The sequence below is a fragment of the Trichosurus vulpecula genome, chromosome 6, assembly GCF_011100635.1.
Source record: "Trichosurus vulpecula isolate mTriVul1 chromosome 6, mTriVul1.pri, whole genome shotgun sequence".
Classification (NCBI taxonomy): Eukaryota; Metazoa; Chordata; class Mammalia; order Diprotodontia; family Phalangeridae; genus Trichosurus; species Trichosurus vulpecula.
In genome coordinates this window covers 260834709-260906797 of record NC_050578.1, presented here as the reverse complement: position 1 = coordinate 260906797, position 72089 = coordinate 260834709, and the positions used below count along the sequence as shown (strand labels likewise).

Sequence of the window (72089 nt, the reverse complement as noted above, 5' to 3'; positions counted from 1 at the left end):
CTAAATGACAGCTACAGGCTCAGGTTTCTAATCTCCTGAATTTAATTTGCTACAGAATTTAGAAAACATGCATTATTTTTTAATAATGCATCCATCATGAACATACAAATACATTAAAATAACTTTCCCCCCCTGAGAGGGTGTATAGAAAGACAGAAAATGGACTTACTAACAGCACTTTTATTAACTTTTAAAGTTTAATACTGGTTGTTATTGTAATGAAATGCCAACCATCTAAGATTTCTTGGCTTGATAATTGTTTCACTTCATCCTTTTGTGGATTCTGCCTCCCCAGAGTTGTTTTACGGTATTATTTAAAGGTTTTCAGAGGACTCAGAGAAAGGCTCAGGCAAGTCTGTCAAGTTCCTGCCTTCTCTCTGCCATTTTGGCTACACCCCCAAGTGAGGCTATTTACAAGAGAAAAGACCTCTGAGCCTTGAACAACAATGAACAAGCCATTGACAACTAGGACATTTAAAATAAGTGGATAACCATATAGAAGAATGCAAATAAGACACTTACAGAAGCCCTTGATGTAATGAAATTATAGGAAATTAATCGGTGTGTATATGTGTGTGTGGCTTTATATATGTATATGTTCATTTTGTTTGTGGCATAGTTGATTAAAATATTTAGAAATCAAATTCCAAAGGACTTTATTAATGAAATATTAAACTGCATAGGGTAAAGCTTGTGGTTATTGATGACAAATGCATGGGACAACCAAATTAGGAAAGTTCATCAGAGCAGTTTCCCAGTGAGGTGAAAACACACACACACACACACACACACACACACACACACACACACACACCATGAGTTTATATTCACCAAAAATATTTGCAATCTGTAGCTTGGAACCAGAGATTGGCCTGGGGCACTACGCCAAATCACTGTCTTTGGATCATTTTGTACTCACCCAGGGCCTCCTGTAGGAAGATCAAAACAAACTTACGTCTCCACCAATCTGGATCCAATAGACCCAGTTCCTACATAATCATTCAATAATACAATAATAATGACTATACCATCATTCAAGAAAGCAGTAGTTGTCATAGTGTTTGAAGGAGTACAACGCCTTTTCCACATACCATCTCATTTATTCCTCACAACCATACTGTGAAGTGGATGCTATTATTATCCCTATTTAACCAATGAGAAAATTGACACTAAGAGTTTAAGCAACTTTACCAGGGCCAGGCACTTAATAAGCGGCTGTGGCAGGGATTCAAACTTAGTCTTTCTGATGATATGTCCAACCGTCTATATACACTCCCGCCTATAGGTCCCTATGACTATTAAGGAAAAATTACCCTGTGTTTCAATTGATCGGCAAAGAAGAACAAACAATAACATTAAGAATAAAGGAAAGTCAGTACCCCAAGTAAATCTTCTTCCACTCCCTCCAATCTTCATTGAGCATGGAAACTTCTTTTTATTGGGGATGATTTGATTGCCTCATTGTTATAGATTGGAGCTAGCTGTTAACACTGCATGTGTTAAAGACAGTCTTCAGTGCACAGTCTCCCAATTTCAGAGACAGCCATACAGAACTGAGCAGAAACCAAAGAGCATCCAAACAACTCATGGGTGAGCTATATCTCAGGGTAGATCTATTTTGACCTCCTTTGGTTGGACAAAGTAAATACATTCATTCAAAGTTAAGGCTATTGTGTTAAGGTGGAAAAATCATTAAATTGCTACTGTCAGATCAGTCATCTGATGATCACTTTGATCAAATTATTGGACCTCTATTCTATCTTGAGGTAACTAATACTTGCAATATGCACTTAATAAAATTGTTTAACACTTAAATGAAATGTGTTAGCATTGCAGAATTGGAGAGGTGGCAGAGGGCACAGAGTTGTCTTATTATGTATTGCAGCTGAAGAGAATGTCCTCTCTACAACATCCCCAGATAATAAAGCGTGTGACCGAGGACTGCCAGTCACTTCACAAATGGATTACTGTCATCCTAGACAGCCAATATCCATACGTACAAATACGTTATCAATTTTTTCTTTAATCTTTATGAATCATTGACCCATAATTCAAATATGTGTTCCCTTTAACAAAGAAAAATTAAAGGCTTGTTCCTTAGAATAACCCTTTAAATATTCTATTGCTAAGATAATGTTGCCTAAAAGTTTTTTTCACCCATCAAATTGTTTCAATCAACTAAATTCAATTTCTCCCAAAAGTTAATATGGCATATACTATGCACTAGGCAATATGCTATGGCTTTAAAAAAAATAGAGGAGGGAACGTCGCTTTTCTCAAGAACTTATTTTCTGCTGTTTCCTGTTAAGTTATAGTTTCTGGCAATTTCACCATACAGTTCTTCTTCTATTAGGTGTGAACCAATTTGGCAACACCTTTCTTTAAATGGTGTGGCCATAACTAAGCCTAATGTTCACAAACCATCTAACACTCCATTACTTTACTGCCAGCGAGGGGGCCATTTCCAAGCTGCAGTCGTATGGTAGGGATCCACCTCCCTAAAGAGTAGTCCTCTCCCTCCCCAGTAATGGGGAAAGAACTGTGAAGTCTTGGCTTACCTCCTCATTAAAATGTCCACCAATAGGTGTCTCTAGGGGAGTTTCCAATGATGTGCTGTGAGGCCAATCAGAAGGAAGGTACATCTACAGATAAAAACCTTGGCCCAGTTTTCAATTCTGCTTTTTGGCACAAAACGGAGGAAAGCCAATAAGACTCATTTACAACCCAGTTGTATGCCCATGCTAATAAATTGCTAGGATAATGGTCCTTTGATTTCCCTTTGTTCAATTCCAGTATGTAGATTTAGATTAAATATAGATATGTCAGTATATGTCATATATAAATGTATACATATGTGTATGCATGTATGTATACATAAAGATATATCTTTATGTACATATAAATATATACAGATGTGTTTGTATAAATAGGTGTATGTATACATCCATATTTATATCTATAACTGAATCTACAGCATCGTATATACATATGCATATATATATATACACATGCATATTCTCTGTGTATGTATATATGTATGAGTACATGTATATATATTATATATATATATTATATGGGTGTGGGTATGTGTGTGAATGTGTTTGTGTGTGTGTGTTATATAAGACCCTCTAAGAATGGATTCACTTGTTTTGCTTGCACATCATCCTGACTCATCTTGACCTTACAGTTTACTGAAACTCCCAGATTATCCCATATTAGCAGCTGTCTAGCTCCAACCCACACCAGTCACACACCCATCAAGCTGTATTCATACCATCATGCCATGTATGTTTTCCTTTCTGCCCTTTTTTTCTAGACAATTTATCTCTCTACCTCTGAGATTAGAAATCACAATAGCACTAACTTTGGTGGTCATATCATTAAAATCACTTGCTCTATGACTCTACTTAACTGTCTTTGTTACGACATCCCAGCCCAAAACTTCTCTGCCTGGCCATAATTCTCCCTTCTATATAGTCTTCCCCTAGTAGAACATAAGTTCATTGAGGGTAAGGATTTCATTACTCTTTACATGTGTGCATTCAGTGTTTATTTTGGTTTCTGTGGTATAATAAATGCTTATTAAAAGACTTCTTATTTGTTCATTATTCATACATCCTATCCATTTTATTTTTTTTCATGCTGAATGTAGTAAGCAGTATATATTCCAGCCAACCTAGCCAAATGGTTCTTTTTAGGTATCATTACTTCTCCCATCTCCATGCTCCAATATAACCCTCTCCCATGTCTAGACCCAAGACTAATAGCCCCACTGAGCAGATTTTTTGGAATCCAGACCTCCATTTAATTCTCATATTGAATATTATCTCCCATAGGAAATCTTTCCTGATTTTATTATAAATGCAAATTTCTCCTTTAGTATTTTGTATTTACTTGCCAGTGTATGTATTATTTCTTCCCATAGTAATTTAAGTCCCTTAAAGGCTTAAAGACAAAGATTTTCTTTTTCCTCTTGTGTCTCTTGTATCCACAGAGTTAGAATATATGAGATATTAAACAATTTCTAGCTCTTTTGCATTTATTGCTATTAAAATTTATCTAATATCCATTAGACTATATGAGATATTAAACAATTTCTAACTCTTTTGCATTTATTGCTATTAAAATTTATCTAATTAGAATTTTTCCATTATTCTCATGGTTTAAGATATTTTGGTATCCTACTTTTGTCCTTCAAAATATTAACCTTCCTTCTCAGCTTCTTTTTTTCTCCACTTTGATAAGTTTGGTGATTCCCCACATTGTCTATGCCTTTCTCTAAGTGACAGATATAAATATTTAAGAGAAAGCAAAGGTCTAGGAATCACTTCAACAGAAGCTATTCAAAGTGATACTGAACAAATAATGCCCACTCTTTTGAAGTAGTCCTTAACCCTGTTCATAAAGCACCTAAATGTAATATCATTCAATTCACATCTCCCACATTTCCAATCAATCATTTTTTTGTGTTTTTAAAAAATGCAATATTGCTATGACTAAAACTTTCTGTTATTCTATCCATCATTGGACAATGGAAAAAAAGTTTTATATTCACTGCATCTATTAGAAATAAAATTTCAGCAATTTTTTATATTCTTATTTTCCATGTTTATACCAATTTCCAAACATTCTTTGACTCCACAATTATCTCATGGCTTTTTTTTCCTTCCTCATTCCTTGGTGTTTAGAATAGGGGATTTAACACATGAGTTATCATTGTATAAAACTCAGCCATGTCTTTATCAATGGAAAAGGTGGTCATAGGTCATAGATATGCAAACACATATTGCACAAAGACCAAAAAGACTACAACAATCTTGGATACACAAGTTGAGAGAGCTTTTCTCTGTCCTTCTGAATTGTGCATTTTCAGGTAGTTCAGTATGATGATGTAGGATGTGAAATGTGTGAAAAAAGTGACTATGCACATTATTCCCACTACTGGCAGCAACAAAAAGGCCACAGAGGTGGATATCAGCACAAGAGAATTTCAGCAAAGGAAAGGAATCACAAAAACAAATGATCAATGACATTGGGACCACAGAAAGGTAGATGGATGATCAATAGGATCAGTATTATTGCCTGAGCAAAGCCTCCTATCCAGGCCAATCGCTCTAAAAGAATGCATACTGATATACTCATGATGGTCAAGTAATGCAGGGACTTACAGATGGCCACACACCTATCATAGGCCATCACCACTAGCAGGATGATCTCAGTGCCAGTAAATTAATTCTCTGCAAAAAGCTGGGTCATGCATGCATTGAAAGATAGTCATTTTTCTATCAGAGAGTGAATCAACTACCATTTCAGGGCCCATGGAAGAATAACAACAATCTAAGAAGGACAAGTAGGAAAGTAATATGTGCATATGGCACGTTAGAATCTGACTGATTGCAATGCTGATGACAATCATCATATCTCCCAAGAAGTTCAACAAGTAAATGAGTAAAAATAGCAGAAAAAATATTTTCTACATCTCTGGTTTCTGCGTGAGACCCAGAAGAATGAATTCATCACATTGTTTGTAGCATCCATCTTTACAATTTTGGGGATGGTCACATAAGTGAAAGTTGGTTCTTGTGAAAAGGGAAAAAAAAATTTATAATTAGATGTACATTGAAGGACATAGTGAAGTAAGACAGAATCTAAGTCAGAGAATTTAATCCAATCAAGACCTCATTAAGTAGCCCTTAAGTAAAAATTATACCTCAAAAAGACACCCTTATACACCTTTTCTAAACACAGTCGTTGAATTGTTTTTTGTTGCTATTATTCTTGTTTAATAACTTTTAATGAGTAGGAATCTGTTTCTTCATGAAGCATCACATTTCAAATGGGGACTAAATACACTCTTTGTTTGTCCTTCTGTCTTTGTTTCTAGAAGATAGGTCATTTTATTTTCAAGTGTAAAACATATGTAAGGAAGAAAAACGTTGTTCTTAGAATTCCACTACTGGATAAGTGAGCAGTGGAGGAATACTACTTCTAGGTTGTAAGTTTTCAAAGCTCCAATTTCAGTTCAGCATTCCCCTCTAATTTTAAAACAAATTATATAAATCCCTAGACTTTCTGTCCAGGGAATAAATTATAACAACATTTACCATTTTTATCTGCTAACTGAAAAAAAAACTGTCATCAGCCAAATGAACTTTTAACTCAAAGGAACATAAAATATAAGCACACTGTAACATCACTGAGCCAAATTTCTTCAAATTAAGAAAGAGGAGACAGAGTTCAAGAAGTGGAATTACTTTTCAAAGGTGACATAGATATTGATAAGAAGTCAAAATTTGTTCTGACTTGAAATCCAGAATATATCACACTGTACCATTTCTGTCTCTCATAGCTTGCTTGCTTACTTATTCATTTATGTATTGATTGATTGATTGATTCATTCATTCATTTATCTATTCATCTATTTATTTATTTAAAATTATATTTGTGTGCATCTCCTGGACAGAGTAAAAGGGAGTACCAGGACTAAGACTGACACCAGTGCTTTTCTTGACTCCCAGTTTGAATCTCCCAGCAGTCTCTTCATTGCCCAGATGCAACCCCCTGACTGTCTACAACATGCCCTCCTCAAATGCCTCATTTAAGCATGAATGAAAACCTCTAACCTTTCACTGGAGCAGAAGCCTGGTCTCTGCTAGATCACAGCTCTGATTAATACTGGTTCTAATCAGTAATCTGACTTTCATTCTGCTGAAGCTTGGAGTGGGGGAATTATTTTTATGCTGTGGAAACAAAACTACTTCCACCATTTCTCACAATTTTCTTCTCTTATCTTTTATTCAAATTTTTGTTTCCATGTCTTTAATGCTCCCTTACTCTCTTTCTCATATAAATTTTTCTCCTTAACCTTCACCCCTTTAAGTAAATATGAGGAGGATTAATCAAAGCATTGATTAATCAAAGGGGGCAATCCCCTTTATAAATAGAGATAAAGAGACCCAAAAGAAAATAATAGTGCAATTGTGCCTTTAAAATTCAATAGTATCTTCCCATATAGCTGTCTGGCAGGGGACATCATCAATGTAGTCCTCTGGTGGAAATCCAATCAGTAAGTGATAAAATCCTGCCCATTGAATAGGCTTCAGGTGGGGCCAACAGTGAGGTCTGGTTACAGAGAGGCCCACACCCTTTAACCAATTAAGTGTGAGGCCCCAGGCCAGTTAGCAAACTAATTAGCTAGTTTGAGAGAGGTGGAAAGCCCTCAGAACCCTAAGGGGAGTTGCTAAGACCAGAGCCAATGGTATGTGCCTCTGGTCAATCAGATATTATTCTAGTTGATTGGATGACATCTAAGGACTGTATAAAAAGAGAGAACAGAGATTGTAGAAGCAGGCATGATGGAAGCAGGAGAAAGAGGGGCAGCAGAAGCCAAACCATCAGAAGGTAGAGCAGTAGAAGCTGGAGGAGCAGAAGAAGTTGAAGTAGCAGGCAATGAAGGAGCTGAAGGAGCAGCACAGGCTGGAGAAACTGAGAATGATGAGGAACAGAAACTGAGGACTGAGGACTGAGAGTGGGGCACAGAGCCAAGAGCCAGCTTCCAGAGGTAGGACTCATGAGTAATCTCCTTACAAGAGGGCCATAGCATTGAGGGAAGCACAAGTATGGACTGACTTGGTGCCATAATAATTTTCTGAAACCTCCTGGTCACTATTGTGGGATGGGAGTATTGGTTTTGCAAGGTTCTTGACACAATATCGAATTGAGGGCATTGGTCCTTGGGTCTAGCCCTTTGGTGTTTAAATAAATGCTTTAATTCCTCTGACTTCTACTTAGAGAATTCCTTATATCATGCAATTTCTGAACAATTCAGGCATGCACATGGTCTACTTCAAGGTCATAAACTTTGCCTTAATGATAGCAAGATTTTATGGACAAGGGGGGAAATGCATGGAAGCTATTTATGGCTTGCTTTGGAGATTTTCCTTAAGGAACATGAGATTATAGTCATTTGTTAAACTGATTATTGGAAACTAATAGGACTGTTAACTAACTGTTTTTCTGAGTCTAACTCCAGATGTGAATATCAAGGAAGGATGTCTGAGCCACTGATCCATGGTACCAGCATCTCTATGAGGGGCAAGTATGAACTGCAGTTATGATTTCATGGGAAGGTTGAGAGGGCAACTGTTCTGCATGTGCTGAGGTGGGACTCTCCTGACTTTATTCCTTAACTGAAACCTGGCAGAATTTAAACCTGGCTTAATGCAATTTGCAGTTTGACCTATCTTCTGCTTGGATTTGAGATGAAGTTAGGAAAATATTGTTCCCTTACTATAAGTTAAGTTTCTAATCTTTTAGTGGCAAATTTGTATAATCAGAAGGTTTTATAAGTACAGTAACAAATCTATTAAAATAATTTATTATGGAACTTCTTAGGTTACTATACAACTGAGCTCTCTGGTTTAGGATTTTAGCCCAACCAACAACTGGCTAATTAAACTTGATATCTGTTACTAGTGTATATATGCCTGTGTTCCTGGATAAGTTATGGTCCTTTAATTCTTTGTAATAGCATGGAGAAAATTAAGTGGAAGACTTGTGAGAATATTATTGTGTTATTTGGTTAATATCATGCTTATCCAAAGTTTTGCTACAGCTAGTAATCTTAAAAGAAGAATGGCTTTTTTTTAATTTTGTAAATGCTATCAAAGAAACATGGCATGATTAAAATTTAAGATTTTATACATACTGTGTTAAAAATTGATTATTTAATGTATTTACATATGTACTGGAGTCTGTTGTTAATTCCTTAGTGAAATCTCATCCTCCTGGTGAGGAAATTAATAATGGATTAATGTAAAGTAGAAGAAACTGGCTTCTAATGTGAATTTATTAAACATGACAATTGGTCAAGGTTTAAATTTTGAATTTGTAAAAGTGATCAAGGTTATAAGGATTAGAAATGGTAACTTAAAATCTTGCTAAGGTCACTTTTGTAAGAGAATGGACAAAAAGTTGGTCCCTACAAGAAGACAAGAAGAAGAAGATGCTGGGATGCTGTGCTGGAGACGGCTGGAAAAAACACCAAGGACCAGATGAGATGCCAAATTATTGTTATAAATATACTTACAGTGCCTATTAATAAACCATAATCATTGGGAAGCCAGGAATGTTTTAATTATATTTTACATTTATTACTTCTGAATAAATGGGAATATCCTCTGAGCAGAGTAAAAGGGAGTACCTCTCATAGCTTATTTAAAAACCAACTAGATATCAATTTCATTATTCAACTCATTTTTAAAATCACTGATATGTTTTAATTCTTATAACCTTCATTTTAAAATATATATTTTTCCTATCCCCTGGGTGAGCCATATATTATAACAAAAAAACTGAAAGAATGAAAATAATGAAAAAAAAAACTATCCAATATACTGAATCTGAGAGTGTATTGACTGTCCCTCACCCGTAGTTCTCCTTTGCAAAGGAGTAAGGGAGATAAATTTTATCTTTGGAGACAAACTTAGTGGCTATAAGTATACAGCATATACTTTTGTAATTGTTATATTTCCAAATTTTAAATTTAAATACACAATGTAAGGTGAACAATTTTTAAAGGAAGATATGTTATCCTCTTTTCTGTCTCTGTCTGTCTTACACACAGAAACTCATATAATCAAACAGAAAGAACAAATTAATCATAAAGGAGGTATGATGCAATATGTAATAATAAAAAATAAAACTTAGAATACAAAACAGTTTGGTGCCTTCCTATACCAGTATAAGCATTAAAAAATAAATTTACCTTTTTAAGTAAACTGATGATTGGGCAACTTTTTTAAGTATAATTTTTAAACCAATATTAATTCTAATCAAGGAAAATCAGTTTCCAAGGTCTTCAAAATAATTTGCATTGATGCCACAAATGACCTTTGATTTCATCATGTTTATATAGGTATTCCCTACTCTGGAAAGTATGCAAGTTTTTCACAGTATAATAGAAATATCTATAAATTATTGACTTACTGTGTTTTCTTACCCAGTAACTAACTTTCTGATGAAAATTCCCTTAGTACCAAGCTTTACTACTCAGCAAAGCTTTGCTAAGCATCTTAAGCCCTTATGATTTAAAATTATGCTAGACTGTTTAACCTTTTGGCAAAGTCTTCAGGAAAGCTGACTTTACCTCAGTGTCAATGAATGAAGAAGAAGAAGGTTGAATGGAAAAGTTGTGAATATATACTTTTCATGTCTAATTAGGTAAGGAGACGTTAATAGCATGCATCCTTGTAGACAACTGTATCAGTAAGGCAAGATTCCTGACCTCAGGGATGACCATGAATATGCCTGCATCTTTCAGAATCACAAAGTATGAAAAACTCTCTAGGTAGAAGACAGAGGATGTATATCATTTATTTAGACACCAGAGGATCCAATACCAAGACCAATAACCCTAATTTGATATAGCAGTTATTATATTTCAAAACCTGTAAGCCCACCTCAATGTAGCAACAAGGAAATTATAACACAGTATTACACCAAGGAACCACGTCATCCTGTAACCTTCCCCTCCCCTCCTCCCCCCCCCCGCCCCAGCTACAGCCTTCCTGTAAACAATTACTCATGAATCCTAACTATCGGCTTGCCTGTGCCTCTCCACAGTTCTGAAAGCCCTTGCAGTTCCCAGAGTCCTTGTAGTCTCCTGGATTCTCAGTTCTCCAAACTCTCAATGCTGTAGATTCTCAGCTCTTTTATCTCCCCAACCCTCTGCTCTGCAGTCTCTCTCAATGCTGGCTCTCTTTCTCTCAACATCTGCTTTCTTAATGCTTGCCCTCTTGATTTCTGCTGTCTCAATGTCTTCTTGGTGTTACTTCTCAATTCTGCTTCTCTCACACTCTGGGCTCTCTTTCTATACAGTTCTAGCCAACATCTGATTGGCTAGAAATCAGGTCTCTGATTGGCTGAATTCATGCACATCTGATTGGCTAGAATTCAGTGCACAGTACAATTGGTTCTGGTCTTATCACCTCTGCTTAGGGCCCTGAGTTCTTCACAACTCCCATGACCTAATTAGGAAAATGGTATGTGCCTGGGCCCTCAAGCCTAGTTAGTGAAAGGGTGTGGGCCTGGGGCTTAGCAAGTAGTAAGTAAAGAGTGTGAGTAAAGGCCCTATTGAAAGGGCAGTGAAGATATTTAATGACATTAACACCACAATGGCAGCTGTCAACAAACAATTCAAAGGAGAATTCTGCTCAATACAATTGAAATGCATATATAGCTAAATGCTGATTTCCGTAGAGGGTTGGAATGGGGAAAGTCCTAGAAAGGCCAGTTAGCTTGGAAATAACATACTGGTTGCAACTGTTCACAATTGGCTTTATCAAAATGAAAAAACTTTGAGACTGATTAAGATTTTGTTAATTCACACTAGAAATAGCAACTTCAGAGAAAGATCAATTCAGTGAAGTTTAATAGGCTTTGAAGAGAGGGCTAGATTCAAATGCAGTTGTGGTAAAGCCTATGCTGGTTACTCTGCTCAAGACAACAACAAAAATATATCATCACCATCATTATGTAGCATTTACATATGTCTTTAAGGTTGAAAATAATTTGGGATATTATCTCCTTTGATTCTGACAACAACTGTGGGAGTTATGTGTTAATATTATCTGTATTTTATACATTGAAAAACTGTGGCAAATAGTGGTTAAGTTAGTGACTGCAGACCATGCAGCTAGAAAGTACCTGAATCTAGATTTCAACTCAGCTCTTCCTTACACCAGATCTAAGGCTCTATCTGCTCTGCCAATTAATTTCCTGTAGGCTTACAGAAACATTAATTCAGATGGTGACTGTAACTTCAAAAAGAAATTCTTAGCTTAAGATAAAAGAAAAAAATAGAAAATATGAATGGCCATATGTCTGAGATTGTTTTCTTTTCCAATCACTCCAAATAGCCATGTTTCAAGGCTTCTCTAGCACTACATAAAATTAATCACTGATAAAATGGATAACTTAAAAAACAACAAACCAGAGGATCCACATGATGTGATACCAGAGAATACAGACTGTGTTTTTAAAGCAGAAAAAGTCACGGTAATTGGTACCTTGAATTCAACAGTGGATCGTAGTTTCCTGGATTTTTAATCTACTTTCTTTAGAACATCAGTGCTCAGGTAGGAGATGTACTCTTAATCCTAGGGCTTTAACTCTCCATTGTCTTCTTCCTTCCTCTGCAGGCAGTTAAGAAACAGAAAAAAAAATTTGCTATTATTGATAGAGACATATTTCCTTCATCGATGATTCTTTTTGTGAAAACCCCAAGCCTCTCTTTTATGTATTTCTCCTCTAAATGCAAAAATATATTTAATGTGTCCTTCAGGCATTTCTAAGACTTGGTGATGCAATGACAACTGAGGACCCCAGAGAATGCCTAATAGCTCTTAGGAATTTTGCCAAAGTTGTTGCAAAATTGCTTCTTCCTCTTGTAAACACTGATATCCATAAAGAATAGATGTGATGCGTTGCTCCTAAGCAAAAATTTTTAGTGACTCTCTTTACTCAAAAATTTTAAATAAAAGATTGCAGCAACTTATCAGGATAGTAATACACTATGACTAGGTAGGATTTATTCCAGGAATGCAAGACTGGCTCAATATTGGGAAAATTATCACTTTAATTGATCATATCAGCAACAAAATTAGCAGAAACCATATGATCATCTCAATAGATTCTTAAAAAGCCTTTGACAAAATACAACACCCATTCCTATTAAAAACACTAGAAAACATAGGAATAAATGTAGCCTTCCTTAAAATTATAAATATCATATGCCTAAAACCATCAACAAGCATATTTGTAATGGGGATAAGCTAGATGCATTCCCAATAAGATCCGGGGTGAAACAAGGATATCCATTATCACCCCTATCATTCAATTTGGTACTAGAAATGTTAGCTTTAACATTCAAGGAAGAAAAAGAAATTGAAGAAATAAGAATAGGCAAAGAAGAAACTAAATTATCACTTTTTACAGATGATACAATGATTTACTTAGAGAATCCTGGAGAATCACATAAAAAATTACTTGAAATAATGAATAACTTTAGCAAAGTTGCAAGATATAAAATAAACCCACATAAATCATCCTCATTCCTATACACTACTAACAAAGCCCAATAGCAAGGGATAGAAAGAGAAATTCCATTCAAAGTTACTGTAGACACTATAAAATATTTGGAAGTCTATGTGCCAAGACAAACCCAGGGCCTATATGAATATAATTATAAAACACTTTTCACAAAAATAAAGTCAGATCTAAATAAATGGAAAAATTTCAATTGTTCATGGTTAGGCTGAACTAATATAATAAAAATGACAATTTTACCTAAATTAATCTATCTATTCAGTGCCATACCAATCAAACCACCAAAAAAAATTTACAGAGTTGGATAAAATAAAAACAAAATTCTTCTGGAAGAATAAGAGGTCTAGAATATCTAAGGTATTAATGAAAAGAAATGTTAGACAAGGTAGCTGAGCCACACCAGATAGTAAACTGCACTATAAAGCAGCACTTATCAAAACTACCTGGTACTGGCTAAGAAACACAGTCATGGATCAGTGGAATACGTTAGGTACACAATATGGAGAAATCAAAGACTATAGCAATCTACCCTTTGATAAACCCAAAGAATCCAGCTTCTGGGCTAAGAATCCACAATTTCACAAAAACTGCCAGGAAAATTGGAAAATGGTGGGGCAGAAAATGGGCATAGACAAATATCTCACACCATACACCAAAATAAAGTCAAAATGGGTTCATGATTTAGGGATAAAGGCTGATAGTATAAGCAATTTGGTAGAGCAAGGAATAGTTTACCTATCTGATTTATGGAAAATAAAAGAACTCATGACCCAACAAGACATAGAGAGCATAACAAAATGCAAAATGGATAATTGTGAACATGTTAAGTTTAAATGTTTTTGTATAAAAAAAATCTAATGCAACTAAGATTGGGAGGGAAACAGAAAATTAGGAGAAAATCTTTACAACCAGTGTCTCTGATAAAGACCTTATCTCTAAAATATACAGGGAACTGAGCCAAATTTATAGGAATACAAGTCATTCCCTAATTGAGAAATGTTCAAAGGATATGAACAGGCAGTTTTCAGAGGAAGAAATTAAAGATATCTCTAGGCATATGAAAAAATGCTCGAAATTGCTACTGATTAGAGAAATACAAATCAAAACAATTCTTAGGTACCACATCTCTCCTGTCAGATTGGTTAAAATAACAAAACAGGAAAATGATAAATGCTGAAGAGGATGTGGGAAAATTGGAACATTGTTACATTGCTGATGGAGTTGTGAACTGATCCAGCCATTCTGGAGAGCAATTTGTAACTATGCCCAAAGGGATATAAAAATGTTCGTATGCTTTGACCCAGCAATACCACTTCTAGGGTTGTATCCCAAAGAGATCACACAATAGGGAAAAGGACCTATATGTACAAAAATATTTACAGTGGCTCTTTTTGTAGTAGCAAAGAATTGGAAATCAAGGGGATGCCCATCAATTGGCAAATGGCTGAACAAGTTGTGGTATATAAGGTAATGGAATACTATTGTGCTATAAGAAATGGGGATGATACGGACTTCATAACAACCTGGATAAAATCTACATGGTATAATGCTGATTGAGAGGAGCAGAACCAGGAGAACATTATACATAACCACAGATATTTGGATTCTGTGAGGAGTAACCCTGATAGACTTCGCTCCTCTCAGCAACACCAGATGCAAAGACAACTCCAAAGGACTCATGGTGGAGAATGCAATCTACATCCAGAGAAAGAAATATGGAGTCTGACTACAGATTGAGGCACACTTTAAGCTGGCCTTTTTTTTTTTCTATTTTGTTTTAGGTTTTGAATTTTTTTTTTGGTTCTGTTTCCTCTTCCTCATGATTCATTCCATTGGTCATAATTGTTTTTCACAACTTGACTAGTGTGTGAAGAAGTTAAATGCGAAGTTATATGTAGAAGATATATCAGATTCCATGCTGTCTTGGAGAGGGAGAGGGGAGAGGGGTAAGAAAATCTGGAACTCAAAATTATGTAGAACCAAGAGTTGTTCTCTTAACTCTCCTACTACTGTGGAGGAGTAGGAATCATCCTCTCTGTCACTCAGATACATAATGCCTATATTATAATTGATTTTTCAGTCTCTCACCACTTATACTCAACCTCTTATGAAGGTGTGCTTATTCTACTTTCATTACGTGGTATCTGTATCTCTATCAGAGACCCTTATCCCCTCATGCATGGACTATTACCATAGTTTACTGGTTGACATCCTTGCCACAAACATCTCCTAACTGTAATCCATCTTTCACTCACCTGTCAAATTGATGTTCCTACAGCACAGGACTGATCAAGTCACTCCTTCTCTTGCTCAATAAACTTCGGTGGGTTCCTATCACTTTTAGAATTTAATATAATATACTAAGTTTGCTGTTTAATGGAGATATGAATTCTAAGAGAACAACCTTAGGAGGGCTATTAGTCTACCCACTGGTTAAGGGTTCTGTTAGAGCATGGAGATGGGAGATGGAATGGCACTTAGAGAGAATCAGTTGACCAGTTTGGCTGGAATGTACAGGGTTTACTACATTTGACCTAAAAATTTCAACTGGATAGGATGGATGAATAATGAATCAGTGAGCAATCATTTAAAAAGCATTTTTATATTTCAGAAACCAAAATGAATACTATAAGTATGAATACAAAGAGTAATATAATCTTTTTACTCAAAGATCTTATGTTCTGAAAAGGGAAGAAACCATAATGGCGAAAGTCATGGCCAGGCAGAGATGTTTTGGGGCTGGGATTTTAAAAAGTCAGTAGGTGGACTCATAGGGCAAATGATTGTAATGGTATTGCCAGCAAAGTCAGTGCTTTTGTGATTTCTGATTTCAGAGTTAGGTGGAGAAATGATCTAGTGATAGGGCAGAAAGGAAGATTGTACACATGGCAACATGGCATGGATATAGCTTGATGGAGTGTGATTGGACTAAAGGTGGATAGACAACTGTTACTCTGGGAAAATCTGGGAGTTTCAGTGAATTGTAAGGTCAATATGAGTTAGAAGGATGGTGTGAAAGTAAAAGAAGTGAATCCATCCATAGAACCATAGAACCCATGGAGAGGATCTTATGTAATACACACATTGATACACACACATATAAAATACAATACACATGTATGTATTGTACATACGATAATGTTTATATGTATGTATACATACAGATATACTGGAATTGAACAAGGGAGAAGCAGAGATCATTATTCCATATCACGTATCACTTATCAACTGATCAATCAATTAACAGTGATAGAGATAGAAATGATAAAAAGAGAAATCTTGAACCAGCACTTAAGATTAATAATGAGTTAGAAGCAGATTGAAGAAATAGTAGAACAAGCTGAATATCATCTGGTAAGTTGCACAGTGTTTTTAACTATCCTAAGGCTTTTTGCTGCCCAAGAAAATCGTCTCTTTAATATTAATATTCATCAAATAATTCTCCATAACTATTCATCAACATGCATACAATATCACATGAAAAGAAATAAGAAGGAAAGTAGTCCAAACAAAAATGGAAAGATGCATGGTGGGTGATACATGTTATAAATGTGAATTTCACATGGTAAATAAAGAAATGGAAAAGTAAGCAAAGACATGGATAACAAGAAAAAAAGAGCCTGACCATGCATGAAAAAAGGAGATTAGATATAATTCACAATTGTCACATGGGTAAAATCCACATGTTGAAAAATAAGAGTAAAGTCTTCATTATGTTGAATGAATCATATATGGAGGAGTGCTGGTGTGGCAGAGGTGACGGTATAGAAACAGCTCTGAAAACAACGGCACATCCCCTCAAGCTTGGAACAAAGTACCTTTACAAGCAGTCATACCCCAACAAAAAACTCAAGGGTCAAGTAGGTGGCTGGGAACATGGACAGGCAGTGAAAATGCACTCAGATTCCAACTCAGACTTTGGAATCTTCCTTTAGTGACAAAGAAAAACAAAACATGCAGCCAGAAGAAGTCAACAAAGTCAAAGAGCCTGCATCAAAGCCTCCAAGAAAAACCTGAAACTGGTCTCAGGCCAAGGAAGAGCTCAAAAAGGATTTGGAAAAGCAAGTAAGAGAAGGAGAGAAAAAATTGGGAAGGGAAATGAGAGTGATGTGGGAAAATCATGAAAAAGAAGTCAATGACTTGCTAAAAGAGACCCAAAAGATACTGAAGAAAATAACACCTTAAAAATAGACTAACTCAAATGGCAAAGGAGCTCCAAAAAGCCAATAAGGAGAAGAATACCTTGAAAGGCAGAATTAGTCAAAAGGAAAAGGAGGGGGAAAAGACCACTGAAGAAAGTACTACCTTAAAAATTAGATTGGAGCAAGTGGAAGTTAGTGACTTTATGAGAAACCAAGATATTATAAAACAGAACCAAAGGAATGAAAAAATGGAAGACAATGTGAAATATCTCATTGGCAAAACCACTGACCTGGAAAATAGATCCAGGAGAGATAATTCAAAAATTATTGTACTACCTGAAAGTCATGATCAAAAAAAGAGCCTAGATATTATCTTTCAAGAAATTATCAAGGAAAACTGTCCTGATATTCTAGATCTATAGGACAAAATAGAAATTGAAAGAATCTACCAATTGCCTCCTGAAAAAAGATCCCCAAAAGAAAACTCCTAGGAACGTTATTGCCAAGGTTCAGAGCTCCCAGATGAGGGAGAAAATACTGCAAGCAGCCAGAAAGAAACAATTTGAGTATTGTGGAAACACAGTCAGGATAACACAAGATCTAGCAGCTTCTACATTAAGGGATCAAGGGCTTGGATATGATAATCTGGAGGCCAATGGAGCTAGGATTAAAACCAAGAATTACCTACCCAGCAAAACTGAGTATCATGCTCCAAGACAAAATATGGATTTTCAATAAAATAGAGGACTTTCAAGCTTCCTCAGTGAAAAGTGCAGAGCTGAATAGAAAATTTGACTTTTGAACACAAGAATCAAGAGAAGCATGAAAAGGCAAACAAGAAAGAGAAATCATAAGGGATTTACTAAAGTTGAACTGTTTTGTTTCCATTCCTACTTGGAAAGATGATGTGTATAATTCATGAGACCCACCTCAGTATTAGGGTACTTGAAGGGAATGTATATATATATATATATATATATGTGTGTGTGTGTGTGTGTGTGTGTGTGTGTGTGTGTGTGTATGTGTGTGTGTGTATGTATATATATGTATGTATATATGTTTATATGTGTATATATGCATATGTATATATACACGTATATACATGTATATATGTGTGTGTATACACATATATTCATATACACACACACATATATACATATACATGTACACGCACACACACATGTAGACAGAGGGCACAGGGTGAGTTGAATATGAAGGGATGATATCTCAAAAAATAAAATCAAATTAAGGGATGAGAGAGGAATATACTGAGAGAGGGAGAAAGGGAGACATAGAATGGGGTAAATCATTTCACATAAAAGTGGCAAGAAAAAGCAGTTCTGTAGGAAGGGAAGAGGGGGCAGGTGAGGGGGAAAGAGTGAATCTTGCTCTCCTCGGATTTGATGTGAGGAGGGAATAACATACACACTCCATTGGGTATCTTACCCCACAGTAATGAAGGAGGAAGGAGATAAAAAAGGTGTGACAATAGAAGGGAGGGCAAATAGGGGGAGGAGGTAAACAAATGCAAACACTTTCAAAAAGGGACAGAGTCAGTGGAGAAAATTAAACAAAGGGGGATATGATAGGAAGGAGCAAAATATAGTTAGTCTTTCACAACATGTGTATTGTGGAAGGGTTTCACATAATGATATACATATGGCCTAGGTTGAATTGCTTGCCTTCTTAGGGAGGGTGGGTGGGGAGGGAAGAGGGGAGAGAATTTGGAACTCAAAAGTTTTAAAAGCATATGTTAAAAAATTTTTTGCATGCAACTAGGAAATAAGATGTACAGGCAATATGGCCTAGAATTCTATCTTGCCCTACAAAAAAAGTAAGGGAAAAGGGGATGAGGGGAAGTGGGGTGACAGAAGGGAGGACTGACTGGGGAACAGGGCAATCAGAATATATGCTATCTTTGAGTGGGGGGACAGTAGAAATGGGGGGAAAATTTGTAATTTAAACTGTTGTGAAAATCAATACTCTAAATTAAAAATATTAAAGAAAAAAAAGGAACTAAAGATGTGCCTTCTTATTGAAGAAAGCTAACAATTTATGGTGCAAGCATTTAATGGGATATTGTAATGCCATAAGAAATGATGGAATGGATAGTTTCAAAGCAAATTGACAGAATTTCTCTTAATTGATGTAGAGTGAATTGAACAGAAAGAGGAAAAATATACACAATTTTATAATGTGTACATTGTAGATGGGAAAAAAATCTTTCAAAATATTTTAGCATTCTCACCAATGCAACGATAAAGTATGACACCAGCAAACTGAAGATGCTAAGTGCCACAGAAGTCATGAACATAAACTTCTAAAGATCACGTATTTTTGGACATGGATAACTTTGAAATTTTTTTTTATTTGGTTATACATATTTATGGTGAGCTTCATTTATTTGCCAATTTATTGATTGGCCTAATTTTTTTATATTTATTTTTTTCAATATTGTGGATTTTGCAGGTGACACTTTATAACTGCAGGTAAAATTAAATAAATAATGTTGATTATAAAATATTAAATTCATTTAGTTTGTTTCTTGGTTGTGGATATAGCCAGTGAATCACAAGACAGAAACTTCCAACTGCCAGTTAGAAACCCCTTTCCACAGAATTAGCTAAAGGTATGTGCAAATTAATGCTATTTATTCACAAGCCATGTCTATGTAACAAAACAATTGAGTAATTGTGAAAAAAGGAAAACCAATCTACCAGTAATAGGACCATGTATTTAGATTTTAAGGCAATTTAGGGATCAAAACTAGTCATTATGGAACCCATCATGCTTTATAGTACTTTAAATTTTGCTACACGCAGTAGGTATTTGGGCACCCTAAGAGTAAGTAATGCAATATTATTATCTCTCTTGTAGAAATGAGGAAACTGAGCCTCCAACAAATTAAATTCTTACCTAGGCTGAGATATCAAAGGCAGAATGGCGATCCATCGGTAACCACTTGAGTAGTATATTATAGTGGAAAGTCCTATTGGTGTAGGTTGTATGTAGGGTGTACTAGATGGGTTATGGAGCTGCCCTACAACTCACAAAATCTGTGATTCTGTGTGTAATGAAAAAAAAAGTCCCGGCATTGAACTCAGATCATAGGTCTTTCTTCTTCTTCTACTTCTTCTACTTCTTCTTCTTCTTAATCTTCATCTTCTTTAACTTATTCTTCTTCTTCTTCTTCTTCTTCTTCTTCTTCTTCTTCTTCTTCTTCTTCTTCTTCTTCTTCTTTTGATGAGGGATGGCAGGGAAATTGGTGTTAAGTGACTTGCCCAAAGTCACACAGGTAGTCATAGGTCTTTTTAATTCCTTTCATGTTCATTGTTGTTTGTTCAATCAATTCAGATTTGTCTGGTTCTTTGTGAACCCATTTGAGGTTTTCTCAGAAAAGATACCAGAGCAGTTTGGCATTTCCTTCTCCAGCTCTTTTTATACATGAAGAAACTGAGGCAAACAGGGTTAAGAAACTTGACCAGGGTCACACAGCTAGAAAGTGTCTGAGATCAGATTGGAACTCAGGAATATGATCTGGATTCTAAGCCTGGCTCTCTATCCCCAGGTACAAACTACCTGTCATGTAGCTATACAAGCAAATGCCTTAAGTTCTCTGAATATCAGTTTATTCATTAAATCAGATACCTTATATAATTTCTCTCCATTCTGCATTTTTAGTGCTATGCTATGGTAAGGAAGTTTTTGAAAAGACAGCTTAGAAGTGACGGGGCCATAAATTAATCCTAAGCCTTCTGACTCTAAATACATTTTTTTCTTAATGAAACACTTCTCAGCCCTTCCTTCACAGAGTTGTGGAAGATCACATTCTTTCCAAGTTTGAATATGCCTGAGGGGAAAACAGAGCTTAATAGAATCCTGTGTTTGATCATTTTGATAATATTTATATAGTAATACCAAAAAAATTCTGAGGCGACATCATACTGCCTTGTCAAGTGATCTCATTAAAATGAGGTAGAAAGAAAGACCTGTGGTCATTGAAAAAGAAGTTTCAAAATTATCCACTAAAGCAAAAATCCATTTGTATTTAATGCTATAATGCCATGCATTATAATACATCAACCAACTATTTTGTCTACAATGTACATATAAGCTCCCTTCCTGTTCTAACATTCCAGACTGTGAGCCTTCAAGGAGGATAGGATAACCCCATAGAAGATAAGCAACATTGTAAAGATGACAACACAGATTGCTCTTTGTAAAGCCAATCAGTAAGTGAAAGATCTTTCCTGCGCATTGAATAGGCCTCAGGTGGGGTCAACAATGATTGCAGACAGTCCCACACCCTTTCATTAACTATATGTGAGGCCCCAGGTCCACACTTTTGCTAGATAGCAAACTCATTTGCTAGTTTCTGAGAAGCCCTCAGGGCCCTAAGGGGAGTTGCTAAGACCATAACCATTCAGAGACCTGAGTTCCAGCCAATCAGATGCTTCCTAGGACTGTGCAAAAAGAGAGTACAGAACTGGGAGCAGCAGAACTGGAGCAGTGGAGTGGAGAGCTGCAAGATTCAGAAACAGATATCAAGAAGACATTGAGGCAGCAGACACAAAAGGAGAGGCCGCATTGAGAGGGTCTGCAGAGAGGAGAGTGCTGAATATGAGAGAGAGTCGTAGACATTAAGGAACTCAGGAAGCAGCAGAGCTCCAGGAGGGAGTACTGAGTGAAGAGTTAGGATTCGTGGGTGACTTTTTACAGGGAGGTCCTAACAATGGGGAGAGGCTACAGCATGGCTTGGCTCCTTGCTATAACACTTTGTTATAATTTCCTTGTTACTACATTGAGATGGGCTTACCTGTTTTGGAATATTATTAATACTACATCAAATGGGACTATTGGTCCTTGGATTTGATCATCTGGAATCTAAATAAATGTTATATTTCCTCTGCCTTCTACCTAGAGAATTCCTTACACTTCAAAAATCCTGAATTACTCAGGCATATCCATGGTTCTCTTCAAGGTCATGAATTTTGACTTACTTCCATTAGCAACATCTGAGAGTCCAATGATATAGATATTGGTACAGGCAAGTTCTAATAAGGGGTACATATGAGAGATGAAAGGGTCAATAACATTAGGACCACAGAAGGGGAGCCTGAAAATAAAAAAAAAATTAAAAAAAGGAGCAGAACCATTCAATGATGGAAGCCTCCTACCCTGGCTACAACCAGCAACAGAACACATAGATGTCATTTCATGATAACCAAGTAATACGAGGTCTTTAAAATGGCCACATAGTGGTCAGAGACAATTATCACCAAAGTTGGCTCATGCAAGATTGGAAGGAAATAGTCTTCTTCTCATAAAGCAAGTCTATGATCATTTTGGGAGACATAGCTATGGAGTAGACAACATCCATAAGAGAAAAATAGGAAAGGAAGAAGAAAATGGGGGATCCCAGAGACTGGTTGCAAATTACTATTACCAAAATCACAAAGTTGACCCCCCCCCCACCCATTGTTATAATGTAGATGGTCAAGAAGACAGCAAATAATATTTTCTGAATCTCAGGATTCTGAGTGAGTCTTAGGAGGACAAACTCAGTCACATTGTTCCTCTGTTCCATTATTTTTTTTTCCTTCTTTCTGCTATGTGTGAATTCAGAAGTCAAAATTGATTCATCTGTAAAGAAAATTATTATTACCACTTAATTACTTTTAGAATTGAAGGATAACTGATCATATTTAAAAGTGGTCTTCCCCTTAACTATTTTGTTTTCATGAAAGCCTTTTGGAAAAGCAATCTTATTGAATGGAACACTAAAGCATATCAATGTAAAGCCTCCTTCCAACCTCTGATGATGAGCACAGGGAGTAGGTAAAGTAGGTAGATATGTTCACATTTTGACCTGGGATGATGATTGCAGTGTTAAACATCATATCCCCCCCAAAAAATCCCCTCAGTTGCTTTAACTATGGGTGGTGGGCAAGGAAATAACCATAAGTCAGCCCAAGGACCTCCATTGTTGGGATATATCTTCCTTTAGTACAAAACCATGACAGGGAGGAGAAATATTTGGATCCCAAATGCTCTTTGCACCATTGCCTGGCACACGTATGTACCGGAGCTTTTCAAAGTCATTCATACATGCCTTGGGAATCTAATCATGCATAATTCTGTAAACAGTGTTATTGCTCTGATAGTTATTTTTAGTAATAATATGATTGATATAAGATCAAGGAAGATATACTAGATACTTTTCATTCTCATTGTCAGTCCACATTAGTCACAAAGATATTATGAAATTAAAATAAGCAAAAATGATCTACTACCAAAACAAACTTGCCATAATACTATCACCACATAATACTAATTAATATTAGCAAAAGTAGTAACTCTAATAAAATCCTACAGTCTTTATGATATTGAAGTGACCCTGAGTGAAAAGTGTTTCCCAATTATGTTCACATAGGCCCTGGGTTTGTCTTGGCAGGTACACTCCCAAATATTTTATTGTGCCTACAATAAATTTAAATGGAATTTCTCTTTCTATCCCTTGCTGTTGGGCTTTGTTAGTAATGTATAGGAATATCAAGGATTTATGTGGGTTTATTTTACATCCTGCAACTTTGCTAAAGTTGTTTATTATTTCAAGTAGTTTTTTTTTTACTGGGTTCTCTAGGATTCTCTAAAGAAATCATCATATCTTCTGCAAAAGGTGATAATTTAGTTTCTTCTTTGCCTATTCTAATTCCTTCAATTTCTTTTTCTTCTCTTAAAGCTAAAGCTAACATTTCTAGTACCAAATTGAATAATAGGGATGATAATGGACATCCTTGTTTCACACCTCTCTTATTGGGAATGCATCTAGCTTCTCTCCACTACACATAATGCTTGGGATGATTTTAGGTAGAAGCTATTTATAATTTTAAGGAAGGATCCATTTATTCCTATGCTTTCTAGTGTTTTTAATAAGAATGTATGTTGTATTTTGTCAAAGGTTTTTTCTGCATCTATGGGGATGATCATATGGTTTCTGATAGTTTTGTTGTTGAAATGTATAATTATGCTGATAGTTTTCCTAATATTGAACCAGCCTTGCATTCCTGGTATAAATCCTACCTAGTCATAGTGTATTATTCTCATGATAAGTTGCTGAAAACTTTTTGCTAATATTTATTTAAAATTTTTGCATTAGTATTCATTAGAGAAATTAGTCTGTAATTTTCTTTCTCTGTTTTGACTCTTCCTGGTTTGGGTATTAGTACCATATTTGCATCATAAAAAGAATTTTGTAGGACTCTTTCTTCACCTATTTTCCCAAATAGTCTATAAAGTATAGGAATTAATTGTTCTTTCAATGTTTGATAAAATTCAAATGTAAAGCCATCTGGCCCTGGAAATTTTTTCCTGGGGGGGTCCATTGATGGCTTGCTCAATTTTTTTTTCCTGAGATGGAGTAATTTAGGTATTTTACTTCCTCTTCTGTTAGCCTGGGCAACTTATATTTTTTGTATATATTCATCCATTTCCCTAATGTTGTCAAATTTATGGGCATACAAATAGGCAAAATAATTTCCAATTATTGTTTTAATTTCCTCCTTATTAAAGGTGAATTCACCCTTTCCATATTTGATACTGGTAATTTGGTTTTCTTCTTTCTTTTTTTTTTAAATCAAATTGACCAAAAGTTAATAATGTTATTTTTTTTTGTTCATAAAACCAGAACTTAGTTTTATTTATTAATTAAAGAGTTTTCTTGATTTCAATATTATTAATCTCTCCATTGATTTTCAGTATTTGTAATTTCGTATTTATTAGGAGATTTTCAATTTGTTCTTTTTCTAGCTTTTTCAGTTGCATGCCCAATTCATTGATCTCCTTTTTGTCTATTTTATTCACATATGCATTTAGAGATATACAACTTCCCCTAAGAACTGCTTTTGCTGCATCCCATAAGTTTTGTTATGTTGTGTCATTATTTTCATTTTTTTGAATGAAGTTATTGTTTGTGTGTTTTTTTCTTTGGCCCACTCATTATTTAGAGTTAGATTATTTAGCTTCCCATTGATTTTTAGTTTATTTTTCCATGGTCTTTTATCACAAATATTTTTTATTGCATCATGATCTGAAAAGGATTCATTGACTACTTCTGCCTTCCTGCACTGAATTGTGAACTTTTTGTGCTCTAGTTCATGGTCGATTTTTGAGTATGTGCCAAGTACCGCTGAGACAAAAGTATATTCCTTTTTATCCTCATTCATTTTTTTCAGAGGTTTATCATATCTGCCTTTTCTAAAATTCTATTCAGCTCCTTAACTTCTTTCTTGTTTATTTTGAAATTTGATTTATCAATTTCAGAGAGTGGGAGGTTGAGGTCCCCCAGTAGTATAGTTTTGTTGTCTATTTCTTCCTGTAACTTCCTTAAATTCTCCTCTAAGATTTTGCATGCTATACCACTTGGTGCATATATGTTAAATAATTATATTGCCTCATTGTATATGGTGCTTTTTAGCAGTATATAGTGTCCTTCCTTTTCTCTTTTATTTAGATCTATGTTTGTTTTTACTCTGTCTGAGATTAGGATTGCTACAACTGCATTTTTTTCTTTACTTTAGCTGAAGTGTAATATATTCTACTCCAGCCTTTTACCTATTCCCTGTCTGTTTCCCCCTGTTTCAAATGTGTTTCATGTAAACAACATATTGTATGATTATGGTTTTTAAACCACTCAGCTATCTGCCTCTGTTTTATGGAAGAGTTCATCACATTCACATTCACAGTTATGATTACTTTTTGTGTCTTTTTCTCCATCCTATTCCCCTGCTGTTTTTGCTTTTATTTCTCCCTTCTCCATTCCACTCCTCAAAAGTGTAATAACAACAATAAAATCTAACAGTCTTTATGGTATAGAAGTGACCCTGGGTACTTGAGGGCTGTGCCCACTGATTATGAACTCTGGCAAGTCAAGAAAGCAAGAAAAGCTTAGAGTGTGGTGCTTAGGATTGACTAGTTGTATATTATATTATGATGACCCTAATAATGACAAGTAAAATTGTTGAAATTTTACACTATAGCTGTTAAAGTATATTTTGCAAAGTTATAAAGGGTAATCTGATTTGCATCAGTGAATGGAGTACCTACAAAGAATGCTTTGGAAGTATAGGGAACAATAATCTTTACAATACTTATACGATATTTTGTAATTTACAAAATGATCTAATGGAAATAGATATGCAAAATTCACTTCAATATTCCATAAAAATATGATTTCACGAATGAGGGTGTTACTTGCATCACACAAATTAAAAACCAACATGTCAGGAAGTCCATATCAGAGCATTCTTATAAAATGGCTGAGTAGGTCAGAGAATTCCAAGCTCTCAAGATTTTCCCCCACAAAAGAGATAAAATAGCACCTTAAGGCAAACAAATATAGTAAAATAAATAAGAGTAGGGGCACAATAGAGATCTTCCCAGGGTAATTGGAGAAAATCAGAAGAAAAATCCCAGGATGAGGTTTGATGCCTGTGAAGTAAAAACACCTGCAGGCTATGGTCTGTGTTAACAAGTTACAACTAGAGGCAAGCCCTGGGGATTTTTGGGTTGGGAGACTGGCTAGGCTCCTGCCACCAGAACTTTACTCCCTGGGATACTGAGGTGAGTTGGGCCTCTGAGCAGGGGAAGATTGAGGGAACCTCTCCTGACAAGGAACCTCAGACCCAGCTATGCTGCAGAGAGCAGTAGATGTGAGAAGGGACCAGCACAGGCCCTGTGAGAAAAGAAGCAGTGAGGTGGGGACTCCTCTGACTGTGGGCACTTATGGGAGGATGGAGGTTTGACTTTGGTTCCAGGCTAGAGAGGAGAACTGAAGATCTGGGTTAAGAAGTACCATCCATCATAACCCAGGGCTAATGGTGATAACGAATATTAAGCTATTACTACAAAATTGCACAGGCAAAGGACAAAGGATCCAAAAAAAGGAAAGTTATTGTGGGAATAGAGAAGATTGGGATTCATCTTCAGAAGAGGATATTGAAGCAAAGAACCCCCCTTCTGCCCCCAAAAAGTAACATTAAATGATCTCCTGCCCCAAAAGAATTCATAGAAGAATTCAAAAAAACTAAAAATCAAATGAGAGAGATGGAGAAAAAACCCCCCAAAAATGATGAGTAATCCAAGAAAAACAAGAAGATTATGAAAAGAATGTCAACTAATTAGAAAAGGAGACCCAGAATCTTAAGGAACAAAATGATACCTTAAAATTTAGTATTGAGTAAGGTGAAGAAAGTGAAGTTATTATAAGATGTCAAGAAATAATTACACAAAATATGAAGAATAAAAAAAATAGAAGAGAAAGTTAAACAGAAGAAAAACAACTGATCTGGAGAACAGATCAAGAAAAAACACATATGAATAACTGGATTACCTGAAAATTATGATAAAAAAAGAAAATAATTAAAGAAAATTTTCCTGAAGCATTAGAATCAGGGGGGAAAGTAAAAATAGATAAAAATGCATTGAATACCACTTGAAAGAGATACTATGATGAAAATATTACAGTCTAATTGTAAAACCCCCAGCTCAAGGATACAATATTAAAAGTAACAAGAAAAAAATAATTAAAATATGAAGATGCCACAATTAAAATCAGAGAAGACCTAGCAGCAGAGACACCAAAGGACCAACCACAGATCTTGGAACCCTATGTTTCGAAGAGCAAAAGAACTGGGGACCTGTCCGAAAATATCATACCCACCAAAGTTAAGCATAATCTTGAATGGGAAAAAGTGGACATCTTATCAACTTTCAGACTTCTAAGCATGTATTAAAAAAAAAAAAAGACTGAACTTCATAGAAGATTTGACATATGAGAGCCATCAAAAACATAAGGAACATACCAAAGACTGATAACAAGTACTTCAACAAGGGCAGGCTGTTTACTTTTTATATATGTAAAATGCATGTATTTCTAAGACTGTTATTAGTAATTGGGTAGGTTGTAAGAAAGATTTGGGTAGATCTGAGTATTATAGGACTTTAAAACACAAAACCATTTAGGAACAGCTAAAAAGAGTAATTACTTTATACAAATGAATTGCAAGAGGAAGAATCAATAAAGAGAAATTGGCTAGGGGAGCAGTTAGTATGCATATAAGTACATACTGACACATATTCATTTATATGCATGCATGCATATGTACATGTATGAATATATACTTTAATATACTCATATACATGACTATAAAATTCTTCTGAATTCATAAGAAATAAAATAGTAAGGAGATAGGGAGGGGGAGAGAAGATAAGAGAAGGATCTCTAGAGGGAAGGGTGAGGGAATATGTTATAGGAGGCTACAGAAGGATGTATAGATTTATGGGAATGGGAGGATGGGGGAGGGATCCTTGGAGATAGCTAGGCTAAGTAATAGGAGGGAAAGGTAGCAAGTAGAAGGAAAGGAGAAGGGTCAGGAGGGTTAGGAAACAAGAGATGAGAACAAACATAAAAACAAAGATCAGGAGCACAATTTGTTAGGGAAAGTATATGTCTATATATGTACATATATATAGGTATACATATATATGCATATACATGTATATATATATATATGTGCATGTGTGTATGCATATATCTATATTTATACAGTAATATATCTGAACTTAATTGTAGCCTGGGGTGGAGAAGGAAGGGTGAAAAAATAACAAAGTGAACAGTGTGTAGCAGAAAACAGAGGAAAACTTACAAGGAATCAAAGAAAAGAAGGACAACTCTCAAAGCAACTTGTAGTATTTATCACACAGACTTTCTTGAAATGAAAATGTATCATTACATATTTTGAATCCTCTATTACATTCTGCTAGGTACATGACATGCTTTTTTTTCTTTCCTTTGTATGTAATTTCCAATGTTTAAGGTCACAATATGTTTTTATTCCTCTATTCTGTAATCGTATTCTGCTGTTTGAGTCTAAAATGATTTTTTTTTTAAAAAATCCAACATATCTGCATATATTACTTAACAAACTCTGATAGCCTTTAAAATAAGTGCTTATATATACATACATATCATATGTGATATAGCATATATTTATATAGAGAGATTCAAAATAACTACGGTGTATTCATATACTATATGAATATATGAATATTTCAAAAGGTGGTCAACCTCCACATGTAAACATAAATACATACCAGAACAGTACATTTATGTGCATACATATGTGAACGTACATGTACGTATGTCTATATATCTATAGACATGAAGTAAGTTGTGGTTCAGTCAAGGAAATCTGAATGAAATCTCAAAATGCATTTAATTAAAAGAACTACATTCAAAAGTAATGGACAAAATCATTTCAGTAATATAACACATAACACAGAGAGTGACAAGACTGTTGTGCCTTCATTCAATATAGTACTTACTGTGCTCACTCACCTCTTGAGTAGGAAATGGTGATGAAGTTTTTCTTTTTTGTCCAGTCCTCCAGTCCTGACCCTGCTTATTCCAAGAGGGAAGATCATCATTAAGATGAGAGATAAGGAACTAAAACTTTATCAAGTAAACTATTGTCTGACCTTTTTATTCAAAATTACTATCATGTAATCCTCTTCCAGCTTTTCAGTAGTCTGCATTTTCTAGGAAAGATGAGAATTAAAACTTTGTGTATTTCTGTCTTATTCTCCTACTAAACTGTGCTCTTTTAGGAAACAGTTTGTGTTTTGTATATGTTCTGTACCCCTAATAAAGTCTCACAATCTACTGAATAAAGCATTTGTTTAATGAATATTGACTCCTATTTGAGTGATTATCTCTTTTCCTTCCATGCTATTAGTTTGTCTCATGAATGATTTTATTCATTTATTCTATTAAAATATATAAAATGAAACCCTATGTTCAGTGTACTCTCCAATGTCTGTTCACTATTAGAAGGTACTAAAATTTGTATATTAGTATATTGTATATGGTATGCAATATTTCACAGGACAGTGAAGTGGCTCAGTGAATAGAGTACTGGTTTTGGAATCAGGAAGATGTGTGAATCTTCATGAGCTCAAGTCTGACCTCTGACACTTATTAGCTCTGATGTTGGGCAACTCACTTAACCCTGTTTGACTCAGTTCTTCAACTGTAAAATGAGTTAGAGAAAGAAATAGCAAACCACTCTAGTATCCTTGCCAAGAATAGGGTTTCAAAGGGTTTCAAACCAAATAGGGTTTCGAAGAGTCACACATGACCAAAATTACTGAACAACAAACTATTTCATAGGTTTCTGGTTTTCCCATAAGCATACATAATCCATCATCATATGAAAAAGGGATTAATGCATTGTATTAGCAATTGCTACATTACTGGGAATGAAAAAAGAGAATTCAATAGCTGCAATCACACAAATCCCTCTATAACCCATTGTAAATATAGCTTCCTATTCTTAAATTTAAATAAATTCAACCAAGATAAACATATAACCTAATGAACAAGCAAGAAAAATTATTGAGTGAATACTAAATGAAATAAAACATTATAGATCATGAATCATATTTTCATTTCCATTTTCATTTTTCAGATTAAAATAAATCTTTATTATTTTGTGTGATAAAATAAAAAAATGCTCAGAATAAAAATGGGAAAAATCATTGCCATTGAATGATGGTTAATTCCTGAGTGCCAATATTTTGCCTTTTCCAGTTCTCACTTACTGAGATTGCATTTAAACCTTAATCAGGAAAAAAAACACATAAAATCATTTCCAGATACTCCACTGCTATTATTTGAGCAGTGAATTATTTTAATACATATGTTATCCACAAATGTATTACCTGAACTATATTTCTCTGCCTTTAGAGGCAAGTTGTTTAATTTTATTTTAGTCTTGGATATTAATACCTTATCCTTGGTATTAAACTAACCTGAAAGTAGAAGCAACCGGTTAATGAACAGAGTGCTTCAGGATCCCACCTTAGTCAGACAATTTAACCACCTGAAGCAGGGAAGATTATGTTAAGCCACAAGGGGTATAAAAGGCCTAGATGTATCTTGGTAATTTTCTTTAATTCTGTCCATCATCTCAATATTTTGAAAAAAAAAATTGCCCTTGAATGGTAGAAGGGATTACATTAAAGTGCAGAAATTTAAAGAAGGCCCCGCCCTAAGCATCATGATACTTGCAGGGGGAAACTTATACTTGTCATTGAGCCAATCCAATTACCTTTTCTATTTTAATTAAGTTATAATGTTCTCTGTCTTGTGTTTGGTCATAAATTCTCCCCTTCTCCATAGATCTGGGCATGCAAACTATTCCTTGCTCTCCTAATTTACTTATAGCTTTACCCTTTATGTCTATATCGTGTACACATTTTGACCTTATTGTGGTAAACAGTGTAAAATGTGCATCTATGTTCCAATTTCCCCACATCCTCTCTAGTATTTATCATTGTCCTGTTTTGTCATGTTAGCCAATCTGACAGGAGAGATGTCCTATCAAAGACTTCTTTTTATTTTCATTTCTATAATCAATAGTGATTTAGAGCATTTTTTCATATGCCTATAGACATCTTTAATTTCTTCTTCTGAAAAGTGCCTGTTCATATTCTTTCACCATTCTTCAATTAGAGGATGACTTGTATTCCTATAAATTTGGTTCAGTTCCCTGTATATTTCTAATTGCATTATAGGGCATCTCAATGAAGAGTTTAACTCTGAGTTCAATGGTCTTTAAAGTATTGCTAAGTAGTTTTATTCTAGACAGCTTTGAGATAGCTTCAAGGCAAATGACATTGTCCATTCTTTTCTAAGCTCTCTGTGTAGATACATGTATATAGATTTTAAATGTTTATGTATCTCCTCTTCTCCCAGCCCCACCATAAAAGATTGTCCAACTGCCTCACTTTACAGAGGAGGAAACTGAGGTCAAGACGGGCAAAGTGAACAGGCCATTGGAGCTAAAGGACTGTACCGGGTTCTGTGCTTTACACTGCGCTGTGTACATAATGTGTGTGTATGTGTGTGTGTGTGTGTGTGTGTGTGTGTGTGTGTGTGTATGTATATTCAGTTTCTCTTCATGACCAATATTTTTACATTCAAAAACAATTTTAAGACTTAGAAAGCACTTTCTTCACAACAGTAAGGCAGAACAATATAGGAATTATTATTATTATTATTATTATTATTCCACTTTACTGTAGAAATCAAGGCTCTGGGGTGGTTAAAAGATTTGCCCATAAAATTACTAACTCCTGGCATCTGGCTGCTAACTTCACCAGTCAATTTAAATTGTCCTCTCTAAAGTTGCCAGAAATTTTCCCATCAACAAAACTAATTGCCTTTTACCCATTCTCATCCTTCTTAAACTCTCTGCTGCATCTGACACTGGATGACTCTCCTCTCTGAGCTTTTGTGACACTGCTGTCTACAGTGGTTCTTTCGCTACCTGTCTAAACTTTCGTTCTCTATTGGCTATGCTCCCTATCTGTTTTTCTCTCTGTTACCCTCTCTTATTTGCTCTACTTTTTTTTCTCTCTTTTTTTTGTTTACCTTTCTTCTTTCTCATGATTAATTACATTGTTCATAATTCTTCTTTAGAACTTGATTATTGTGTAAATAAGTTTAATGTGAAGCTATATGTAGAAGATATATCCACTACATACCATCTTGGGGGTGAGTGAGAAGGGGAGGGAAGGGAAGAAAATCTGGAACTCAAAAACACATGGAACTCAGTGTTATAAATTAAAAATAGTAAAAAAAAACTTAATTAAAAAATGTTGGTCTATGCCAAGTTTCTGCATTACTGTTTTCCAATAGAAATTCTAGATATTAAAACCTAGATTTTATTGTGTTTAAGCATAGATTCAATATTCACAAAAATAACCCTGAAGCAAGATTAAGATTTGCACCAAAGTTTTTATACAGAAAAACTTACATGACAGAGACAGAGAAATTATATTATAAGATGGTAACATAGTTAGAGGCCAGATTTGAAGACCTCAGGTCTTCTTGAATCCAGGCTCAGCACTATTATCAATTGCTCCACCTCCCTGAGGTACCTTCTAGCTCTCATTTTCTGTGATACGCTGGGTTCCCCACCAGTACTACCAATTCTTCTTTTGCAAGCTCCTAAAATCCATCAAGGCTATGAAAGAAAGATTAGAAGATTCTTCTAATTTCTTTACCACTTTTATCCACCTTTTCAAAAGAAGCACACCACTTTCCTTTCTTTTTTTTTAAATGGTACTAGTGAAAATGAATATTGTAGAAATAAAAGATGAGTCTGGCAAAGCTCTTTTATATTTCCAAGCACCTCACTGTTTAATTCTAATCCTGAGGAATTGCTACAGAGCATTAATTAATCAACTTCTTTAGATACTTTTGAAAAGTAAGAGGCAGTTAATTAACCTAGCAATTACTTTCTTTACATAGTGCTTTAATTCTTGTCAAAGTCTCTTCTAATTCTCCCTCCTTAATGTCCAGATAATGAAAACAAACAAACAAATAAACCAACTTATTTATTTGGGACCTTTCAGGATAAGTCTCATTAAAATTTCAAGCTTTCTCCTTTATCAGCAATTCATGGGGCATTCCATACTCTGGAGAAGCTAGGTAGCACAGTCCATAGAGTGCTAGGCCTGGAGTCAGGAAGACCTGAGTTCGAATGTGACCTCAGATACTTTTTAGTTGTGTGACCCTAGGCAAATCACTTAACCCTGTTTGCCCCAGTTTCTTCAGCTATAAAATGAGCTTTAGAAAGGAAGGGTAAAGCACTCCAGTATCTTTGCCAAGAAAATCCCCAAATGAGTTGGACATGAGTGAAAAAGAGCGACTGAAACATAGGCTATGTCCTTATATTTCTGCATCCTATTCCCTTGTTTCCACATTTGTTTCTCTTATCTCCCCTCTTCTCTCTTCCCTTCTTCTCAATTCTCCCATTCCTTCCCCATCAACTCTAACCTACCCAGTATCTCACTCTGAAAATATTTGTTCCTTCCTTTCTGCTCACAAACATGCCCATTTCACCTTCATCTTAAAAGAAACAAAAAAAAAATCTTATTTGACTTGTCCATGTCCATTGGGTGTAATATTTTCTGCTCCATTTTCCCTCCCCTGGAGGATACACTTCTTGAGAAAGAGATCTACATTTTGGTGCCTCCACCTCTTGCCTCTTTTTAGATTTTAGACAATGTGGAATCTGGATTCCAATGTTATCCTTTAATTGAAACTGATCTTGGTATACACTTATCAATGATCTTTTTGATAGGGTGCTTGGGTGCTTGTGCATGGATCCCTATTTAAAATCACATTTTCCTTAGGTTCCAAATACTATCCCTGACAGTTTTCTGCCCAGCCTAAAGTCACTATGCCTAGCAATAACTCATAAGTGGGCCCCATTAAGATGAAGTACCTTTCTTGTAAAAAAGGTCTGTCTTGTAACCAAAGAATTATCATGTATTTGATGAGGGCACAGTCTCTGGGAACCCCTTGAACCCTTGAACTCTCCTTGAATCTTCCCACTTGATCTGGCCTTGGCCTGAGGCTATAACCATTAGGCCCAAATGCCTACCTTGCCCAGTCCTCTATTGTCTAGCTGTTTCCCACCCTTAATCCTGTTTCCCATCCTTAATCCTGATCAAAATATCTATACCCTAGCTCTTTTACCCTAGCCCTTTATTGTCTGTCATTTCCATCACCCCAGACCACCCCTCAATCCCTCCCACAATCTTTGCATATATAATCTCCTTCTTGCCTCCATGAAGTTGGTCAAATCCAATCTAGCTCAGATTGGTCTGGCCCACTTTCCTTACAAGTGTCGCAAGGGGTGGGATGTCTTGGGGCAGGCCTATTTGGCTAACTTTAAATAAACTTTGTCTTTTCCCTTGGCTGAGAAAGCTTGAGTAGAATTCTTTTGACAGGACCCGGTATGTCGGTACTTTGGGGTGTTGAGCACCCCTCCCTCACCCCAAACCCTCTTCATATTGACTCCTAAAGTTATCATTTTCAATGCATTGGTCAAGCTACAGGCATCAACTCTCAAAGTTAATATAATACACACATAAAAGACTAAAAATACACCCCTAAGAAACTCCTTCCCCTGTTTTCCAGCAGTGAATGACACCTGTGACCAAGGTTATAAATTATTCCCTAGTTAGTATACCTTCCAGATAATCCACTACTTTTCCTATATAAGCTTTAGCATAGTTCGTGTGAGTTTGCAGGTTCCTTAAGGACTCTTGCCCACTGGATAATATAGCAATAAATCTTTGCCATCATGACTTAAGGAATGCTTGAGTCCCTGAATTCATTTCAGATGACCTTATCCAGTGCTCCACTCCTCAAGGGGTCCCTGAACCTTTTATCCCCACCCTGAAAAAACCTCATCATTTTAATTGTCAAATCTAAGGGCCTCTTTATTTTCTTATGCACATAATATATATTTTAATGTCCACAATTGAATCAAAAATTAAAGGAGATAAAATAAACATTTATCATAGTCATTCACAGTCCAGCTGAACAAATGATTACATTGGCCATGCCCCAACAGGTATGTCTCTTTTTGCATTTTAAGTTGATCTCTTCTATGACAGGAGGTGAGTGGAAACCTTCATCTTCAGTCTTCCAGACTTATGATTGATCAATACATTAATCCCAGTTCTAAATTCTTTAAAAGTCAATATGCCTATAAGGTTATCAACTTTGTATAAATTAGTCTTCTGATTCCACTCATTCCATTGATCATCTCAATGGTTTTTCATGTGCTGTCCTTCATACTTAAGATGATTTGTCTACCCATCTCTGTCTACGAATTTCTATGGCTTCCTTCAAGACTAATCTCAAATTCCATTTTCTGTAGGAGACTTTTACCTCTACTCCCTCCCCCATCTACTACTAGTGCCTTCCTTCTGACAATAGCTTCCACTTACATTGTATGTATGTGTGTAAATATATATGCATGTGTATGCATGCATTCACACATGTTATTGTACACTGTGTCTAGCATGAAGAAAGTAAGTTCTTTGGACATTGGGATCATGGTTTTTTTTCTTTGTACCTCTAAATTTAGCACATTTCCTGGCATGTAGTCAGTATGCAATAAGCATTTATTGACTGCTTTGCAAGATAAATCTGATTCCTAGATGCCCACAGAAGAAGTCTAGAAATATGTATTTTGAACTGAAAAATATCTTTAAAGATCTTAAAACTCTCCTTGTTGTCAACCAGAGGTTTCTTTTTAGTTTTATCTGGCTGCAACAAAGATAGGCAGGTTCACAGACAAGATCCATGATAACCTTTGTTCACTTCTTTTGTGGCACATCTGATTAAAACATTTACAAGTTAAATTCCAAAGAACTTTATTAATGGAATATTATCTTGTTTAGGGTAAGGCTTGGAGTTATTGATGACAAATGCACATGGCAATGAAATAAATAAGGTTCATTGGAACAGTTTCCCAGTGAAGGGAAAACACATACGTGCACACACAAACACACACACACACACACACGCAATAAGTTTATATTCCTCAAATGTCTTTGTTATCTATAGGCTAGAACAATAGATTGTGTATTCATAGTAAAAATATTTATCCCTGGGGTACTACCCCAAATCACTCTCTTTGGATCATTTTGTACTCACCCAGGGTCTAATGTAGGAAGATCAAAATAAAGCTTATATCTCCACCAATGTGGGTCAAATGGACCCAGTTCCTATACGATCATTCAAGAAAACAATAGTAATGACTATATAATCATTTAAAAAATGTAAAAATATTTTTCATATTGTTTAAAGAAGTAAAAAGCCTTTACTAAGTACTCTTTCATTTATTCCTATAACAACAATGCTGCTTGCCAATACTGTGGCTGTGTAAGGCCAATAACACCAGCACACAGGAGGGCTGCTAGCACAGATTCTTTGATCTGCTTTTCTAAAGAAAGCAACTTTAAGAGGTTAAAAATCTCACTTTAATTAAACATATATATATACGATTCACTTAGTTCAGGAAGAAAAGCCAGTACCCTGTACTTCAGAGAGAATGTAAACAAAAATTACAAGCACACATTATATAAATAGAGCAAATAAACACAAATATATACAGTTAGAAGAAAGAAGCACAAACATTTGTGATTTCAAAGCTGAGGGGCTCCAGTAGCTATCCAGAGTGTCATGTGGTAAAATCACAGGACACTATTACAGTGATTGAGAGCCCCAACCAAAATGCTAACCTCTGAGTTTATATACCCCTCTTTGAGCTGGAAGGCTTCACACCTAATTAGCAAAAGGGTGTGGGTCAGGGGCTTCACACCAAAAGGTTGTGGGTCTGGAGCTTCACACCTAGTTAGCAAAAAGGTGTGGGCCTGGGGCTTTCCCCCTACCAAGACTTAATCAAAGGCACTTGATTATTTTAGCATTGTAAAAGAGAAAAATGTTTTAAAAAATCCCACCTTAATTACCATTATAATTCCTCTCAACAATATTGTCAAGTGGGTGCTATTATTATTCCTATGTGACAGATGAGAAAATTGAGGCTAAGAGTTTAAGTGACTTTACCAGGGTCAGGCATTTAGTAAGTGGCTGTGGCAGGATTCAAACTTATGTCTTTCTGATGATAAGTCCTCTATATATGCTGTAACCTATAGGTCCCTATGCCTTTTATGGATAAAAAGCAGCCTGTGTTTCAATTGCAAGGCCAAAAAGAAGAACAAATAATAACATCAAGAATAAAGGAAAGGCAGTACTCCAAGTAACTTTTCCTCCACTCTCTCCAATTCACTCACACTTCATTGAGTATGGAGGATTCTCTTTATTGGGGATGATTTGATTAGCTCATATTTGATCTAGGTGTTAAGATTGCATCTATTAAAGCAAGTCTTCAGTGCATAATCACCCCACTTCAGAGACAGCCATACAGAGGTGAGCAGAAACCAAAGAGCATTTAAATAACTCATGACAGATTTATATCTCCAAGTACATCCATTTTGACTTCCTTTGGATGGACAAAGCAAATGCATTCATTCAAAGTGAAGGCTGCTTTATCAAGGTAGAAAAATCCTTTGCTGCTATCAGAGCAGCCACTTCATGATCACCTTGATCAAATCATTTCATCTCTCCTAGTCCTTTCTTTTCTGTCTTTAGGTTACTAATCCTTGCAATATCCACTTCCCAAAATTATTTTAAGAGTTAAATGAAATGCGTTCGCATTAGAACAATTGGAGAGGTGGCAGAGTGCATAAAGTTGCTTAATTTAATATTTTACTTGAAGAGACTACCTTCTCTACAACATCCCCAGGTAATAAAGCATTTGACTTAAGATTTCCAGTCACTTCACAAGATCTGATTCTTGTCATCCCATGCAGTCCATATCCATAGGTACAGATATTTTATTATTTTATTTTCCTTTTAATCTTTATGAAACATTGACCCATTATTAAAAGATCTATTCCATTTACTGAAGAAATGTTAAAGGCCTGTACCATAGAATTATCCTTTAAATATTTGTTTGCAAGGATAATGTTTTGAAGTAGTCCTTAACCCTGTTCATAACTTACCTAAAGGTGATCTTATTCAACTCACATCTCCCACATTTCACCTCAATCATTGTCTGGTGTGTTTATAAAATGCAATATTACTATTTCTAAAACATTCCATTATTCTATCAGTGAAAAACTAAAAAAGAAATTATGTTTACTTCATCTATTAGAAATAAAATTTCAGCAACATTTTTATACTATTATATCCATGTTAATATCCACTTCCAAATATACTGTTTATTTCTTATCCTAAAACATTCTTTGGCTCCATAATTTTCTCATGGCGTTTTTTACTTCCTCATTCCTTAGCGTGTAGATTAAGGGATTTAACATAGGGGTTATCATTGTATAAAACACAGCCATGGCCTTATCAATGGAAAAGGTGGTCATAGGTTGTAGATATGCAAACATACATGGCCCAAAGAACAAAATGACCACTACAATGTGGGACACACAAGTTGAGAGAGCTTTACGCTGCCCTTCTGAGCTGTGTGTTTTCAAGGAATTCAGTATGATGATGTAGGATATAAGAAGCATGAAAAAAATTAGTATGCACATTATTCCACTACTGGCAGCAACAAAAAGGCCAAAGGGATGTATATCAGCACAAGAAAGTTTCAGCAAAGGAAATAAATCACAAAGAAAATGGTCAATGACATTGGGACCACAAAAAGGTAGCCAGATGATGAATAGAATCAGTATCATGGCATGAACAAAGCCTCCCATCCAGGCCAATCCCACCAAAAGAATACATACTGGTCTTCTCATGATGGTCAAGTAATGCAGGGGCTTACAGATCGCCAAATACCTGTCATAGGCCATCACCATTAACAGGATGACTTCAGCCCCAGCAAACAAATGTTCTGCAAAAAGCTGGGTCATACATGCATTGAAAGATATTGTTTTCCTGTTAGAGAGTGAATCAACTATCATCTTGGGGCCCATGGAAGAAGAATAACAACCATCTAAGAAGGACAAGTAGGAAAGAAATACATACATAGGGGAGCTTAGAGTGTGACTGGTTGCAATGGTGATGACAATCAGCATGTTTCCCAGCAAGGACAATAAGTAAATGAGTAAAAATACCACAAAAAATATTTTCTGCATTTCGGGATTCTGTGTGAGGCCCAAAAGAATGAATTCAGTCACATTATTTGCACCATCCATCTCTACATTTTTGGTGATGGTCACATAGGTTAAAGTTGGTTAACCTGGAAAAGAAAAAAAAATAATCATAGTTAGATATACATTGCATTACATTGCCAAGTAAGATGGAATCCAAATCACAGAATTTAATGAAACCAAGATCCCATTAAGTAGCTATTAAGTAAAAACTATACCTCAAAAAGACTCCCTTCAACACCATTACTAAAGAGGGTCATTCAGATTTTTTCTTTGTTTTGTTTAATGATATTAAAAGAATGGGAATGTGTTTGCTCATGAAGCATCACATTCCAAAGGGGGTTATATATTCTTTTTATCTGTCTGTCTTTGTTTCCATAAGATAGGTACTTTTTCAACTGGAAAACATATATGTATATCTAGATAGATAGATGGATAGATAGATATGTAAGAAAAAGAAGTTGCTCTCAGAATTCCATTGCTTGATAAGTGGGCTGTGGAGGAGTATTACTTGTAGGTTGAAGCTCCAATTTCACCTCAGTATGTAGCTTTAGTTTTATAATTTAAATTATGTAAATTCTTTGACACTCTGTCCAGAGAATAAATCATATAAATATTTACAATTGTGAAATTCACTTCTTTTCCAGTCCCTCAAAATAACCCTGTCTTAAGGCTTGCTCTTCTCTGGGACTACATGTAATGAATCACTGATAAAATGGATATCTTAGAAAAAAAATACCTACCAAACTGCAGGATACACATGATGTGATACCAGAGAATAGAAGATGTGCTTTTTAAAGCAGGGAGTCAGGGTAATTGGTACCTTGAATTTAAGGGTGGGTCATAGTTTCCTGGATTTAAAATCTCCTGAATACAGCACTTCCAAGTCCTTTTTTCAGAACATCAATGCTGAGTTTAGAGATATTCTTCTAGTACTAGGGCTTTAGTTCTCCTTTTTCTTCTTCCTTCCTCTGTAGGCACTATCAGAGTTAAGAAACAGAGAACCTTCTGATATTATTGATAGAGAGATACTTCATTTATGGATAATTCATTTTTGTGAATCCTCCCAGCTTCTCTTCTATATATTTCTCCTCTAAATGCAGAGATATTTAATGTGCTCTTCTGGCACTACAAAGACGTGGTGATGCAATGACCACAGAGGACCCCAGAGAATGCATAATTGCTCTTGTTAGGGATTTGGCCAAAGTTGTAGCAAAATTTGTTCATTCTCTTGGAAACACTGATATTCATACATAAAGAATAGATCTTATGCTTTGTCCCTAAGCAAAAAGTTTCAGTGACACTCTTTACCCTTATCATAAAATATAAGCTGTTCTGACATGTTAATCCACTCATAATTTGGCTATCTCTTAGTTTTCCAGACAGATAGAACATTTGTCCTCTTCACACTCTCAAACACGAAATCCTTTAGACATCTGTGTTGGTAACCAAAAATGGGCTCCTCAGCACTTAGTCAAGAAGTGCCCTTGAATAGTTTGGCTTTTTCCCCTGAACTGAATGCTGTTTGTATGTTGGATTGGAGTAAGCTTGTCAGCCCCTTCACCTTGCTTCCCTTGCTTAAGCTGATCAAAAGAACCTGTGCTTTCCCGGTCAACCCCTTCAACTTGCTTAAGCAGATCAAAAGAACCTGTGCTTTCCCCGGCATACCTTACACCCCGACAGAAGCCGGATGGTTAAAAACAGCTTCCGTTGGAGCCAGATGCTGCTACAGCTATAGCCACAGCCAAAGCTGAAGCAGGAGCTGCTGGTAGCAGAGCTGACCTACGGGAGGATGCTGAACAAGGACTTGAGACCAGTGGGTAATCATTTTACCATAGAGGGGAAGCATGTATATGATTTTGCTGTACACCATCATGCTTCTCTGTGGCCTCCTGGTTACTCTTGCGAGGCATACTTATTGGGCCTGGAAGCTTTTGATCAATATGTCAAAATGGGGGTGCTGGTTCATGGGTTGGTTACTGTGGAGCCTAAATATATGCTTTGATTCTTCTGCCTCTTATCTTGAGAATTTCTTATATCCAGTGGTTCCAAACCTTTCAGGCATATATATGATCCTCTTTGAGATTATAAACTCTGCCCTCCTAATACAACATCTAAAAGGTTGTCAAAAAGTAAACTTGTCTTTCTACTCTAAACTCTTCTTAACTCTCCCACTACTATTGAGGAGTAAGAATTATCCTCCCACTCACTCAGATTCATAATGAGTGTATTATGATTGGTTCCCCACTCTCTCACTCCTATATTCAACTTCTTCTCAAGGGTTGCTGATCTTACTTTCTTTTCTGTCTTTTTGTTTTGTTTTTGGACAGGAGAAGGCAGGGCATTTGGAGTTAAATGACTTGCCCAAGGTCACATACCTAGTGTTTCAAGTGTCTGAGGTCATTGTGAACCCAGATCCTCCTGACTCCAGGGCCAGTGCTCTACTCTCTGCATCACCTCTCTGCCACTGCTGATATAACTTCTCTGCATTAAGAGGCCCTGATCCAGTCATGATTAGATTATTACCACACCCTATTGGCTGGCATCCTTGCCACAAATGTCTCCTGACTACAATTCATCCTTTACTCACCCATCAAATTGATGTTCCAAGTCACCCCTACCCTTGCTCAATAAATTTCAGTGGGTTCCTATTGCTTCTAGAATTTACTATAAATTCTAAGATTTAAATACCTGACACACACAGACAACCACCCCACACCCACACCCACACACATATTCTGTGATACAGTGACACTGACTTACTACATGTTTCTCATATAAAATATTCCATAATCCTGGTTTAGGAATTTTCAATTGTTCATCCTAGTTCCTGGAATTATTATCTTCTTCATCTCTGTATCTTGACTTCATTCAAGTCTCAGCTAAAATTCCTTCCCCTCTAAGAAGTTTGTCCTGAACTCTTTTAATTATAGTATCTTTCTTTCATTGATTATTCCACATCTGTCATATATATATGCTTTGTTCATAAAGATTGTTTGATTGTTACCTCTTTTATTAGAATGTGAGCTCCTTGAGAGTGGGGAGAATATTTTGCATATTATTGTACACCCAGAGTCAATATTGTGCATGGCAAAATGTAAGTATTTCATGAATATTTATTGATTGACTGATACTATACCCCATCCAAACTCGATAGTTGCTTTTTCTGATGCACTAGATTCCCTCTCCTGCCTCCTTAACTTTGAACAGCCTGCCCACCATCATTAATGTTTTTGTTATTGTTCATTAATTTCATTGTGTCCAATTCTCCATGATGCCATTTAGAATTTTCTTGACAAAAATATTAGAGTGGTTTTCCATTTCCTTCTCCAGTTCGTATTACACATAAAGAAGCTGAGTCAAACTGGGTTAAATGATTTGACCAGGACCAGGCCAGATTTAAATTCACAAAAATCAGTCTTTCTGACTCCAGACCCAACATTCTCTCTACTGCGCCACTAAGCGGTCTACTATCATTAATACATTTCCTCTTTGTGTCTGCCTTGAAGAATTCTTAGGTTGGTCCTTGTAAGACTAAGTCTCATTCCTACACAAAGCCTGTCAGGATGCCTCCAGTTTGTTAGCATTCTCCTGCCTCCATATTACGCTATCTATTCATCTATCTATCTATCATCTATCTATCTACTTATCGACACACACATAAACACACATGTGCACATATACATACACACGTATACACAGATATGTATATGTCTATATAGGTATATATATTTATAAGTGTATATACAGATATGCAGATATATGTGTGCATCTGCACCTAATTTTAAACAAAGAAATATAAAATTTTTAAGGTCAAGGATAATCTTTTTGTTTGTTTGTTTGTTAGGTTTGCTTTTGTATCATTACAACTCAGACCAACATTTTTCTCTTAAAAGAACTTATTAAATGTTCATAGAATTGAAATAAATTGAACTGAACTGAATTGAAATGTATTCTTGAAATAAATCAATGGATAGCATTTGTATAATGGCTAAAGTATCTTGGAGCTCCAGCAGGGATGATCTAGTTTTTGCTTTCAGATTGTGTGTTGAGTAGGGCTAAGGCAATGCCTGGCAGAGTTGGAGGTGTATTAATGGTAAAGTTTTGTCTCAAATTAGGAGCTCATCTATGCCTAGGCTGAGGGTTGTCCTGTAATATTTAGATAGCTTCATTGTCAGAATAGGGTTGAGAGGTGAACTGCTAACTAGTGTCAAAGTCATGCTTTAACAGGAGTCAAGCATAAGATTGGGGCAAAATTGTTGAGAGGGGGAAACTTTTGACCAAGAATTCAATGTACAAGTTGAAATGATTCAGGAGTTTATTTTTAATTGATTCCTTCTCTCTTTTGGAATCTAACAATGACAGGAAAGAAAATAAAATCTTTTTGATGTTATTTCACCTATCAAAAGGATCAAAAGCCATGATGCTCTGTCTGCTAAACCAAACTGACAAAAATACCCTTGGCTTTTTTGGGAGGCATTTAGTTTCATCTTTTTTCTTAATACATTCTAGGAGTATTCAGCATCATCTTAGAATTCAATTGGTTAGACTTTGCAGAGTGGGGAAAGCAGGTTGATTATCACTGTTAGGGTATTTGGCTCCTGGGATCAGATAGATGGCTGGATGCTTTCTGGTGGATCACTTTAAACATCTTTACAATGTGAGGAAACTAATATTCTCTATCTAAATGGCACCACATGACTCCATTCAAAGGAAAATTGAACTCACAACATGTTTTTCATAGTATAAAGTAGAAAAATTGTGAGGGAAACAAATGTATATCTTTGAAATTTGGGTAAGATATTTCTAAGTTAATAAAGTTATTAATGAAGAAATGTTTAATATATATGTGTGTCTCTGTGTGTGTTAAAATAGAAATTAAAGTAAACTGAGGTGTAAAATTCTGAACACAATTTATTAGACTAACAGTAACTAGAAAATTTGTTCCATAGCCTCTCTGGATGACCAAAGACCTTCACTGATGACTGACAGCATATTTTAAAACAATTTGAAGAGCAAAATTTCAAACAACATAGATGTGCTACCTTCCAGTTGTCCATGGATGACATTGTCAGAATTAAGATCACATCATTTGGACCTCTCCTTCTAAATCCCCATAACCATGGCCAAGCTCTGATTTAAGTCACTAGTCGAAGGTTCTCAAGTGATGGGATTTGTCTTTGGGTAATTCAGGGGAATTGCTACAATGGTTTAAATGGATGAGATATGATTTTTTAGCTTAATTAAGTCTCTTTGGAGAGTTGGTAATGAGTAGGTTTACAAAGCTGGAGTTAATTAGAAGACAAAAACTTGACCTTTGGGCTAGTTTCACCCAGGTGGATGAAGTTTACAAGGAGAAGGAACCTGTAAAAGGAATTTTAAATCCAGTTTGATTGTTTTTAGCAAACCAGAACTAAATTCAACTTTCAGTTTTACATATGTGTGTGTGTGTGTGTGTGTGTGTGTGTATGTATATGTGTATGTTTGTATATTTTATTGATCAGTCATTCAGTCATATTTGATATTTTTTGACCCCATGGATTGTAGTGTTCATGAGGTTTTCTTGGCAAAGATACTGGAATGGTTTGTCTATTTTCTTCTGCAGGGAATTAAGGCAAACAGAGACTTGCCCATGGGAAAAAATGTTAATAAATGTCTGAGGATGGATTTATATTCAGGTCTACTATCCACTATCCACTGAGCCACCTACTTGATTATAGTATGTGTGCTTACATGTGTGCAGGTGCGTGTGTGTGTATGTGTGAGAGAGAGAGAGAGACAGAGAGAGACAGAGAGAGAGACAGAGACAGACAGAGAAAGAGAGAGACAGAGAGAGACAGACACACAGAGAGAGAGAAGGAGACAGACATGGAGAGGCAGACAGATATGGAGATTTTGACTTGTGTTCATCGCATTGAGTTAAAACTATGTATTATATATTCTAATATATGTACATATATGTGAAGATTTCCTCTCTGTAGATATTATATATGCAAAATTATATATGTACATATTAGATATATACCTGTGTATATATCTATATGCATAAATGTACATGCATACAGTGCATACATGTATTTATTCACATGCATGTGTGCAAACATATATGCATATATAGACGTATATTCATGCATGTGTATATGGAGTGTTCAAGAAGGACGAGGTCCTCTGATGTGAGGGCTTGCCAACGCCTTGTCAGGGCTGCTCATACACCTTTGGTGTCCACCTGTCACTGAACTCTCACTTGTAGCTCCCAGAAGCTATACTATGGACACTGGTCACACCCTGGCAAACCATTTCAACAGAGGGGCTAAACTTGGTTAAAGGGAACTGTTAGGCCTCAAATCTGTTAATAAGTTAGGGGATATGTACCCCAACAGTATGTTCCAATAGCAATGAAGACAGCTAAAGCTGGCATTGTGGAGTGCTTAGAGTTTGGTGAGACACTGAAGATCCCAAGGTGATCCACTGCATCCTTGGCCATGACCTGTCATCCTGACTTCTTTCTTGCCACTGGGCTTCAATGACTCAGGGAAGGAGCGTGAGGTTGACAATTTTGTTCAACAATGCCTCACTTAAATCCAATTCACACACAACTCAAGATGCCATCCCATGATGCCATCTGTCCTTTTTGAAAATGAAGGATGAACAATGTGCACATACACATAGGTTTATATTTATTAAGATTTGGCTTGTTTCAACATGAATTATATTTCTATTTCTATCATCTCTATTCCTATTCTGTCTTTATTATCCACCTATATTGAATCTATATCTATGTATTGTGTCTATGCGAATGACATACATATCAATATATACAGATGTAGATATAGATGACAGAGAAAGAGGTATGTTTGCACTCTGACTCATTGTTATATTGAACAGCAGCAAAAACCTGACAAAACCTTGCCCATTCAAGAAAAATGATCTCAACATTACTCTTACTTAAAGTTTTCCTTCATTAATTAGGAAGAAATTCTACACAAGGCCTAGATACAGAGTCTCAAATGACAGCCTTAGTGTGCGAACTCTTGGTGGCCAGAAATACCTTTTTGGTGCCACATCTAAAAAGAGAGGTAGGGAATATGTGGCCTTGAGCCCACATGTGGCTCTAAGGGCCTAGAGGGCCATGTGTGGCCTCAAGGGCATAGGTTCCCTACCCCTGTCTTACAGTCTTTGATGGAATATTTCTAGTATGAGAGTATTTCAATGAGAGCATCTATGCTTGAATACCCAGAGAAACAGAAGAAAAGTTTATGCATATAGGTTGGTACTAGATCATGCCTGTAAGTCATATACAGAAATAAAATATCTCATAGAATTAGGGGAAGTATAAGGGACAAAACTAGAAAAGCCATGTTGGCCAAGGCTGTAAAATTGCAGAGAAGGAAATTAAAACTCATGAAGTTGAACTTACTTTACAAAAATAGCATAACTAGTTACTCTTATGTATAGAATTTGAACCCAAATCTTCCGACTCCAAAGTCAGCATTCTTTCTACTATATTATACTATGAATGATTTCAAACATTTCAACTACCCCATAGATATTTAAGCATTGGGTCAGTCATTTCAGTTGTGTCCATTTCTCTGTGACCTCATTTTGGAATTTTCTGGGCAAAGATACTGGAGTGATTTGCCATTTTTTTTTTCTCCAGCTCATTTTACAGGTGAGGAACTAAGGCAAACAGGGTTAAGTCACTCACACAGGATCACACAGGCAATAAATATCTGAGGCTGCATTTGAACTCGTAAGGACAAGTCTTCTTGATTCTAGGCCTCATGCACCATCCATTAAGCCACTTAGCTTTCCCCATATAACAGAGAAAATAACCAAATTAAAAAGACTCTGGCCAGAAATTAGGGCATCCCAAGGTTTCCTCCTCTAAGGCTACATTTATTAGCCAAGCTGCAACTTCCCCTTTCCCTCACCTTTTGAACTTTTTTTTTTCCTCTGCAAGAAGCTAAAGATTTTATTTTAAGTGATAACTTGGGTCCAGTGAAGACATGGGAGACAGATTTTTTTGTTGTTCTTCTTTGTGTAAAACAATAATGTTGATGATTCTGGTGAATTTCATTGTAAAAAAAAACTCATTCAAGTAGGCATTGGAGTCTTAAAGATGAAGTATGGCAGAAAGCTATTCACCATGGGAAAAGAAACATGAAAGAAGCAGGCCAAAAGGATAAGATGTTGAATGTAGGTGAAAGGGTAGATATCAGGGAGGAGATAAGGCAAAAAAAACCTATATCAGCAAACTACTATGAAATTGCTAACATCTGCAGTTGTGGAACTAAAGGGAACAAAAGGAAAAGTTGCAAGTCTCCGTAGAAAGCAGGGTTCTGATCCCTTTTCTTCTTTCCTGATGTAGCTGTATGTTTTTGGTATAAAAGAAAGAATCTTCCAGGCCCATTCAGTATGCTTTCTTCTAGGAAATATTTGTCATATCAACTAGGCATATACTCTCCACCTGGCATAGAGTTTCTGCTCTTTTCATTATCTCTTATTTGATGTACTCTGCTTATCTCTGATTATCCCTAGGCCTCACTCTGTTTGGCACAAAATTTTATAGTTTCTTTCTCCTCTGGGAAAATGTATTACCTACAAAAAATAAAAGAAACTAAGGAGAAAAAATATGCTGCAATCTGCAATCATAATCCATCAGTTGTCTACCTGGACATGGATAGCCTTTTTCATTACACCATTAAGGTCTTAAAGAAATAGTTCTAAAAAGAACAACAAAAATGCAGTTTCTAATGCTCATGACAGAAAGTTTACCTTTTTCCTTACTTATTCAGGTTCTGCTTTCTCAAACTCAAGAAACCTCAGAGTTTTAGGAATTTAAAAATCTTTATCATTTCCTTTCTTCTTATCACTGCTTGTCCAGTATATCCATTAACTAACAGCTGGACATCCCTTTTCTGTACCAAAGTTTCTTCATGGCATTTTTCATCTCTGTGTTTCTCAGGGTGTAGATCAAAGGGTTCAACATGGGAGTGATGATAGTATAAAAGACAGATAGAGATTTATCAATGGGGAAGGTACAGACAGGCCTATCATACATGAAAATACAAGGGACAAAGAAGAAGACAACAACTGTGATGTGGGAGATGCAAGTAGAAAGGGCTTTTTGTCGACCTTCTGAACTTTGAGATTTCAAAGTGCGTAGAATGACCCCATAAGAGATGAGCAATAGTACAAAGACAATTGTGCATATTGCTCCTCCATTGGCAATCACTGAGATGCCAATTATAAAGGTATCTGTACAGGAAAGTTCCAATAAAGGGTACATGTCACAAGCAAAGTGATCAATGATATTGGGTCCACAGAATGGGAGACTAACAATACAAAGGAGCTGAACTAATGAATGCATGAAACCTCCAATCCAGGATACCACCAACAGCAGAACACATACACGCCATCGCATTATGACTAAGTAATACAAAGGTTTACAGATGGCTACATAGCGATCATAGGCCATAAAAATGAGGAGGAAAACTTCAGCCCCACCAAACAGGTGTTCCAAGAAGAGCTGCACCATACAAGCTTGGAAAGAGATGGTTGCCTTTTCATAGAGCATATCTATGGTCATTTTAGGGACAATGACAGTGGAATAGAGAGCATCCATAAAAGACAAGAAGGAAAGAAAGAAGTACATAGGGGACCTCAAGTTCTTACTTCTGATGACAGTTATGATAATCAGAATGTTACCCACCATAGTTAAAATGTAGATAATTAAGAATACAGCAAATAGTATTTTTTGTACCTCAGGATTCTGGGTAAGCCCCAGGAGGACAAATTCAGTGACATTAATCCTGTTTTCCATGCTTTCTTGGGGGCATGGAGTGAGAGTAACTGTTTATTAGATATTGTACCAGACTTGTAGTTAGGAAAGTCTTGAATTCAGTTCTCACCTCTGCCCCCTTTTTTATTGACTATCTGCTTAATCATTATGGGAATCAGTTTACTCACTAGAATTGCAGTCACAACAGTGAAACACTACTAGTTCACAGAGCATTTTTAAGGGGAAGGGAAAGAAGAAATGATGGATATTCTATTTGCAAATGTTAATCTCACTTATAAAAGTTGGTCATTCTTCTGTAGTTTCAGCAGTCATATGCCTATAAAGATAATTAAGAAACAGAAACATTTTATTGACCCCTTTTTATATCACTTTTGTCTCTCTATATACACCATTTACATCTGAGTGTATATGAAATAAGCCTAATTCATAGTTTCTCTTCTTTGTAACAAAGGGAATAAGGAACACTTTCTCAAGCATTTCCTGTGACTAGGTTGATCACAATAGCCACATTACATTTCAATTGTTCTTTCTAATTATATTGTTGTCAACTTTGTGGAGATTGTTTTCCATTTTCTGCCTATTTGAGTCTGCTTTAATTCATAAAAATCTAATGTTTCTCTAAATTCCAGTTATTCGTATTTTTTTAAAACAGTTTTTTTAAATTTTATTTTACCAAAACACAAATACAAAATAGAGAAAAGAAACAAAAACATATCATGAACTTAAATATCAAATACTTTCTAATACAAACATGTTCAGTATGTTTGAGTATTCCCTAATAAATGGACACTCATATTGTTTTTCATTTTTGTCGCTACAAAAAGTACTTTACACAAAGTTCCTTTTACTGGTGTCCTCTGTGCTGACAGCCTGACAATGAGTATCCTCATTTCCAATGGCACAAGCATTTTAATTTCTCTTTGTAAATACAATCTTTCAAATTGCAGTATCAGTTTTTTTTCTCACATTTCCAAGAGACTTCCACTTCAAAAACAATTTGTTTTCATAAAAGAAGATAAATGGTAGTGATTCAAGTGAAAAAGAGCTGTACGCACAGAAATGTAATACTTATCTAAGGTCCTCTGATCTCCCACATGACAAGATTTATCTTTTTTTAAGTAATTAAGCAGTTTCCTAAAGTAATCTGAGGTTCATCCAAATGACCCTCTATCACTAAAGAGTGAGATACCAATAGTATCTTTTTTCATTCAATCAATTAGGATTTGTTTCATTGTGACAATAAGGATTTTTTTCATCTATAATACCTTTATTAAAATGCAGGTAATCTGGCAAAAGATATCACTTTAAACTATTATCCACACTTCTCCAAATATGTTTATAATATCCCAAGACTGAAAGTGTACCAAATAAATGCATTTTTTTTAAAATTAAAGGGACCTATTTGTTACAGAACTATAAAATAACAAGCATGATATACATTTCATAAAATAATAATTATTGTTATATTATCATCATCATCATTTCATGTTCATCAAACCTTTCTATGTGGAGGGAAGAAATGAAAGAGATCATGCATGTTTTTTTTTTCTGCTTTTGACTTTGTCTGAAGCTACTCTCTTATTAACAACAAAAGCCACATAACTAAGACACTTCTGAAATCAATAGCATATGCCATTTTCCGAATATTTTCCTAAGCCTGATCTTCATACTTTTCTAGTGTCATTGCAAAGATGTCACTTCAAAATTGATAATCATATGAAGTGCCCCATATATTTTACATCTCAAAATAATCAGCTGAATCTTTCAATTTCTTCATTTATATCCTTAACTTCATAAAGAGATTAACAGCAGGGATTTTTGTAAGTGGTTTAGTTCTTTATTTTGATAATGATTGTCATTTCTCACTGAATCAAGTGAGAAATATTCATTCAGCTTAGATTAGCATCTACTGTATAATCTTAATGCAAAGCATAGTTTGGGATAGAATCAGAAATTTGAAGGACTTTTCTAAATATATTACCTCTCCATGAAGTCAATTGTTCCAAGTCCTGGATTCTGATATATTTTCCTTGATGTTGAGACGAGCTTAGGGCAATGAAAATGCTGTTCACTACCACTCATCCTGTTTTCACCACAGAGACAGAAATTCCATGGTAATTAATTTCAGTTTAAAGGGTCTAAATCAGCCTAATAGTTTCCAAATATCTCCCCCACTTCCTTCACATCAGTATTTTTTCCAAACAATTAAACTTCCTCAGATTTTGAAGGTGATTCCATGTGAGTCCTGTGGACATTTTTGTCAAGAAAGAAGGATTTTGTTCATATTCAATAAATACAGAACCCATGTCTGAGTCATTCTAATACTGTATTCTTAAAACTACTTCTCTAATCAAATCCTTTGGGAAATATGCCCAGAGTACAGGGACAGTCCACATGGTCCTAGGGTTCCATGTCTCTGGAGTTGTCTGAGAGTTAATAACCTTAATTGTAGAGTCAAGAAAAAAAATGAGTCCAAAGAAAAAAGAGACAGAGATATTTTGAAGAGAAATTGTTATTTCATTAGAGAGCTAGGGCCATTGAGAGGCTTTATGTGGTTTCTTCAAAGTTGTGTCAAATGACAGCTGCAGGCTCCGGGTTCTAGTCCCTTGAATAGTTAATTTGCTACAGAACTTTAAAAATATAAAAAATAATGAATCCATCATGAACATATGAATACATTAAAATAATTTTCCCTCCTTGAGAGGGTCTACAGAAAGAAAATGAAATTACTAACAATACTTTTATTAACTTTTAAAGTTCAATACTGGTTGTTACTGGAATGAAACATCAACCATATAAGATTTCTTGGCTTGATAATTGTTTCACTCCATCCCTTTATGGATTCTGCCTCTCCAGAGTTGTTTTAGGGTATTATTTAAAGGTTTTCAGAGGGCTTTGGGAAAGGCTCAGGCAAGTCTTTCAAGGCCCTGCCTTCTCTCTTCCATCTTGGCTACACCCCCAAGTAAAGCTATTTACAAGAGAAAAGACCTCTGAGCCTTGAACAAAAATTAACAAGCCAGTGACAACTAGGATATTTAAAATAAGTGGATAAGCATATAGAAGAATGCAAATAAGACACTCTTACAGAAGCCTGTCATGGCATGGCAAGTATAGGAAGTTAATCTGAAGAGATTTTCCCATATTACATACTAGTATAAGTATGTTATACTATTTGGCTGGTATTTCTAGTAAGGAATTTTTATGAATTAAACTAGATGTTTTCTTTATGGTTTTTTTTTTCCTTTTGTTTTTCCTCTTTTTATTTTTGGTGTTAATAAGATTGAATCATTTTTCCACATGCTACATAAGGCCATTTGTCCTCAACATCGGCTGCTAGTGCTTCCCCAAAAATTATTTTTTATTTCCTTTTTGTATTCTTTCTAAGATGAAAATCCATGCTATAATGAACAGAGAGGTCACCCTAGCCATAGATTTAAATGTCACTTCTCACACATTTTAACTATATGACTGCAGTCAAGTCTTTTAACATATGAATACTCTAGACAATACTAACATGAAAATTTAGTTGCAGAGATGGTATTGATGCAAGCACAGATTTGCTTTTCCTTCTTTGGTTTTGGTTTTGTATAAGTATTTAAAGTAAATTTGTTAGATGATGTGAAGAGACAAAAATTAAAGCATTCTTTCCCTTAAGGAGCTGATTATTTTTTGTGCAGAAATACCATGCAGACACATAAGTGTGTGTCTATACATAGGTACACACATGTACATACATACATAGACATATACACACAAATGCACACATATACATACACATGTGTATATGTATGGGTATATGTAACTATGTGTATATGTATATGTATATGTATGTGTGTTGATGTATATGTGTATATATACACACAAATGTGTGTATATGCACACATCCATATATATACCCATATACTTGCAGATACATACATAAAATACATACAGGTATATACATGTGCACTGTATATGTGTGCATATATGTACATGTATGTGTACATATATACATGTACCCACGTTCACTGAGTGTGTACAAATATAAATATGTGTGAGTATGCACACATATATGCACACACATATGCATATATGCACAGATACATATACATACATACATAAAATATACACACATATACATTCACATATACACATGTGGATACACACATAAATATAAACTTACACATATAAATAGGTATAAATACGTATATATAAACACATGTGTGTAAATGTGTTTATATATGTATATGTTCTTTTCCTTTGTGGCACAGTTGATTAAAACATTTAGAAATCAAATTCCAAAGGACTTTATTAATGGAATATTACATTGTATAGGGTAAAGCTTGTGGTGATTGATGACAAATGCATGGGACAACCAAATAGGCCAAGTTCATCACAGCAGTTTCCCAGTGAAGTGGAAACACACACACACACACGCGCACACACACACACACACACACACACACACACACACACACACACACCATGAGTTTATATTCCCCAAATATCTTGGCAATCTGTAGCTTGGAACCAGAGACTGGCCTGGGGCACTACGCCAAATCACTGTCTTTGGATCATTTTGTACTCACCCAGGGTCTCCTGTAGGAAGATCAAAACAAACTTATGTCTCCACCAATCTGGATCAAATGGACCCAGTTCCTATACAATCATTCAATAAAACAATAATAATGACTATACCATCATTCAAGAAAGCAGTAGTCGTCGTAGTGTTTGAAGGAGTGCAAAGCCTTTTCCGCTTACTATTCCATTTATTCCTCACAACTATACTGTAAAGTGAATGATATCATTATCCCCATTTAACCAATGAGAAAATTGACACTAAGAGTTTACTTGACTTTACCAGGGTCGGGCACTTAATAGGTGGCTGTAGCAGGATTCAAATGTATGTCTTTCTGAGGATAAGTCCAAACCTCTGTATACACTCTCAACTATAGGTCCCTATGATTATTATGGAAAAATTAGCCTGTGCTTCAATTGATAGACAAAGAACAAATAATAACATTAAGAATAAAGGAAAGTCAGTACTCCAAGTAAATCTTCTCCCACTCCCTCCAATCTTCATTGACTATGGAGAATTCTTTTTATTGGGGATGATTTGATTGGCTCATTGTTATAGATTGGAACTAGCTGTTAAGACTGCATCTGTTGAAGAGAGTCTTCAGTATATAATCTCACCACTTCAGAGATAGCTATACAGAACTGATCAGAAGCCAAAGAGCATCGAAATAACTCCATAATTTTCTCATGGCATTTTTTTTACTTCCTCATTCCTTAGTGTATAGATTAAGGGATTATTATATCATTGTATAAAACACGGGAATGGCTTTATCAATGAAAAAGCTGGTCATAGGTCACAGATATGAAAAAATACATGGCACAATGAGCAAAAAGACTACAACAATGTGGGATACACAATTTGAGAGAGTTTTTCTCTGTCCTTCTGAATTGTACATTTTCAGGGAGTTCAGTAGGTTGATATAGGATGTGAGATGCATGAAAAAAGTGAATATGCACATTATTCCCACTATTGGAAGCAACAAAAAGGCAACAGAGGTGGACATCAGCACAAGAGAGTTTCAGCAAAAAAAAAAAAAAGAAATCACAAAAACAAATGGTCAGTGACATTGGGACCACAGAGAAGTAGCAAGATGATGGATAAAATCAGTATTATTGCCTGAACAAAGCCTCCTATCCAGGCCAATTCCTCTAAAAGAATGGATGCTGATATACATGATTGACAAAAATTACAAGAAGAGATCTCACAAAGGATTAGTTAACAATTTCACAAGTTCTATAAGCGATAGCAAAACAATTTTAACTGAAACCTCATTTTAAATAAAGACCAAAAATTAGGGTTATATTTAAGCAATATTCAAATAACAGCTTTTTAACCCATTCATCATTTTTCTCTGACAGTAAAATTTTTAAGAACATTTAAACCGTACAAATGTAATAATGCCTTAAACATTTTTACATATTTTAAACTTGAAACTACCCTTCTTCAATTTAGGTGAATGAATTTATAAGTCTCCTTACATAGGGAGTCATTCATTTCATAATCACTGTATATATTTTCATAAATAGTCCAGATTTTCTAAAGGAAAAGCTAGTGAAATATTACCTGGTTGTAATAAAATATGTTACAAACTATCACATTTTTATCACATCCATTTTTAAAAGACATTGTTGCCTCTCTGCCAGGTATTAGGAATATTTTCCTGGCCATGAGTGAATTTAAAAAAAAAAAGATTTTTGTTTCATATCATTTCTTCCTTTAATAATTCATCCAGATTTGAAGTTGGCACCCTGGCCCTCATTGGTCAGCTTTTGCCAAACCTCACCTTAGGCATTCTAATTCTTTACTCCTTAGATTAGCTTAGCCAAACTACAAGGCCTAAGGAATTTGAAGGAAGTATCCTTCCAAGCAAAAAGCTTTGGACTCTTTAAAAAGTGCTCATGTCTTCTAAAGAAAGATTGGGAGGGAGCGGCTCTTAAGAGCACATGGGTTTTCTGCTCCCCCACCCCTCTCATCTTCATACACCTCAATTATTTATACCAAGCTAAGATATTTTTAGTTTCCCCTCTATTTGTCTGCCTCAGATAGCATGGGAAGGGATCCCTTTCAATAGCTAAAGAGAATGGAGAAAGGTGAGTTGAAGAGGAGCACAGGATTATCAATAAAAAGATCTCAACACTAGGTGAATTATATTTGGGCTTGGCAGCCCTTTTGAGAACAAAAGAGCCTTTGTTTTAGGTATGCTAATTTCCAGGTGGCTAGTTTAATTTCCTACCCCTAGGCACTAGTATATGGCTTCCAATTATAATTTTATAGAATTTATCTGGAAACAAAATTCCATCATTCTTTACACAGGCAAAGCTTCTTTTATAATTATACAAATCAATGTCTTTACTATCGTCAATAGCCAGATTCACTAAGAGCTTTTATTACTAACTAATCAGCCTTATTTTCCAATCAGGAAAATTTCCAATTTATTTTCAGCACCTGATTGATATACCAAGTCTTCTAATATGGTGTGGGGAGGGGGTGACTAAAAACATGTGGACTTGTGAGCCACATGGACTAACTGCTGTTCTCCCCACCACCCAAATCCTTTACCTCCAGTTTCTATCTCTCTTTCTTCCCCAATCTTTACCCAAATATTTTGCTCTCCATATTCTCACTCCAATTTCAATCTCTTTCATTCCTGATCTTGACCCAACCTACCTCAAACATTTCAAATAAATGAAAAAAAAATTATACTCACCAAGCTTCTTCTCCAGCTGCTTTTACCTTAAAACTTAAAGTTAAATGTCTTACAATTTAATCACATTCTGGACAGACCACCGAACCACTACAGTGATCATCTCATTATCTTACAGAAGTCCCCCTTTACTTCCACAGCTTTAAAACACTTTGATTGATGTCAGATACTTTGAATTTAATGCAAACATACAAATTTTTAACCTTTAGGATCTAATTAAGCCTTAATTCAGAACCCTCAGCTTTCTTCCCCCTATCAGTGCTCTCTTCCTCTGGGCTGCTTTGGCTCTGATTCTTTATCAGTTCTAAAAGCTGCTGGCTTTTCATGATTTAATTTTTAGTCTTGTATTCCAACTTGGCTAGTGTTGGAACCAAAAAAAAATCTTAATCTCCCACTGAAAGCCTAAACATGGGAGATCTTTCCCAGTCTTAAAACCTGAAGTTAAGTTAAATGACTAGCAATTTGCATTCTAAAGGAGCTTATCTCTGTCCTTCACCTCAGTTTTCTTTCTACACAGCCTTCCAGAGATCTCTTTCTTTTGCTAATTAACTCTTTTTAACCTCTGTGTTCCTAAAGTGAAAAACTTCTACAGGAACATGAAACATAAAATGAGACATTAGACAAGACATGGCCCATGAAAAATTTAGAATTCAAATTCAGATCCATCCTATTCTTTAAATTAAAATAATACATTTTATGCTTCACATCTCCACCTGTTTGTGTAGCAGTCAATAGTTTAGAAACGCAAATAAATCTACCTCTCCCTGATCTGCTAGGAAGTTTTCTGCTTGCTTTCTTTGCTCTCTCTCCATTCAAAGCTTCTCAGAGATAGACTAGAGGGAATTTTTACTACCCACAAACTTCCAAATTCTTTTCCTGGTTCAACCCTCTGGTTTCCCAGTTAGCCAGTATTTTTTCTTTCTTGGCTATGTGGAAAAATGCTGGAAGAAATTCATTCTCCCCAACATAGATCAAATATTCTGACTTTTTCCCCATTCTAAGACAAATCTTATTTCTCAAACTAGAATGAACCTAGACATCAGAAGGCAGTATTTTAGATTCCTAATTGTTCCTGCCTTGCTCAGGTATCAGACTTATGCTGTCTATGGCCATTTACCTTCACTTTTTCCCTTTACTCAAGTTCCTGGGTTGCCAAGGATTTCAGAAAAATACTCATAGGAAGTTAGCAGTCTGAAGAAGGGAAACTTCCACCTGCAGACACTAGGGCCCACTGGAAACCAGCAGGGCCAACTTCTCATTCTCCAGGGTGAAATTTCCCCTTGTTCTGAAGCTATAGTAATTCCTGTGATGAGACCCTAAGTTATTGTTATGGATATACTCACAGTATCTATTAATAAACAATACTTGTTGGGAAGCCAGGAACATTTTGGTTATATTTTACATTTATTTGTTCTGAATAAAAAGAGGCATCCCTTGAGCAGATACTACCTCTCATAGCTTATTTAAAAACTGACTACATATCAATTACATTTTTTCTACTCTTTTAAAAAATAACTGTTGTATTTTAATTCATATAATGTTCATTTCATAATATATATTTTTCCTATTCACAGAGTGAGCCATACATTGTAACAAAAAATGAAAGAATGAAAAGAATAAAAAAAAACTATCCAATATACTGAATCTCAGAGTGTATTAACTGTCCCTCGGCCATAGTTATCCTTTGCAAAGGAGTAAGGGAGATAAATTTTATCTTTGGAGACAAACACAGTGGCCATAAGTATACAGCATATATTTCTGTCTTTGTTATATTTCCAAGTTTCAAATTTAAATATCCAATATCAGGTGAACAATTGTTAAGGCAAGATATATTAACATCTTCTCTGTCTCTGTCTGTCTTACACATAGAAGCACATATAATCAAACATACAAGAATGAATTAATCATAAAGGAGCTATGATGCAATATATAATAATAAAAAATAAAACTTAGAATCCAAGAGATTTTGGGGCCTTCCTATCCCAATATAAGCACTAAAAAGTAAATTGACCTTTTTAAGCAAACTAATGATTGGGAATTTTTTTAAATATAATTTTTGAAGCAATGTTAATTCTCATCAACCAAAATCAGTTTCCATGGTCTTCAAACTTATTTTCATTGATGCCTCAAGTGACCTGAAAGATATATATATATACACAGAGAGAGAGAGAGAGAGAGAGAGAGAGAGAGAGAGAGAGAGAGAGAGAGAGAGAGGGCAGAGGGTGAGTTGAATATGAAGGAATGATATCTAAAAAAATACAATCAAATTAAGGGATGAGAGAGGAATATGTTGAGAGAGCAAGAAAGGGAGAGATAGAATGGGGTAAATTATCTCACATAAAAGTGGCAAGAAAAAGCAGTTTCTTGGAAGGGAAGAGGATGCAGGTGGAGGGGAATGAGTGAATCTTGTTCTCATAGAATTTGACTTGAGGAGGAAATAACATACACACTCAATCGGGCATCTTACCCCACAGGAAAGAAGGAGGAAGGGGATAAAAAATGGTACGATAGAAGGGAGGGCATATAGGGGAGGAGGTAATCGACAGCAAACACTTTCAAAAACGGACAGGATCAAGGGAGAAAATTGAATAAAGGGGGACAGGGTAGGATGGAGGGAAATATAGTTAGTCTTTCACAACATGAGTATTGTGGAAGTGTTTTACATAACGATGCACATGTGGCCTATGTTGAATTGCTTGCCTTCTTAGGGAGGGTGGGTGGGGAGGGAAGAGGGGAGAGAATTTGTTACTCAAAGTTTTAAAAGCAGATTTGAAAAAAAATTGTTTTTGAATGCAACTTGGAAATAAGATATACAGGCAATGGAGCACAGAAATCTATTTTGCCCTATAAGAAAGTAAGGGAAAAGGGGATGGGGGGGGAGTGAGTTGACAGAAGAGAGGGCTGACTGGGAAATGGGGCAATCAGAATACATGCCATCTTGGAGTGGGTGGGAGGGTAGAAATAGGGAGAAAATTTTTAATTCAAAATCTTGTGGAAATCAATGCTGAAAACTAAAAATATTGAATAAATAATAATTTAAAAAAAAGAAAATTATTTAGGAATGTTATCTCCTTTGATTCTGACAACAACTGTGAGAGTTATGTGTTATTATTGTCTCTATTTTATAAATTGAAAAACTGTGCAGAATAATGGTTAAGTTAGTGACCCACAACCATGCAGCTAGAAAGTAACTGATGCTAGATTTGAACTCTGCTCTTCCTGAAAGCACATCTAATTCTTTATCCACTCTACCAATTGATACACTGTAGGCTTACAGAAACATTCAATCACATGGTATCTGTAACTTTAAAAAAATTATTAGCTTAAGGTAAAAGAAGAAAAGTAAAATATGGATTACTATATGTCTGAGATTGTCTTCTTTTCCAATCACTTCAAATAGCCTTGTCTCAAGGCTTCTCTAGTACTACATATAATTAATCACTGATAAAATGGATAACTTAAAGAAAATAACAAACTGTGTAATAGTATTTAAGGTTGGAATTTTTACTGGGACCTTTAATGATTCTGGCCTTTGTTTGAATGGGGCAGATAAAGTGTGATGTTTTTGTATTTCTCAGCACTGAGACAATTGGGAGTCACTGATTTATTTGTATCTGATATGATATTGGGGGCAGGGAACTTAACCATGCACAGCCTGGGTGAGGTTGGGGCCCTCAGGGCCCTGAACAGGACAAAGATCTTGCACTGGCCGAAAGTCAGAAGTGCCAGGCTTTTTAACAGGAAGCAGAGGGGTGTTCCAGAGGGACCCACATGGGACAAGGATGCCAGCCTCCTTGAAGCGGGAAATATGGAGAGCTATCTGCAGATCATAGGTCCTCCTCCTCCTCCTCTTTCTTCTTCTTCTTCTTCTTCTTCTTCTTCTTCTTCTTCTTCTTCTTCTTCTTCTTCTTCTTCTTCTTCTTCTTCTTCTTCTTCTTCTTCTTCTTCTTCTTCTTCTTCTTCTTCTTCTCCTTTTGATGAGGGAGGGCAGGGCAATTGGGGTTAAGTGACTTGCCCAAAGTCACACAGGTAGTCATAGGTCTTTTTAATGCCTTTCATGTTCATTGTTTTTTGTTCAATCATTTCAGATTTGTCTGGTTCTTTGTGAACCCATTTAAGGTTTTCTTGGAAAAGATACTAGAACAGTTTGGCATTTCCTTCACTCTTTTAATACATGAGGAAACTGAAGCAAACAGGGGTAAGAAACTTGACCAGGGTCACACAGCTAGAAAGTGTCTGAGATCAGAATGGAACTCAGGAATGTGATGTTCCTGATTCTAAGCCTGGCTCTCTATCCACAGGTACATCCTACTTAGAATATAGCTATATAGGCAAATACCTTAAGTTCTCTGAATGTCAGTTTATTCATTGAATGAGATACTTTATATAATCACTCTCCATTCTGCGTTTTTAGTGCTATGCTATGGTAAGGAAGTTTTTGAAAAGACAGCTGAGAAGTGGCAGGGCCAAAAATTAATCCTAAGCCTTCTGACACTGAATAATATTTTTCTACTAAAACATGTCTCAGCCCTTCCTTCACAGAGCTGGGGAAGATTACTTTCTTTACTAGTTTGTGTACACCTGAGGGGAAAACTGAGCTTAATAAAATCATATGTTTCATCATTATTATAATATTTATATATACCAAAAAAGACTCTGAGGCTTGATCATGCCTCATCCCTTTAATAAGGGATCTCCTTATTAAAACAAGGTAGAAAGAACGATGTGTGCTCATTGAGAAAGAAGTTTCAAAAATATTCACTAAAGCAAAAATTCATTTGTATTTAATGCTATAATGGCATTCATTATAATGCATCAACCAATTATTGTGTCTACAATGTACACATAAGCTCCCTTCCTGTTCTAACATTCTTTTAATTGCAGATTTTCACATTGAGACTAAGAAGGATATCAAGCTACACTTGAGAGAATACAGAGGGAATGGTGATACAAGGGAGTGAACACTTGTTCACTAGCATAAAAATGCTGACAAAGTGCTTTTGGTAAAGTGCTGGCAAATACAAACAAGCAAATATTTAAATGGCTTGAAAAGTGTTTATTGTGTCAAAGAAACTGGAGTCATTTATTCCAAGTCTCAAATGATGATAAAGTTGAAAAAATAGCTTCAGATATTCTATGCAAAAAGATTTTACTACCACCACCCACACATGTAATAAATTATTGAACATAAATGTATACTCAAAAAAGAAAATCATGATTAGATAATGAAAAGAAAAACAATTAACTTTTAGCATATCATCAAACTCTTCCCAAAGAAAGGATCAGTACTTTAATTTTTCATATCCTCATGATATGAAATGATGCGACCATCCATTTTCTCTCCCATGTAAGATATTATGTCTTCATCATCCTCGGCCCCATTTTCCTCCTTTTCTTCAGTGCCTAATCAAGAATTATTTCTTCTCTTTTCCAAAGCTATATCTTCTCCTTAATTTCTTGATCATATCCTCTCCCATTTCCTCAGACAGCTTGCTGCCTTGACCATTCCTTATTTTCTTCTTATCTTCATTTTATCCTTACAGTTAATTCCCTCCTTCCACTGACATACATGTTCAAAACTCTTATTCTTTAAAAAAATGGTACTGGGAGTCTTCATTCACTGAAATTATTTCCTATAATAGCTCTCTTACTTTACCTAGTTAAACTCCTAAGAAAGCTTGTTGGTATAGGTACCAACACTTTTCACCATCTCCTCCCTCCACTCTTCAATAAAATAAAGTTATTCGTGCCACCAGTCAGGTAAAACTGAACCCTTAAAAGTTATTTGATTTTAACTTGTACCTGTGATTTTTTTCTCTACTCTTATCTTAATTTATTGTTCAACTTTTAGTATGGTCTACACCATTTATACTTAGCCACTATATTGCCTTGACTTCTGTGAAATTGATCTTTCTTGGTTTTCTTCACATGTTCTTGCTCTGCATTCCTGGGACATTGACCTCTTTTTGCTAACTGTGTGCACATTGTGAGAATGCTTCATCTAGGACCTTCTTAGCTTCTCTCTCTAAAAACTCTCATAATTATTTCATCAGTCCTCATGAGTTTAATTATCACTTAAGATAGCTACTCTCAAATATGAATAATGAAATTTAATCTCTCTTGAAATTCAGCCTTTCCTTACTAAATTGCAACTGGATATCTCTAATATGAAGTGCTACATAGGCATTTCAAATTCAACATACTAAAAATGAAATTCATATTTTAAATTTATTATCCTTATTCAAACTGCTGCTTTATTGAGGGCACCACCATCCCTACAGTACTAAAGATGAATACTGTTAGAATCATTTTTTATTCTTTCTTTCCCCTTACCAATGCTATCAAATTAACCACTGAACTATTATGTCTAATGCCACAATATATCTTTTACCTTTCCCCTATCTTTTCATTTTTGCCACATATAACCAAATTCAGATCTTTATCCCGTTCTTACATTATGTGAGTACCTTCTAATTAATCTATGCTTTTTGTATCTTCACTTTCCACTCCATTCTCATATTGCTACAAGTTGATATTTGTAAATCACAGATGACCATGCAACCTCTTCTCAAATATCTTCAGGGGAATGATATTACTGATACAGATAAATATATCACAACACAATTACAATAACAAAATCCAATTATTCTGTTCAATATTTGAAGCCATCCTGACTATGTTTTCAACAGATTTTAACTTGCCCTTCTGGCTAAAAAAAGGCATCTCAGTTATTTCCTCTAAGTGATTTTCTGTAACTATGTTGCATACCTTTGGCCAAGAAGTTCCATATGGTGGGAACATACTCTCTTCTCATGCATTTTTCATAAATTTCCTAGCTTCCTTGAAATTATATGCCAAATATTTCTTTCTCTGATCTTGTCAGATATCTTCTCTTCAAGTTTTTGGAAGTCCTTTTCCCTAGAAATTTCTTTATGTTCCTTTACATTTTTGTATATATTTACTATTTACTAATATTTTAGTTGGTTGCTTTCCAAAAAGAATATGCATTGTTTTGAATTGCTAAGGGATACATTTCTAGAGGCTTCTCAAATTCTTCCTTTTCTCTGTGCCAATATCGAACATTTGGTAAAGATTGATTGTTCTATTAAATGATAAGATTCCTTCATGAGGTAAGCCCCAACTAGGTTTATCACTATTTTTCCACAGCACTTTTGGAAAAATCACTTCTAACCCACATAAATCCTCAGCATTCCTATATATCACTAACAAAGCCCATCAGCAAGATATAGAAAGAGAAATTCCATTTAAACTTACTGTACATACTATAAAACATTTGGGAGTCTACTTTCCAAGATAAATCCAGGACATATTTGAACACAATTACAAAACACTTCACACAAATGAAGTCAGATGTAAATAAATGGAATTTATCAGGATTCTAGTTTCTTGAATAGTTAATTTTCTACAGGATTTAGAAAACATGAAAACTAATTCATCTATCATGAATTTGTGAAAACATTAAAATAACTTTTCCCCCTGGAGGGGGTTTATAGAAAGATAGAAAACAGAATTACTAACAATAGTTTTATTGACTTTTAAAATTAAAACTACTTGTTATTGGAATGAAATGCCAACCATCTAAGTTTTCTTGGGCTTGAAAATTCTTTCATTCCATCCTTTTATGGCTTCTGCCTCTCCAGAGTTTGTTTTAGTGTACTATTTAAAGGTTTTCAGAGGGGTTTGGGGAAGGGCTCAGGCAAGTCTCTCAAGTCCCTGACTTCTCTATGCCACCTTGGCTCTGCCCCCATATAAGGGTATTTAGAAGAAAAAAAAGACCTCTGAGCCTTGAACAACAATGAACCAGCCATTGACAGCTAAGATACTTAAAGTAAGTGGATAAGCATATAGGAGAACGTAAATAAGGGACTCTTACAGAAGCCCTTGATGTCATGGTACATATAGGAAGTTAATCTGAAGAGATTGTCCTATATTATATTAGTATAAGTGTATTATGCCATTTGGCTGACATTTCTAATAAGCCATTTTAATGAAATAAAATAGATATTTTCTTTATCTTTTTCCTTCGCTGTTTGGGTTTTTTTGTGGTATTAAATAAGTATGAATCAGTTTTTCCACATCCTACATATGGCCCTTTGTCCTCAACAGCAGCTGCTAGTCCTTCCCTCCAAATTTATCTTATACTTCCTTTATGTACTCTTTGTAATGTGAAGAACTATGAAATAATGAACACAGAACTCATGCTAGACTTAGATTTATATGCCACTTCTCACCCATTTTAGCTGTATGACTTCATTTAAATCTATTAATATATAAATACTCTAGACAATCCTAACACCAAAATTTAGTTGCAGAGGTATTGATGCAACCATAGATTTGCTCTTCCTTCTTTGTTTTTGTTTTTGTTCATTTATTTAAAGGAAATTTGTTAGACAGTGGGGGGAGACAAAAATTAAAGCATTCGTTCCCTTAAGGAGTTAATGTTTTATTTGGCTGAAATAGCATGAAGACACATGGAGACACAAATATAATAGACATATACACGCCAATATACACACATGCACAATATACATATATACACATACATATACATACTTACATGTACACACATACATATACACATATGTATCTGTGTATATTTGTGTCTATATGTCTATGTGTACATATGTATGTGTGTTTATCTATATATAGATATACACACACTTGTGTGTCTGCATACTATTTCTGCCCAATAAAATATTAGCTCCTTAAGAGAAAGATACTTTAGTTTTTGTCTCCCCTCACCACCTAAGGAATTTACTTTAAATAAATAAACAAAAACAGAAACAAAGAAGGAAGAGTAAATCTATGGATCTATCAGCTTCTTCTCTGTAACTAAATTTTAGTGTTAGAATTGTCTAGAGTATTTATATGTTAATAGGCTTGACCGAAGTCATATAGCTAAAATTGGTGAGAAGTGATATTTAAACCTATGACTAGGGTGAGCTCTCCATGCATTATACCATGGTTCTTCATCTTACAAAGATTACACAAAGGAAGTATAAGATAATATTGGAGGGAAACACTAGCAGCTGGTGTTGAGGACAAATGGCCTCATGTGAGATGTGGAAAAAAATGATTTACACTTATTTAATACCAAAAAAATACCTGAGAAGCAAAGGAATAACCTGCTTTAGTGTCCAGCCCAGTAGGGAATTTAAGGTAACCAAGAGGGAGCTATCACAGTTATTTAGAAATAAATGTGGCAAAACAATTATTTTTGCTAGTTGTTTATATTTGATCACACTTTCCCAAGGGACTTAGTTGTTATTAGGGATGGAGCACGTTCTTTTTTCTTGCTATATCTTCTCAGTAAATATTTTTTCTCCTAAAAGTTAAATCATATTAACTATTTAAATTATATTTATGGATTAATCAATTATAGGAATGATATTGTGAATGTCTTAGTGATAGATATTGGGGAGAAAATATCTGAAAAGGGATTAAAGGTGGTAGCATTAAAAGACACCCCAACCCCTCAGGAGCAGTCCTAGAAAGCTAAAGTAGACTTACAATCAGCCACTTGCAGAACTGACCTGTCACTGTGAGTGCAAGTTAGAATAAAGACTCTAATGTTCATTAAGGACTACAAAAATGCACCTTTAGTTAAAAGCAGAAAAGAAAAGCACACACCATGACTTTCATCTCTTCATAGTTCTCTCTGCAATTGACTTTTTAATTGAAACAATTGGAGAAATGAACAATTATTCAAAATCCCCTTTCATTTAAGTTTGTTTCATATGTCTCAAAATAATCTTAAGAAAAATATTTTTTAATACTCATATTGATTATAAAATAATTTTATCCCCTTTGAAAAAGCTCTTTTGAGGGAGAAGTCACTTTGCTCATGATTTCAGAAGAGAAAAACAATGGCATGAATTGTTAGTTAGAGTAAACATCGAAGAAGAAGAAGAGGAAGAGGAAGAAGAAGAAAAAGAAGAAGAAGGAAGAGGAGGAGGAGGAGGAAGAACAAGAAGAAGAACAAGAAGAAGAAGAAGAAGGAAGAGGAGGAGGAAGAGGAGATGAAGAAGAAGAAGGAAGATATGCTTAATAAGTACATATGTTTGCATCTATTTGTGTGTAGGATTTCAGTAAAGGACTGTGATTGTCTAGAGAATAATGATTAGGTGAGTCCCTGATCTCTTTGATGGGTCTCAAAATCTACTTGATGAAATTCTGGCATGTGGTCCTTTATATAGGAAGAATCTACCTATGAAATACACATACATACCTCTTTCCAGGAGGAGAGAGAGAGAGAGAGAGAGAGAGAGAGAGAGAGAGAGAGAGAGAGAGAGAGAGAGAGAGAGAGAAAGAGAGAGAGAGAGAGAGAGAGAGAGAATTTGTTTCTATGTGCTTCTTGCCACCTGTGGAGATTTTATTGGAAAAATTTTGATTTGTGATCAGTACCTATGGTTTCCTCCATGTTGAATGCCAACTCTAAATCAGGAGAAACAGAATCTGAAAACAAACTTTATTTCTGTATAATATATGACAGTGAGTTTTTAAATGTCATTGACACTTTTCTTTTCACACGTTCCCTTTCTTTTAAATTTCCAGACCTGGAGTATATCAAAAAGTAGGGAAGCAGATTTATCCTTCTTTGAATCTCAGAAGAAAAATGTGCCATGAAAGAAAAAAAAACACATGTTGAACTGCCTATACTTGCCTAGGTAACTTGAGAGTTTGTATTCAACTTAAATTTCAGGATGATGTGGGTTGTATGTGAGCACATGTATATGTTAGTTTTCTTAAAGTTTTTTTTTTTCTTTTCTCAGCCCCATTGAGAAATGTGATCAAAATTTCCATGTGCCTGTGTACTCCCTGAAATAACCTAAAAATCTTTGCATATGCTTTGTCTATTGTTATAGAGATATCTTCCTGTTTTTGCCCTTATGTTAAACTCGTAATAAAAAAAATTTACAAAGGAAAACAAACTTCCTTACATGTTTTAGGAGAAGGTAGGGAAAGAAGAGCAAGACAGTTTCTCTTTTAACATAATGCCGATCTTGTGATTGTTTGGACCATTCCAATGATTTTATATTAAATTTCTTATATACATATCTTTTTTTTGTATATAAAATGTTAGAAAACTATTAACCATAGAACATGCAAACATACTATTCTATGTGTTAATCCATAGTTCCTTATATTCTGCCTTAAAAATACAGTGGTTGAAAATGTACACAATAATCATAACACTCAGTACTTTTTTAAAAAAGAAACTCACTAAGGTTTGCCAAGCATTGCATGTATGTTAAGCCATTTGATCTTCACAAGAATTCTGTGAGTAAGGTACTATTGTACTCATTTTACAGGGGTTGTGGCTGAAGCCAAGAGAGGTTAAGTGATTTGCCTAGGGGTACATGGGTATAAAGTATCTGTGGGTAGAATTCAATGTAATTCCTCCTTAATCCATGTCCAGCACTCTTAGCTATTGTGCCAAAAAAAAAATAATCATAAATGATCCTGAAATTCTAAGGATGATGGAGGTCACTGTCCAGCTTAATTGCTATGGAAAGTTATGCTCTCATGTATAGATCATTATGGACAAAAAATGTCCTCCAGTTCTACACCTGAGCGAAATATATTCCTCTACAGATCCAGACTTAAATGAAAAAGATAACAGCTTGGAAAAAGAAATAGAAAAAAAAACAGAAGAAAATAACACCTTAAGAAACAGATTGACCAAATGGAAAAAGGAGGTATAAAAGAATTTCACTGATAAAAAAAAAACCTCTTTGTAAGGTAGAATTGGTCACATAAAAAAAATAGAAATGCAAAAGTTCATTGAAGAAAATAATTTCTCAAAAATTAGAATTGAATAAATGGAAACTAATGATTCCACAAAATGTTAAGAAACAATAAAACGAAGCCAAAAGTATGAAAAAAATGGAAGAGAATGTGAAGTATCTCATCAAAAAAGGAACTCACCAGGAAAATAGATCAAGTATAAATAAATTTTAAAAATTAGGGGACTATCTGAAAACCATGATCAAAGAAAGAGTTTAAACCATATATTTCAAGAAATTATTAAGAAAAATCTGCCCTGATATCCTAAAATCACAGGATAAAATAGATATTGAAAAATATCTACCAGTTACCACCTGAAAGGGTTCCCCAAATGAAAACTGCTGGGAAAATTATAGCAAAATTCCTGAGCTCCCAGAACAAAGCCAAATTACTTCAAATAGGTAGAAAGAAACCATTCAAATTTCATGTATCCATGGTCACAATCATACAAGATTTAGCAGCTTCCATGTTAAAGGAGTAGAGAGTTTGGAATATATTGTATAAGTTTAAAGAGCTGGTATTACAACCAAGAATAATTATCCAGAAAAAAGAGAATAATCTTTAAAAGTAAAATATGAATGTTTAATGAATTAGAGTACTTTCAAAGAAACAAATGAAAAAAAGAGCTGAAAAGAAAATTTAAATTTCAAAAATGAATCAAGAGAAACATAAAAATGTAAATGTGAAAGAGAAATCATAAAAGATTCACCAACATTAAACTGTTTACATATCCAAATGGGAAGGTGATACAAGTAATTTTTCAGAACTTTATCTTTATTAGGAAAAGTAGAAGGATTCCCCATAGACAGGTGCTGGGAGAGTACGTCACTTATGTTGAGATGATGTAAAAAAAAACTAGACAGTAAAAAAGGATGTCCTAGGACAAGTAGGAAGTGAGAGGAGAAGGAAAATTATCTCACACTAAAGAGATATCCAAGAAAGAGGATAGAGTGAAGAAAAAAAATGGTCAGGGAAGGGGATGGGAAATATTTGAAAGTCATTCTAATCTAAATTAGTTCAAAGATGTAAAAATATAAATACATACTCTATTGGGTATAAACATTCCTTTTTCAAAACAGGAAAGTTGGAATGGAAAGGTGTTAAAAGAAAAAAAGAGAATGATAAAAGTCCAATTAAAGGAAGGCACTGTCCAGAAGCTACATAGACTTTAGAAGAGGAACAAGATAAAAACAGATAAAAGTATTAACAAAAGAAAATGGGATAGAAGTAAATGCCATTAGTTATCATAACTGTCAGTGTAAATTCGTTCAAATCACCTATAAAACAGAAACTGATAGAATAGAAATGGGAACCTAGTAATATGGGTTTTTTTAAACTTTTTTTTCATAAAAATAGATGGTATCTGACAGGCACTTTTCAAAAGAAGAAATCAAAGTTATAAATAGTCATGTGGGAAAAATGTTGCCAATCATTTATTAGATAAGTGCAAATTTAAGCAACTCTGACAGACCACCTATCAGATTAACTAAAATTACAGTAAAGGAAAATGGCAGATATAAAGTAGGAAAGTAGGTAAACTAACGAATCTTGGTGGAGATGTGAAATGTTCCCACCGTTCCGGAGAACAATTTGCAACCATATGCCAAAGGCTATAAAATAGTACATTCCCTTTGACCCAGAAATGCTACTACAAAGAGATCAAAGATGGGGAAAAGATGTATATGTACAAAAATAGTTATAGCAGTTCTTTTTGTGGCAGCAAAGAATTGGAAATAGAAGGGTTGTCCATCAATTTGGGAATTACTGAGTAAGATGTGATATATGATTTATTTGAATTTTAATTTGCTATAAGAAATTGCAATCTGAAGGTTTCAGAAAAATCTGGGAAGACGTATTTTAACTGATTCAAAGTGAAATGAACCTTGTACACAGTTCAAGTACACAGTAACAGCAACACTGTGTGATGATCACCTGTGAAAATTTACCTACTATAATCAATACAGTGATCTAAGATAATGAAAATGGTCTATGATGAAAAATACTATCCACCTGCAGAAAGAGATTTGATGAATTCTGAGTGAAAAGTGGTGGGTGTATAAATACAAAGAATGGAATAACCCCATTTTCAAGGAGTGGAGGTAATCAAATAAGATTTATAATGAAATATCAAATCAGATAACAACCATAAAGCCTTTTACAAATCTTCAAATGTTATATAAATTTTAATTATTATTATTCTAATGATATTTGTCCATCAAATATAGAGACTTTGAATAATAATTGACAAGTGAGAAAGGTTGGAGCCAGAATTGGGTAGCAGGAGAAGATTAAGCTTAATCTCTTCTGAGAAGTCACATCGTAATTCCTATAATCCTAAAATATCCCCTGCTTTAAAAATTCATCTGCTTAACACCTACCAGCGAAAGTCGATGATGGTAAATCATGGAATATTACCTCATCATAAAAATTGAATTTGAAAATAATAGAAAAATAAAGGTGAAATATATGATAGGTAGTTCATGTTTCAAAACTGAATTTCAAATGAGAAGCGATTAAGTGGCAAAACCAAGGAATTGCATAATGGGAAAAAAGTGGAATATCAACGATGCAAAAATAAGGAAAAATAGACACACTATGTAGATATTGTGTTTATAATCTCAAGATAATACTTGCACTATTCACAAAAGGACTTAGGAAAAAAATTACACAATATACTATTGGAATAACATGCATGTTCCTTGGAAAATGAAACATAATTAAATGAGAATAACAAAAACAATAATTAAAATAATACAAAAAATCATGACCATGATAATTGTGCACCAAGTTAGCACCAAGTGGTTAGAGCTCAGGGCCTGGACTCAGAAGACATGACTTTCATAGGCCTTCAGGCACTTACTGAGTGACCCTACACTTTTCATATGACCTCTGTTTCCCTCAGTTTCCTCATCTGCAAAATGGGGATAATAATAGCACCTACCTCCCATGGTTTTTGTGAAGAACATATAAGATAATAATTACAAAGTGTTTAGTACACTGCCTGGTATTAAAAAAATCTATATAAATATTAGATATTATTATATTCAGTATCACCTCCACCACCACCATCACCATCATCTTATGAAGTCTCAACTCTATTTATGTATTATTGGGTAGGAGAAAACAACAACAAAGAATGACAATTCCAGCTCTTGGGGTATCCAGACTTAATAATCAATGAAGATCATGTAAGTGCTTTATGGAAATGATGAAACACATAAAAGCAGATTTTTAAAAACTGCAACTATGAAATAACCATTAATAAGTATTCTGGTGGCATGAAACATATAATGGAAATCAGCAAATTCACAGGGTACAAATTGAGATCTCAACATTTTTAGATGAATCTTTGATTCATAAAATAGTTAGGAA

At 35.2% G+C, this 72089-nt stretch overlaps 2 protein-coding genes and 1 pseudogene across 2 annotated transcripts; all 3 read right to left on the bottom strand.

Annotated features, from left to right (window-relative positions):
- Nucleotides 1-22199: 22199 nt before the first annotated feature.
- On the bottom strand, nucleotides 22200-38791 carry LOC118854996 (annotated as a pseudogene).
- LOC118853386 (olfactory receptor 4C5-like) lies at nucleotides 38637-39890 on the bottom strand. Its single transcript, XM_036763424.1, has one exon. The coding sequence runs from the start codon at nucleotides 39888-39890 to the stop codon at nucleotides 38973-38975; it is 918 nt and encodes a 305-aa protein (XP_036619319.1). The 3' UTR covers nucleotides 38637-38972.
- Nucleotides 39891-48741: 8851 nt separating this feature from the next.
- On the bottom strand, nucleotides 48742-49686 carry LOC118853493 (olfactory receptor 4A47-like). The gene has a single exon (XM_036763606.1). It carries the CDS (start codon nucleotides 49666-49668, stop codon nucleotides 48742-48744), a length of 927 nt encoding a protein of 308 aa, XP_036619501.1. The 5' UTR covers nucleotides 49669-49686.
- Nucleotides 49687-72089: the final 22403 nt, after the last annotated feature.

Coding starts and splice junctions, on each gene's coding strand:
- LOC118853493 (XM_036763606.1), bottom strand. CDS start 49,668: ATGGAAAACAGGATTAATGTCACTGAATTTGTCCTCCTGGGGCTTACC.
- LOC118853386 (XM_036763424.1), bottom strand. CDS start 39,890: ATGGATGGTGCAAATAATGTGACTGAATTCATTCTTTTGGGCCTCACA.